At 37.3% G+C, this 72,089-nt stretch overlaps 1 protein-coding gene across 2 annotated transcripts; it reads right to left on the bottom strand.

The window, feature by feature from the left end:
- Positions 1 to 32,684: 32,684 nt before the first annotated feature.
- On the bottom strand, positions 32,685 to 52,666 carry LOC141686606 (uncharacterized). Of its 2 annotated transcripts, XM_074491635.1 has the most exons (15): positions 52,340 to 52,666; positions 51,333 to 51,735; positions 51,041 to 51,218; positions 50,815 to 50,954; positions 48,392 to 49,286; positions 48,037 to 48,137; positions 47,717 to 47,861; positions 47,570 to 47,638; positions 47,431 to 47,476; positions 39,559 to 40,034; positions 39,178 to 39,257; positions 37,384 to 37,519; positions 35,635 to 35,824; positions 33,384 to 33,466; positions 32,685 to 33,179 (listed from the first exon to the last, which is right to left on the bottom strand). In XM_074491635.1, the coding sequence occupies exons 1-15, from the start codon at positions 52,440 to 52,442 to the stop codon at positions 33,057 to 33,059; spliced, it is 3,168 nt and encodes a 1,055-aa protein (XP_074347736.1). In that variant the 5' UTR covers positions 52,443 to 52,666; the 3' UTR covers positions 32,685 to 33,056. The 2 variants fall into 2 exon arrangements, 1 of the variants encoding a protein (XP_074347736.1); XR_012560742.1 differs by lacking the exons at positions 32,685 to 33,179; positions 33,384 to 33,466; positions 35,635 to 35,824 and adding an exon at positions 38,734 to 38,854 and having other exon boundaries at positions 37,383 to 37,519.
- Between the last annotated feature and the right edge of the window lie 19,423 nt (positions 52,667 to 72,089).

The raw sequence follows: 72,089 nt of genomic DNA, 5'->3' as shown, positions 1-72,089 counted from the left end.
GATCTCTGAGCTAAACCATCATAACCTTACATGTTAAGCACACTAATAATATCATGTAGTGTAATCATCTTACGATAACATTCGTATATTACGTTCAAATATTCTTTAATAGAAATAAAATCCTCAAGGATATATTGGACACTATCTTTGTTGAATTCGTTATTCATACGGTATTAATATCCTTATTGGTAAAATAATACCTTCAACTAGTTGGGTAGTAACCTCAAATGTATATTAATAATTAGACATCATGGTTCTCACATGTGATGCCCCTTTATGGGCAATCTATAAAGAACTACGTGTAACAAAGCTCGTGTTGTCCAAATGAACATATGGTGTTGATAATACCGTCTTTATCCTAAATGCCCTGGAGACTCAGCTCCGATTTCTACATCCACATATTTTCCAAATCATATATGATTCCAATTGTTTCTTCACATCATTTTGATAATCTCCAATGGTTCTATTACTCATACTTTAATACCTCAATATACACTTATCTGAACCTACTCATTGGGGCTACATCCGATAGTCCAATGATGAACTCTATATGAGCTCTTACGCAATCTCGCATCTAGACAAAACTCCTAACTCTCTCGTCTCTGAGTACTATAAATTATTTCTCTGATACCATTTCTGTAATGCCCTCAAATCCAGGGTCAGGAATCTTGGTCATCACGTAATCCTTCAATCATGTGTAACATGTATTAACTCAATAATCCAATAACTCTATACCACAAACCCCCAATCTCACATGTACACACAAGTTATAGCCTTATAAACTATTTACACATTGTAATCTTCTATTATTACAACTCAAATGTACTTTACATGATCTTAAACAATTATTCGTAACCTCTGCATGAAGTTACAATAATTACTACTAACATCTTATGCCTATCTGAATACTCTAGTCCACTTGAGACAAGGCTGTAAGGGATTCTTCCTACGATTTCAGGTGACTAAGTCCCACGCCATCATACTGGTAATCTGTTGTGTTGTGACATTTAAAAAAAGCAAGAGTTACCAATAATGCTCAGCCCTAATAATCAACAGTATGAAAAAGACTGTTAAAGAAATTATATTAATCCATATAAGGATATATATTTATTCAAAGTAGTTTTCTTGGTGATACACACCTCTTTTCAAAACAATTCTTTGATTGACCTATTAGTCTGCACATACCTTAATGGTAAACCCAGCACCTAGGCTTGGGTTACGGTATTGCATCACAATTCTAATTTGGAAGAATAGGACATTCACCGGAGCCATCGCATACGATGATCAGTCGTAATACGGAAATATGTAACCTTTTCTACTAGTAGAAGGACGACAGCTTCGTATCCCAGTTATCACCCTGGCCACATTCGGGCTATGTGTCCCATTTCGGGTATGCACACACTTCACAAGTTCCTGAGTACACAGAGTACCTTCGCCTGCGGTACCTTTGGTAGTCTCCCTAGTACTCGTAGTACTAGAGTCTACCCCTCCTAGTCCTTTGAAGAATCCTATCATATCCCAAGAACTCAAATGACATCGAAGTTCCCTGAGCGTTTTGCTTGTTGATAGGCACAACTCATCTCATATGTATATATATGTACTTCTGAGAATTTTCGGAAGAAGTACTAAGATAATGTGAGTTGACCGTTGTCAACAGATAAATAAATGAGGGAGATTTTATTTTGACACTATAGTTAAAATATTTAAAATATATCGAGATAATATTTTTCGACGATCTGAACGTACTAGAATGTTTTTCCGATACTCAAAAAATATTTTGAAATAGGTTTTATGATTTTTATGTTACCCGCAAGGGTTGGCTCAGTTGGTTAAAGAGGGGATAACTATCCTCTTGGTCACAGGTTCCAATCCCACGGGAGGAGAATTTATGATTATGCCTCCTGAGTCAGAGCATGTCGCTTAAATACGGTTTACCTAGGTTCGCGTGATTTGTAGGCTACAGCGTGAGCCCGTGGGGTTTACCCAGTGCGCAACCTGAATGGTAGCGGCTACGGGTTCCTTACGAAAAAACTAATTTATGTTTAAGAAATTAAATTAATCTGTAATAATATTAAATAATTGATTTTAAAACAAAATAATCATCAGAAAATACTTCTCCTATTTAAATGAATATTTGAAATAATATTCATTGTTCGAATAATTAAATATAGTTGAGAGAATACGATCCTTGGAAATTGTTTCAAATAAATTTGAGGTATTTAATACTTCGCAAGAGGACATCGAGTCCCTTGGAATATTTACTTTAATAATAAAATAGATATGGACTTTATTCATCCCAAACATCTCTGGAATACTTCCGGTTTTTTAAATAAATTATATCGACCATTTCTCGGTCTAAAATATATATATCACGCTACTCGCTAGCGTTAATCTTCTTAAATAAAACACCTCCGGAATACTTCCGGTTTTTCATCAAATTATATTGACCGATCCTCGGTCTAAAATATACACCTCATATATACAAAGCTACTCTCTAGCGTTATCGATTGAAATCCGGTAATATTCATATATCAAAATCATTAAAATATCGTATGATATTATATATCAAATTCGTATAAAATTATAATACAACATCATGTGTATATCGAAATTATTTGAAAACAAACACAACACAACAGTTTTAAAAGGTAGGGTCTGAAAACTAGTCTGGAGTCCAAGATACGTTTTCAGAATTCCTCTCGTTCCGGGTTTTCTAATCAACAAATATCAAAATCCTAATCAGTGTTCCTAATCACATCACCGACTTATATTTCTAATAAGTACAATACTTTATAATTTTTAATATTCGACCGAATCGAAATAAGTATCAATCCTAGGTCGAAACAGACGGTCAAAGTGGCATTCTAGAGTTGACTTTACCGAATGTTACTATTACGTGACACGCACTCTAACATTTTTAATAAATTGAAAAATTAATATTTTAATACGAAACTACCTCGAGGAGCTTCTTAAGTGTTTTTAATATTTATAGTAAAATTTTCACTTTGAAATTATGAATTTAAATAGGTGGAAAATATTTTAAAATTTCAGTCAACTACGGAGTTTTACTATTCATACCGCTTTCACTAAAACGTTGATTTCTATCAAACCGTTAACTCAATTGACACACCATTTCTCTTGCACGATCTAAAAAAAATTTATAACAGATTACTTAAAATGGTTTTCTGGAAACAGGGGTGAAAATCCCGAAGCAGCAGTTTGATGGCAGTGGCTAGTTGCCGTTGTTTTTGGGGTTCTCTCCTTGTGCGACCTACACTCCAACATTTTTATAAAATTGAAAAATTAACATTTTTTGATCAAATTTTAAAGAAGGATTCCTCACTGTATAAGTAAGCTACAGACCAAGTTTCATGATTTTAAACAATGTTTAAGGGTCTCAATTATACCCTCAAAATCAGCATTAGATAGCAGTTTAGTTTTCTCCTAATCCGTAAATCCTCTCGGCACGATCTTTATATGGTTACAAACTAGAAAATAAGAACTTTAAATCCATTTCTAGTGGTGTGTAAAAATACTAAATTTACATTTTTTATTTATTGCTTAAAACAGTCCTGAATATAAGTGGACATTACGACGGCTATACGCGTAAAGATTCCCGATTTTAACTACGTTAATTTCATTGACAACAACTCAAACACCAACTCTTTCATGTTTCTTACAAGATAAGTCCCTAAACTATATAAAATCATCACCAACATCAATCCATAATAATAAACCACCCTAACCCAACTTTTAACAATCCAAACTCAATGAATTAACATGTACTTAAACATAACTCAAACTCAATCTTATAACTCAAGTAAATCAAGGGGTGGATGATATTTGTACCTTCTTTGAAGCTTGTTAATACTTAAAAATTCCTAAGATCCTTGATGAGGCATTGTTCTAGCTTTAGGAGCCTTAAACGATCATGAAAAATCAAGAAAACAAGTTAGTGATTTTTTGAGTTACTATTCACCCTCAACTTCAAACATTTTTCTAAAATTTAAAACTTCATGGATGGGCTTAAAATTTGTTACATGACTTACCCATGATATGAAGGAGGTGTAAAAAGTTGGTGATTTTTAAATGAGTAGAATGGGAGTTTTAAATTTTTCTTTCCTTCTTGTTCTTGAAAATCAACTTTGTGTTCTTGAAGAGAGAGAGAGAGTTGCTTGGATTGGCTTCCTTTGTAAGTATTGGGTGATATTTGTGATATGTATTGTGTACTATAAGGTGTGTTCAATAAGATGCTTCCAATTTAAGCCTAGATCTTAGCTTGCACACCACACTTGACTGGGCATTTTAATTATAAAACATGAATCCTTATTTTAAGTAATGTTGTCTTTCACTTAATTCTTAATTTAATTAGCTATCTTGGATAATTTATTGCTAATTAATTTGCATGGCTTTGGTTCATTTATTTATCTGCTTACGTATTCGCTTGGTTGCTTATTCGTTTTCGTGGTAAATCTTCGTAAGCGATTCGCGGTGTAAATCTTTTAATCATAATTATCATATTTTCTCATTTTTGAGCTTGGATTTTATTCGTAGGATTTTAAACACTTGGTCGTAGTGGAATTCTCATATTCCTTAATAGCTCATAAAATAAGGTCATCTTAAAATATTGGTTTTCCTCTAAAAACTAATGACTTTTACATACACGCATTTGCTACGTATAATCATAATATCAACTCGGAATCTTAAATTAAAAACTCTTATATGGTGTGGTCGCAAAATGTTTTATTAAACCGCAAGGTTACCATTCATAAAGGTCTTTACCGATGTCAAATATTCGGGCTTTTACATTAAGGGACTAACAAATCTTGGATTAAAGTACCCTAAAGCTATTGTGCTTGACATATTTAGCAATATAAATATAGATTACGCAGGTTGTAAGAAAGACAAGAGAAGCATCTCTGAAGCTTTCAACTTAGGTGACAGGAGAAGCATCAGGGGAAGTTGTCAACTTCATGGAAGAAATTTGATTTCTTGTTATGATGAGAAATAATTTCAAATCCAACAACTCTATGGAACACTTTATGACAAGGCACCTTGACACCGGGTATCATTTATTTCGAGAGCATGTCTTTTATTCAAAGAGTTACTTGCAGAAACACTTATTAAATCACTTGATAAAATTAATTTTCCAAGATAGGTTTGAAAATGTGGGATACCATTCATTGAATATTAGCTGAAAATCCCATATGTAAAGAATTCTTATTATAAGTTCACAAGTATTAAATCTTCAATATATAAAGGACTTGTGAATTTATCAGTAATCCAGTACCTCTTACTTAGTGCTACTATCTTGATTATCGTGATGACAATGTCAAATACATAAGTGGTGGTTAAATCTTATAGCATTAAGTTTGAATATTATTTTTGATTTATTTGAATTATGATTGTAAACAATTCATATCATATCGGTCTTATGATTTAAATTATATTAAAATAATATGCACCATAGTTATTTGTATCATTTACAAATAATTGTGACACTTTTAGTATTAGTGATATTTTTTAGAATTTTTATTCTGAGTAATCATTGATCATTTTTAAAATCACTAATATTAGAAGTTGAAGTATTTTCTAAGTTATGTGTATAAAACCTTCAATATTTTATATGTTTAGGAAATATTTTTAAATGTTTATTATCTGTAAATAATTGCCATGTGTATAAGTCATATGTTTTATTGGTAATTATTTAAGAATAATTATAAGTATTTAAGTATTAATATCCAATTCATAGATATTTAGTATTTATTTTTTATTTATTTTTAGAAGTTTGGATTATGGAAATTGAAGCAATTCAATGATTTTACTTGCTCCATAATTTAAACTAACTTGAAACAAATAAGCAGCATGATTAATCACAACTAAATCTGTTAAATACTTGATATCTAGGATATTGATTGTGACTAAATGTTATAGCTTAATTGTGAAACTTTGGTTTTAGTGAATTTAGCAATGTTTACATCTCAAGAATCCACTAAAATCAAAATCATGATTGTAACATGATTAGTTGTGTACTAATTCTTGACTTATATCAGTTAATGATATTTAGTTTAGAGTTTAGTTATGAACTAATTGTGAAGTATTAGTATTTGTGGCATTACTTGGAACTCTTCTAAGTAATCATTGTTTATCCTCAGTCACTTATACTAATATATAAAGTGTAAATTTTTTTTCTTAAGTGCAACTATGGTCAATGTGAATAATACTTTATTAAAAGTAACCATATGTTGTACAATTAGAATAATTTTTTACACTTATTTGCAAATTCCTGAATACTTTGATGTAGATGCAATAATCAATGGATCAAAGTATATGAAACTTAGAATGATTTTTTAAGATTGCAAACAAGACAATGTTGGTTAATGTTGCTTTATTTATCGAACCAATATTGTTTGAGATATTACAGTTGTTAGGAGTTAACAATTGTATAGTATATGAAATTGAATGCTAATATCTATCTGATCGGTAATTATTGTTTAATTCATTGATATCTTATTTTAATTTATTAAAATAAGGTGCAGCATAATTATTTGTATCTAAAGCACTTGACAAGTATTAGTCAATGATATATTAAAAATATTTTGTTGCAGATAATTGTGAGATTTTAAGTTCTAGTGAATTTATATATGTTGCTATATCTGAAAGATTCACTATAATTTAAAATCAGAAGCATATATCAATTAGTTATATTTGCCTCTATGTCTTCTATTCTTCATAGAACTCTTCTCCATGCATATCCCTTCTTGTTTTATTCTTGATCTTCATTCCCTTCAATCAGCCATCTTTCTTATCTGAAAGTCTTTTTAAGTCCTGATATTATCTTCTGATGAATATCTTCTGATATCTTAAGTTCTGATAACTTAAGTTCTAATATCTTAAGTTCTGGCTTAGTATAAGTACTGATTTCCACTTAAGTCCTGATTTGTCCTGTTAGTCAAGATCTGAAAAATAAACACAAATCATTATTAGACATGACATCACAAATATATCTAACAATCTCCCCCAACTTGTAAATTAGCATAATATACAAGTTCAATAGATATTTGATGATGTCAAAAACATTAAGTACAAATGCATATGAGAATTTGACTAGATAACTACAACTCACAGTCCTTGTAGCTTTTACCATCCTTAAAGTCTGATATCAGCTTTAGCCTGTATGTCCTTCAAAATTTAACAGTTGTAGTCCTCGGCCTGGCTTCAGTTATTGATCTCTTGAATGTCAGGAGTTATTCTGAGATAGTTCTTCAGAAGAGTTCTCTCAGCATATTCAAGTTCATTTATCATCCTCCTTTTAGCATCTTTAAGTTCAGTTGTATCTTCTTCTTTCTGAAAGATAGCAACCCTGAGATCATTAATCTTTGCTTTCCTTATCTCCTGATCCAGTCTGATCAGATAAGCTTTGTCAAACTCCAGATTAAATTCAACACCCTTAATACCCAGAAAAGTAGTGATCTTGGCGGTATTGGGCTTCATCTCAACTAAATCACCATTGTGAGCTCTGTACTTTGGATAGTATGGTCTGACAGACTTTACAGAGTAAAGTTTTTTCTTCCTCTGAATATCAGATATTAAGTATCTGGCAGCACCATCTGTTGACCTGTTCTTCACTTGAAGTAGAAATAAAACATGTTGCGGTTCTTCATAATACTTCAACCGAATTGCATCCTTTCTTATCTGGAATACTCTCCCATCTGTCATAAAATAAAGCATTATGTATTCTTTCAGCCTGGAGTTGTAGACCATCTGTACAGACTCTAATTGATTTAGTCTTTCTAGAGTTGTCCCTACTCCTGGTTCAGTAAGAGATGTAGGACCTGAGGTAGAGTTGTTTATTCTTTTCTCATCAGGATTACCCAGTCCTTTTCTACATCTAGCTTCCTTCCCTTGGATCAATCTACCCTGAAAAACATTTGTTGAAGTCTTCATAAGTTGAGCAGATTGTTGAGCTTTAGTAAACCCATGTAGTAGAACTGTTGAAGGTTTAACATGAGCAATGTCAGAGGTTTCCTTTTCTTCTGATGTCAAGACAACTTGAGCTCTGTTAGAGGTTGCTTGAATATTCTTTTTATCCTTCAAAATCAGAGTTGTATCTTCATCAGCATTTACTTCCAGATCCATGGTTGGCATATATATCTTTACAGGTTCATCAACTTTTGCCTTACCCTTGAATTTAGGATCAACTTCCACCTGTGATTTGGACTTGGCCTTAGATGCCTCAGTATATGCCCTTAGGCTTAGGTGGTTTCTTTGCTGTGACTTGAGTTTTAGACTTTGACTTAGATTTATCATTTCCAGCTTTTAGTCTAATCTCTTCTTCCTTCAGACTTTCAATATCCATGCCTGGATTGTCCTTTAGGAACAGCCTTTTAGAGATCTCTTCATCAAGTTTCAGAGTTTGTTCATCAGAACTTATCCTTTTAGCATCAGAACTTATTCTTTGACTTATAGTTTTGGTTTCCTTTGATTAAGAACCCCTGCCTTGACTTAGACCTCTACTCCTTTCAGAGTTTCCCTAGTCTTCATTATCATCATCCTTACCCTTCAGTGGTTGATCATTTGTGCATTTGGACTTAATTACTTTCTCCCCCTTTTTGGCATCATCTGGTAGAAGCAGGGAGACAAGTAATTCCACAAAGTTTTGGATTTCATTGAGTTGGTTTTGTTGAGCAGCTTGATTCTTTAAAATATCAGATAGTTGAGCTTGCTGCTTTTCTTGAGTCTTTTCTATATACTCAATGCGGTCAAAGGCTGGCTTAAAAAACCTTTTCTTGTCCAATGTGACATTCATGGTTTGCTTAGTCACTGTATCTTGAATTTTATCCACATTGGCTTAAGTTATTGAGTGTTGACCTTGAAGGTTCCTGGTACTCAATACAGTAACTATGAGTTGTGTTTTGAAGTCATCATTCAACAGCATTTCATCAGCTTTAGCCAGGTGCTCAGTAAGAACATCTGCAGTAGGAACAAAATCAACTTTGTTCCACTCCTTGATCCATTCTCTTCCTCTGTTAGTTTCACTCCAAGGAACTGGTGCATCCTTTCTCACAAACTTCTTAATCAAATCAGCTTTACAAACTGTTTGTGGAGGTGCATGTCCAGAAGGACCAGCTACATCAGCATTTATATTTGTAGCAGCTTCACCGGTATTTTCTTCAACAGAACTTGCAGAATCTTCAGTATCAGCATCTTGTGATAGAATGATTGTATGTGAAGAAATAGAAGATTCATCTTCATGGACATCAGCATCTATCAATGGAGTGGTTGGTGGAGTGTGCTGAGAAAAATGTGAAGTAGATGGAGCTTCCAGATACAAGAACAAAGGCACATCCAAGTTGTTGATATCAATTTCAGCACTTGTGCCTGGGTTGTTAGCATGTACTAGAGAGTTTATTGGAGACACATGAGGTGTAGGCATTGGAGTAGTCTTTGGCTCTTGGATTGGAGATTTGTGAGCTTCATGAAGTTCTGGCTCAGCACTTGGAAGAGATTCAACTATAGTAGGTTCTTGTGGGATCAGAGATTCCTGACCCCCTTCCACAGCTGCTGCTTCCATTCCTGCTTCAGAGGTTGATTCTTCTACACCCCTCCTTGCTCTTTTCTTTTTAAGTCTCTTAGTTGGTGGAGATACTCTGGGAGCTTGATCATCAGAGTTTAGCTTTCTAAGCCTTTTTAAGGGCCTAGATCTCCCAGTTTCTTTAGCTTTTTAAGAAGAGACCTTCTAAGCTACTTTAGCAACAGGTTCTGATGGTTGAACCTGTACCTCATCATCAGACTCATCTCTTAAAATCATATTCCTTCTTTTCTGTTGTGCCTGAGGTACTGTCTTAGTCTGTTAGATATATTTGATAATGTCATGGCTAATGTGATTTATGTTTAGTTTTCAGATCTTACTTAAACAGGATAAATCAGTACTTACTGGAAGTCTGGACTTAAGAATATCAGTACTTATATTATCAGGAGATAATTATCAGAAGATGGATATCAGAACTTAAGTACTGAAGGACGTTCAGATAAGGAAGGCAGCTGGTTAAAGGAAAGAAGATCGAGACAAACATAAGAAGAGATATGCATGAAGAAGGAATTCTATGAAGAATAGAATACTTGGAAGAAAAGATATCTGATTGATATATTTTAGGAAGCAGAATTATATTCCATATCAATTAGCGATTATCTTGTAACTGTGTAGTATATAAACAAAGACATAGGGTTTACACTATAAGTGTTATCACAATCGAGAAGATTATTTATTGTAACCCTAGCAGCTCTGGTGATATTTGTTCATCACTGAGAGAGAACAGTTCCATACTGTAATAGAGTTTATTATTTCAATAAAGTTTGTTTTCTGTTACTTGAGTTATTAAAGTTCGATTTGATTGTACTATACACTGTATTCACCCCCTCTACAGTGTGTGTGTGACCTAAAAAGTGGTATCAGAGCCTATCTGTTAACGCACAAACAGTTTAAGATCCAAACACAATCATGTCTGAAACAGTAACTCCAACTAAGCCCACCAAAACTGAAGAACCTCCAAAGACACAAACTCACAGCCGATATGAGACTATCAGAGTTCCCATATTGAGACCATCTGAATATGCCATATGGAAGGTGAGGATGACCATGTTTCTGGAAGCTACAGATCCAGAATATCTTGATAGAATCAAGGAAGGGCCTCACAAACCAACCAAGCTCGATGTTGCAGTTGCAGGTGAAGCAGCAAAGACTGTACCAAAGGAGAAAAGTGATTACACTGCTGAAGATATCGCATCAATTGCTAAGGATGCTAAGGTACGACACTTACTGCATAGTGCCATTGATAATGTAATGTCAAACAGGGTAATAAACTGCAAGACTGCAAAGGAGATATGGGATGCCCTGGAAACAAGATGTCAGGACACTGATACGATTAAGAAGAACAGGAAGACAATACTCACTCAAGAGTATGAACACTTTGACTCAAAGGCTAATGAGTCATTGACTGATTTATATGATAGATTTGTCAAACTCTTGAATGATTTGTCACTGGTTAATAAGGAGTATGATCTTGAAGATTCAAACCTTAAATTCCTGTTAGCTCTTCATGAATGCTAGGATTTGAAGGCAACAATAGTAAGAGACAACTATAATCTTGATGAAACAACTCTTGATGAAATTTATGGAATGCTCAAGACTCATGAACTAGAGATGGAACAAAGAAGCAAGAGGAAAGGAGGAAATTCAAGGACAGTTGCTCTTAATGCTGAAAAAGAATCCCCCAAAGCAGCTACCTCAAGGAAAGACAAGGGTAAAGCTCTTTTCACAAAGTCTGATACTGAGTCATCAAGTTCTGAAAGTGATGATGACTCGGAATCTGAAAGCTTGCCTGAGACAGATGCTGATGAAGAGATGATGAAACTGTGTGCTCTTATGGTGAAAGGAATCACAAAGATTGCATACAGGAAGTTCAGAAAGGGAAAGAAGTTTTCCAGGAAAGGCGCAAGTTCTGATAAGAAGAATTTCAGAAAATCTGAGGAAAGAGGAGGAAAGTCTGACAGAGGAGATTATACAAATGTTAAATGCTACAACTGTGGTGAGAACGGCCACATATCTCCTGATTGCAAGAAAGTGAAGAGTGACAAAGGCAAGGCTCTGGTCACAAAGAAGAAAAGCTGGACAGACACCTCAGATTCTGAAAGTGAGAAGAATTATGCCTTGATGGCAAATGCTGATAAGGCAAGTGCTGAAAGCAGTTCTGAAGCTGCTGAATCAAAGGTACCTCAAACTACTTATGCTTTTCATACTGATGATATTAATGAGTTGAGAAAATATCTTAAAACCATGTTTATTAGTTATAGAGATCAAACTTTAACATGTGAAAGATTAACTTCTGAAAACCTGGCTTTTAAGAAAAGAAATGATTTCTTAGAAAAGGAGTTAGTTGTGTTCCATCAAACTCAGAAAGATAGAGATGATGCTTTTTATGTTAGGGATGAAGTGCTAAAAATGAATGAATCTCTAAAAACTGAGTTAGAAAAGGAAAAAGAGATTATCAGGACTTGGACTAACTCTGGCAGAACAACTCAGAATTTGTTAAGTAGTGAAAACCTAATCCCTCTTTCCAGTTTCAACTACTTAGCAAATTCTGAGTTGTTCTGCCAGAGTTAGTCCAAGTCCTGATAATCTCTCTTTCCTTTTCTAACTCAGTTTTTAGAGATTGATTCAATTTTAGCACTTCATCTCTAACATAAAAAGCATCATCTTTATTTTTCTGAGTTTGATGGAACATAACTAACTCCTTTTCTAAATAGTCATTCCTTTTCTTAAAAGCCAGATTTTCAGAAGTTAACCTATCACATGTTAAAGTCTGATCTCTATAGCTAATGAATATGGTTTTAAGCTAAGATCTCAACTCAGTAATATCATCAGTATGAAATGCATAAGTTGATTGAGGTACCTTTAACTCAGCAGCTTCAGAACTGCTATCAGCATTTGCCATCAAGGCATAGTTCACCTCATCTTCAGAATCTGAAGTGTTTGTCCAGCTTTTCTTCTTTATGACAAGTGCCTTGCCTTTGTCACCTTTTCCTTTATTGCAATCAGGAGATATGTGGCCTTTCTCATCACAATTATAGCATTTAACATTTGAGTAATCTCCTCTGTCAGACTTTCCTTCTTTGCCTTCATATTTTCTGAAACTCTTCTTATCAAAACTTCCACTTTTCCTGGAAACCTTCTTTCCCTTTTTGAATTTCCTGTAGGCTATCTTTGTGATACCCTTATCATAAGAGCACACAATTTCATCATCTCTTCATCAGCATCCATCTCAGATAGACTTTCAGTTTCTGAATCCTCGTCATTATCAGAACTTGATGAATCTGAATCAGACTTTGTGATGAGAGCCTTTCCTTTGCCTTTCTTTGAGGCAGCCATTTTGGGGGATTCCTCCTCAGCCTTAAGAGCAACTGTTGATGACTTTCTCCCATGCCTCTTGCTTCTTTGATCCATATTAATTTCATGAGTTTTGAGCATACCATAAATTTCATCAAGAGTAGTTTCATCAAGAGCATAGTTGTCTCTTATAGTAGTAGACTTCAAATCCCAACTTTCAGGAAGAGCTAAAAGGAATTTTAGATTTGAATCTTCAAGATCATATTCCTTGTCCACCAGTGACAGATCATTCAAGAGTTTGACAAACCTGTCATATAAGTCAGTTAATGACTCATCAGCTTTTGAGTCAAAGTGCTCATACTCTTGAGTGAGTATAGTCCTCTTGTTCTTCTTAATTGCATCAGTTCCCTGGAATCTTGTCTCCAAGGCATCCCATATCTCCTTTTCAGTCTTGTAGTTAATTACCCTGTTTGACAAGACATTATCAATGGCACTATGCAGCAAATGCCTTAACTTTGCATCCTTGGCAATAGATGAGATATCTTCAGTTGTATACTCACTTTTCTTCTTTGGTATAGTCTTTGCTGGCTGATCTGCAACTACAACAGAGAGCTTGGTTGGCTTATGTGGTCCTTCATTAATTCTGTCAAGGTATTCTGGATCTGTAGCTTCCAGAAACATAGCCATCCTTACTTTTCATATGGGATACTCAGAAGGTCTCAGCATGGGAACCCTAATAGTCTCATATTGACTGTGGATTTGAGTCTTTGGAGTTTTTTCAGTTTTGGTGGGCTTGGTTGGAGTTTGTTCTTCTTCAGACATGATTGTTTTGGATCTTTACTGTATATGTGTTAACAGATTTGCTCTGATACCACTTGTTAGGTCACACACACTATAGAAGGGGGTTGAATACAGTGTATAATACAATCAAATCGAATTAAGAACACAAGTATGTAACAAAAATAATCTTATTAAGAAAACAGTATTACAATGGAACCGTTCTCTCTCAGTGATGAACAAATATCACGAGAGCTGCTAGGGTTACAATGAATAATATTCTCGATAATGATAACACTTCTAGTGTAAACCCTATGATGTGTTTATATACCACACGTTACAAGATAATCTCTAATTGATATCGAATATAATTATGTATCCTAACATATATCAATTAGTTATCTTTTCCTCCAAGTCTTCTATTCTTCATAGAATTCTTCTCCATGCATATCCCTTCTTGTTTAAGTCTTGATCTTCTTTCCCTTCAATCAGCTGCCTTTCTTATCTGAAAGTCTTCTTAAGTCCTGATATTATTTTCTGAGGAATATCTTCTGATATCTTAATTCTGATAACTTAAGTTCTGATATCTTAAGTTCTGACTTCAGTATAAGTACTGATTTCCAGTTAAGTCCTGATTTGTCCTGTTAGTCAAGATCTGAAAACTAAACACAAATCATTATTAGACATGACATCACAAATATATCTAACATTTTTCATATTAAAAGACATGATTATTTATCTCTTTATGCATAAAAACAGACTCGTGCACTCGAACAGTTTTAAGAGAACAATCAAACTTCTTTCTAAAGTGATGATTACTTATTTATGAAAATCTTTGTGAAATCACTATTGTACATCATTTTTCTCAAAAGATTAAATGCATAATTTTCATTCATTATAGATCTTAAATGCATTTTATCTCTACATTGTCATATGTTCTGTGATGCAAGTTCAGCCTCCAATGGCCTTCTTTTATTTGATAGTCATGAGGTTGAAAACCTACAATTTCTATCCCATACTTTAAAGACAAACACAGAATCAGAACCAACAAACACTCTCTTACCACTAAAATGAAGTATGAATGAGCGTGAGGGAGAAAATGCCTTAGTGCACCACATAAAGAAGGTTCTGAAGTCACCCCAGCAGCTCTGTCTCCTATAAAGTTGAGTAGTATCAAACTGAGATAACTGCTAGTCCCCATACATCTTCTCAATAAGATGTAATGGCTGAAAAGGCACAAAAATAGTTACTAGATTCATCCTCTCAACAGGGTGCGACTATAGAATTCGTCTGTCGTCTAGGGTATCAGATGTAGTGACACCACCTCAAATACAAATAATTCTTGATGCACAAGGTGAAGTTACACACACAAAGGAAGAGTTGACGAATACAAGAGTTTCGACCATTTTAAGGTTAGATTCGATTGTTCAAGGTTTTTTAATGGACCAATTGCATTTACAGGTGTTCGGAGAGGATATTGATCCAATAGCCATATATCAGTGGTCAATGTCTACCTCCCCATGCTTAAATTCCCTGGATGCATCTGCGGATAGTGGTCTGACATAGGCGCAGATCGACAACTTGTTAACAATGATTCAAATTTACTTGATGAGTCACAAGGAAAGGAAACTTTGATCTTTATGCTAAATTTTTTGGATCATTGTTTACCTTCCTAGAGTTCAAATCTGGAACCCTAAAAAAGAAACTAGCAAGTTGTAGATTACGACTCAAATCCATCTGACGAGTCTAATCAGGATGGGGATTTGCGAACTCCCATTGCACCACATGTGACCTCCTTAAGGATGGCTAAGGTGATTTTCCTTGCAGGTACAGCTGGATTCTGGAGCTATGAGAGGAATGATACACTTGTGAGAATGAGTGTAAACATGAGTGGAGCGAAGAGTGAAACACTTGTGAGTTACACAAAATAGAACCACACACTCACAGTTAGGAAGAAAGAGAAACACCATATCTCGTTCCCTATCCCTAAACATGGTTAATAATGTTCAATCTTTCGAAAAATGATTCCTAGGGATCCAACTTGATACATCGGGAACTAACATTGTTCGTCTCGAATATGTTTATGATTGGAACCTAACTCTTAGGGACCTAACGTTTACAATCGAATAGTTGGGGCCTAACAAATGTGATCTAACAGTTGAGAGGTACAAGGATGTTGGGAACGTTGGTTAACGGGGTGATCAACGGTGAAGCCATTGTTGTAGTATATAAAAGGACATGGTTGATTAGACTATGACTTTGTAGCGCCCCGAAACCCGGGGTCAGGAGTCTCGGAAGCCACGCCATCTAAACTCACACAACTCGCACTATAATATATAAATACTCACACTTCACGACCCCACTCACACACACTTATAGGTTATTGTCTTGGAAACGAACCATCATAACTAGAGTAATTTTATTACAACCAAAATATCATTAGTCTTACCGGGGAGTGACCTTTAGGTAAGGTTAGTCCGCCGGCCAAATATACGTTTCTTGTTTCTTACCTTACATAAATCATACTTATAAATAAGCCGAACTATAAACAACTGAAAACTAATCCAGCTTATTCTGACTACCTGTGGTACGACACCAAACAATCTACGAAACAGCTGGCCATTTCCTACCCGTTTCCTGGTTGTGGTTCTCATGGTAGGCATCTTGATTCACTGTTGTGTTGTGCCAATTTAAGAAAACAAGTGTGAGCTATAATGCCCAGCATAATAATATACAGTATGGAAATGACTGTATGATAACATCATATATGATATTTATGCTTTATTCGAAAATTGTTTTCCTTGGTGATACACACCTTTTTATGAAAACAATTCATTAAGGGGGTTTTAATAACCTGCGAATACCTTAATAGTAATCCCAACACCTAGGCTTGGGTTACGGTATTGCATCTCAATTCCAATTGGAAGAATTTGGACATTCACTGGAGCCACCGCATACGATGATCAGTCGTACTACGGAAATAGTAACATTTTCTACTAGTAGAAGGACGAAACCGTCATCTCTCGGGTATCACCCTTGCTGCATATGGGCTATGTGTCCTCATTTCGGGTATACACACACTTCGCAGGTCCATAGGTACATATTGTGCCATGTCCTACGGTACCAGTAGCCTATCCAATACAAGAAGTACTTGGATTATACAACTCCCTTGTCCTTTAGGAAATCCTATCATGTCTCGAGAACTCGAACCACATCGAAGTTCCTCCAAGCGTTTTGCTTGTTGATAGGCATAGTTTTACTATATATATATATGTATATATATACTTCCGAAAGTTTCAGAGGAAGTACTAAGGATGTGAGTTGACCGTTGTCAATAGATAATCAATAAGGGGAAAAGTTTCTCCTTGAAACTATATTCAAAATATTAATAAGTCGGGATAATATTCACCGACGATCTGAAATTATTCGAATAATACTCCTAAATCAGAAAGTATGTTTTATATCAGGATCTATGATTTTTAAATCAATAATAAACCCTTTAATAAATAATAATTAATTAAATAATAGTCTATAAATAATTAAATGATAATTGATATAAATCATACCTCGAATGAGTTTACTCTCTAAAAGATTTATTTAAAATAATATTCCTCAACTAGTTTGTGTCTACATAATTAATAATCTATAACGATTAATCGGGTTTGAAGTAAATAAATGTTGGAGTATACTACTCCCATAATAAAGGAATACGTATATAATATTTATTATCCGAACAATAAAATATAGTTAAGGGAATATGATCGTTGGAAAATCGTTTTAATAAAAGTTCGAGGTGTTTTAATGTTTCGTAAATGGACGATGAGTCCCTTTAAAACGTACTACTATGGACTTATACCCGTCCTATAATATCTCCGGAATGATTCCCGAATTTTATTTTAAATCCCGACCGATTCTCGGTAGGGGTGAGCGCGGTGCGGGCGGTGCGGTTTTTTCCTCAAACCGCAAACAAAACCGCACATGCGGTTTGATCAAATTTTCAAACCGCAACTGCACCGCGTACCCTCAAAAACCGCATAAACCACACCAGAAAAATGCGGTGCGGTGTGGTGCGGTTCACTGCGGTTTATACATTACAAGTTCGAAAATTTTAAATAAATACAAAACTTAAATTAATTAAATTTCCGAATAATATAACAAAGTCTCCAATATTCTTCAATAATACCAATTAGAAATTCCACACTGTAAAGTTTAACGTAGAAGCTTGGCTCGGCAATTAAATAAGTTCACTATTAAATAGGTGGCTTTCTACCATGTGTCTCATTATTTTTGAAAAAACACAAATAGGATGATCGCCACGCAACAGTTTGTCTTGCAGAAACAAGATGATCACTAAGCAAGCACTCATAGTATGTTAAATGAAATCAAACTTAATAAATGGAATCATGAAATATAAGAATTATTTCAGAAATTTAAAACCACAACCCGCACCGCACCACGCGGTTTATTAAAAATTCAAACCGCAACCGCACCACGAAAATTAAAAACCGCATTTTGCGGTGCGGATTATTGCGGTGCGGACGGTTTTTGCGGTTTGTGCGGTTTTTTGCTCACCCCTAATTCTCGGTCTTATATAATACGTCATGCTTAAAGCGAAATAAATATTTCACGATATATACTTATCGTACAACATCGTTACATTATGCGAAAATTCAACAACTACGTATTATGGCAAACATGGTATTTAAGCGATGATAGTAAAACAATCCTTTCACAACACAACAGTAAAAATGGAGTTGGGTTTGTAAACTTTCCTGGGTATCTCGAGGTGGAGGATGCTCTAGGTTCCGCTCGGAAATCTATAACCATAAACACATTTCATTTTGTTAGGTTCCGTTCTAATTTACGGAAACTCGCACTCATGCGCTACTTATTATGCCCCTCTCAACTCATACTACCCTTAACATTCCTTTAGTTCATATTCACGTTATGGTCACTTCAGTTTCCTAAGTATCTTGGGTTCATTCTCATTATCGTCGTCGGCTCCGCTTAAGGATTCTTACGGTTTCTACCCGCGCAGTCTCGGCTCCGACATTTTTATAAAATTGAGAAATCATTATTTTTACTAGAAATTTTATAACAGTTAGGAAACTCAATATGTTACTCTCTGTAAATATTTCATGATTTATGAACACTTTTAAGACTATCTTTTATATTTTCAAAGTTCGTAATTCGTAACAGTTTTTGTCGCGTAAATCACTTTTACTAAAACGACCATAACTTTTGATCCGTAAATCGGAATCAAGCGATTCAAGCGCCTAAATGATCCTTATAACATTTTCTATCGTAAAAAATGTTATTTTTCAAGAATCTACAGTTTACAACTTTGGGACTTTCTGCAGAAACTCAAAGTTACGATTTGTTTGTTTTAACGAAGTTACGTTTACGATCGGGGTTTCGTTTACGCCCTAACTAGCAACACAACCACCAACAATCATCATATCATCATCAACACGCAAACTCCTCTCAAGAACATCATGTTCTTGAGGCAACAACAGCCAACTTTAATCTACTTAACTTAAACATCAAGATTTCATCAATACTACTTAGTAAGCTAGGTTTACTACCACATACTAAATGGATCTTAAAAGTGAACCTTAAATAAAGTTGGGCCAAATATTTTTACCTTTCTTGAAAACTTGAGATGTGTTCTTGAGGATGGTGGAGGCTTGGAAGTGCTTGGTATGATTTTTAGAACCTAAAACCACCATTGAAATCAAGAAACCAAAGAGAGGTTACTATTCACACTAGTCACTAGTGAGTTTCTTGAATTTATTCCACCCATCAAACCTTGATAAAAAGAGATGAAAGAATTTTCTTACCTTAGTTTAGTTGCTAGGAGGCTTGGGAATTAATTGGGTGATTTTACAAGAGCTTGAACTTGGAATTTGGAATTTGAATTCCTTATTTTCTTTAATAGGGCTGAATGGAAGCTTGGGAATGGGGGGTATTTATACTACTTGGTTGCTTCTCTCGGATGCTTTGGATAGGTTGCTTCTTGGAAGGTGACTTGATATCTTGTAACTTGATTTTATTCTTCCTAGTATAGCATTCTAGGTTTATTCTTTGTTGGCAAATCCATGGACATATCTTTGTAGCTTGCTAGCTTACAAGCTAACTACACGGTTAGCTTCCTTAGCACACTATTTGCTAGCTAGCTTGGTCATCCTATGGTTAGCTCACTATTTGATGAAGTAACCATGGTTACTTCCTTACCATGGTTTAGTTAGTGTGTTACGTTTATTTAATCGTTTACGCGTTCGCTCGGTTACTTAAACGTTCTCCGTAATACTTACTCGTAATTTGTTCGCGATGTAATTCCTTTCGTATTTATTCCTTATATTTTTATTTATCCTACTTGAATATAAATCCGTAGGATTTTAATCTCGTAATTATATTGTGATTCCCGTAATCTTCGATAAGTCGTAAATACAGTCGTTTTTCAAAGTTCGTTTTCTTCGAAAACTAATAGCGTTTACATACACTCATTTAGTACGTATAATCGTAATATCAATTCTGAAACTCATTTTCTCATGCACTACATAGTGTGGGATCAAAAGTTTTTCCCGTCTATCAGGGTTACTATTCATTAAACGTTTTACAAAGTCTCAAAAAATTGAGTTATTACAGTCTTCCCCTCTAACAAAGATTCCGTCCCGGAATCAATTAGAAAATAAGTGGGGATATCTATTCCTCATTGCTTCTTCAAGTTCCCAAGTGATTCCTCAACATTTTGATTTCTCCATAAGATCCTAACTAGCTTCACCGTTTTGTTCCTCAGCACTTGTTCTTTCTGGTCCATTATCCTTACTGGCTGCTCGATGTAGGTCAGGTCTGGTTGTAAGTCTACCTGCTCGTACTCTATTATATGTTGTGCATCGGTATGGTACTTTCTCAACATGGACACGTGGAACACGTTGTGTACTTTTTGCAAATTAGGAGGCAAGGCGAGCTCGTAAGCTAGAGGTCCTATTCTCCTCAAAATTTCAAAGGGTCCTATGAACTTGGGACTCAGCTTCCCTTTCTTTCCAAATCTCATCACTCCTTTCCACGGGGATACCTTTAATAGCACAGAATCTCCTACTTCATATTCCCTATCCTTCCTGGTCTGGTCGGCGTACTTCTTTTATCTTTCCTGGGCTGCTACCAGTCTTTTCCTGATGAGTCCTACCATTTCTCTGGTCTGCTGGACTAACTCTGGTCCTAATATCTTGTGTTCTCCGACTTCGTCCCAACACAGGGGAGAGTAACATCTTCTCCCGTAGAGGGCTTCATACGGGGGCATTCCTATGCTAGCATGATAGCTATTGTTGTAAGCAAATTCGATCAGGGGTAAGTGGTCATCCTAATTTCCTTTGAAATCAATGGCACACACTCGTAGCATATCTTTTAGGGTCTAAATAGTCCTTTCGCTTTGTCCATCAGTCTGGGGGTGGTAAGCGGTACTCATGTTTAGTCTGGTGCCTACACATTCCTGGAAGCTTCTCCAAAATCGGGAATTAAACCTCGGGTCTCTATTTGACACTATGGCTACAGGAACGCTGTGTCTCACTATAATTTCCTTCAAGTAAATATCTACCAACTTGTCTACGGTGTATCTTTCGTTGATTGGTAGGAAGTGTGCGGACTTGGTCAGTCTATCAATGATAACCCATATGGCATCGTGATTAGTCTTTGTTCTTGGTAAGCCTGTCACAAAATCCATGGCTATATGCTCCCATTTCCATTCCGGAATCTCTAGGGGTCGTAATAGTCCACTAGGTCGCTGATGTTCCGCCTTCACTCTCTTGCATGTTAAGCACTTGCTGACACACTCTGTTACTTCTCTCTTCATGTTAGGCCACCAATAATATTCCTTAAGGTCACGGTATATTTTCGTACTTCCTGGGTGGATTGAATACCTAGAGTTGTGCCCTTCGTGCAGTAGCTCATCATTTAATTCTTGCACATTCGGAATCCAAATCTGGGACGCATACCTCATGATCCCTTTCTCATCCTTCTCACATCTCACTTCTTCACCGGTCAATGTCCTTTTTTTCTCACTCATCTTCTTTTCCTGACATACTCGTATCTTTTCAGTCAGTTCTGGTACTAGCTTAATCTCAAATAATCCTTCCGTTCCCTTACCGGTCACTCTCACGTCAATTTCCATCTTCTCAAATTCCTTAATCAACTCCACCGATGTCATTATCATCTTGAGTCTTTCCTTCCTACTAAAGGCGTCAGCCACCACATTGGCTTTACCCGGGTGATACAAAATTGCACAGTCGTAGTCTTTTATCAACTCTTACCATCTCCTCTGTCTCATGTTCAGTTCCTTTCAAGTAAAAATATATTTGAGGCTTTTATGGTCAGTGTAGATCTCGCATTTCTCACCATATAGGTAGTGTCTCCAAATTTTTAGGGCAAACACTATGGCTACTAATTCTAGATCATGCGTAGGGTATCAGCTCTCATATTCCTTCAATTATCGAGAGGCATACGCTATAACTTTGCCGTGCTGCATTAGTACACATCCTAATCCTTTAAGCGATGCGTCGCTGTATATCACAAACTCTCCCTTTCCATCGGGAAGAGCGAGCACTTGTGCTGACACCATTCTCCTTTTTAGTTTTTAAAAACTTTCCTCACATTTCTCTGTTTATACAAACTTTTCTGTCTTCCGGGTAAGTCTAGTCAGTGGACTGGCTATCTTAGCAAAGTCTTGCACGAATCTTCGGTAATATCCTGCTAAACCCACAAAACTCCTAACCTCTGTAGGGGTAGTTGGTCTTTCCCAATTGGATACCGCCTTTATCTTGGCAGGGTCAACTAAAACTCCTTTGCTACTCACCACATGTCCTAAAAACTGAACTTCTCTCAACCAAAATTTGCACTTCGAGAACTTGGCATACAATTTCTCATTCCTCAAGATTTCTAAGACTATCCTCAAATGTTCTGCGTGTTCTTGCTCTGTCTTTGAGTAGATTAGAATATCATCTATAAAAACTATCACACATATATCCAGGTACTTTTTGAATACTCTTTTCATCAAATCCATAAAGGCTGCGGGTGCATTGGTTAGTCCAAATGACATAACTAAGAACTCATAGTGTCCATACCTAGTGTGAAAAGCAGTCTTCGATATATCTTCCGGTTTGATTTTCAACTGGTGATATCCTGTTCTTAAATCTATTTTGGAAAAATGTACAGCTCCTTTGAGTTGGTCGAATAGGTCATCAATTCTGGGAAGAGGGTACCTATTCTTAATAGTCAGCTTATTCAGCTCTCGATAGTCTATGCATAATCTCATGTTGTCGTCCTTTTTCTTTACGAACAGTACTGGCGCTCCCTATGGCGACACACTGGGCCTTATCATTCCATTATCTAATAATTCTTGCAGTTGAGAAACTAGTTCTTTCATCTCAACAGGGGCTAGCCTATATGGAGCCTTGGATACTGGTGTCGTTCCTGGTGCTAACTCTATAGCGAACTCTATTTCTCGGTCAGGTGGTAATCCTGGTAAGTTTTTTGGAAATATATCCTCGAATTCGTTTACTATGGGTATGTCATGTATATTGGGGACTTCCTTCTTGGTATCTATCACATAAGCCAAATAGGCCTCGCTACATTTCCTTAAAAATCTTTTTGCCTGAAGCATGGTCAGAAATTTCTGGTTCTGTCGTTGACCTTTAAACACTACTTCTTTTTCATTCTGCACTCTTATCTTTACTTTCTTCCGTTCACAATCTATTTGCGCTCCGTTACTGGATAACCAATCCATTCCTAAGATTACATCAAATTCTCCTAACGCGAATGGGATTAGATCGACCTCGAAGATCTTCCCTTCTAATTTCAACTTGCACTTAGGGTGTACTTGATTTATAGGGATTATTTCTCTGTTTTCTATTCCACTCGTAATACCTCACGTAAGGGTAGAGCATTAAGTTTTAACTTTTTAGCAAAATCTTGAGATATAAAAGACTTATTTGCTCCAGAATCAAATAGGACATTTGCATGTTCGAAATTTAACAAAAGGGTATCTGCCATCACGTCAGTGTTTCAGACAGCATCCTGAACAGTCATGTTGAAGGTCCTAGCAGCTGGGGGTCGGTTGGATGTAGCTTTGCTCATCCCTGAGGCTGGGGGTTTTAACGTTGGGCAATCCTTCTTCATGTGTCCTACCTTTCCATATTGGAAACACATTACGATAAACCGGGTGCAGCTGTTGGCAAGGTGTCCGATTTGGTCACACTGGTAACATCTCAGAGGGGCTCTTGTCTGGGTACACACTCCAAGGTGTCTCTTCTTACAAGTTTGACACTCTAGGATTGGGGCACGTGGTTGGCTACGAAATGTTGCCCAAGATTGTCTGCCGCCTTGGCCAACACTCTAACTCGGGGCCTTTCTGAATCTGAGGCCTCGTGCAGGGTGGGACACCGCTCTCCTGATGAACCTGCTTGGAAGGCTCCTATTCCCGGTTCCTATCCCTTGACTTCCTATCTTCCTCTTCCTATTTTCCTTTTCTTTCACAATCTGCTTACTACCAGCTCCAACAATCGAGGCTTTCTATACTAAGGTGGCATAGTCTGTTAGATCTAACACTGCTACTCGGTTCTGTATCCACTGTTTCAGACCAAGCTGAAACCTTCGTGCTTTCTTTTCTTCGGTATTCACAAATTCAGGCACAAATCTCGATAACTCAGTGAATTTGGCCTCATATTCTACCACAGTCATCTTATCATGTTTTAACTCCAGAAACCTAATCTCCATCTGGGTTTCCATAAACCTAGGGAAGTACTTGTCTAAGAACAGTCGGGTAAATCTATCCCATGAAATCACATCATCAGTTTCTAGGTTTCGTTTGGACTCCCACCAGTAGTTAGCTTCTCCTTTCAGCATGTAAGAAGCGAAAATGGTCTTATGTCGTTCCTCAACACCTAGTATCTCGAAGGATTTTTCTATTTCTTTGAGCCAGGCCCGTGCTTCAACGGGGTCGGCAGATCCTAGAAACTCTGGGGGTTTGAGAGATTTGAAGGCTCTAAAGGCAGTAGCTACAGTCTGTTGGGCAGCATGGGGCAGTGGTGGAATAGGCTGTTGGTTCAGATTTGCTCTTAGCAGTTCCATAAATTCATTCATGGGGTTCCCTCCTTGATGGGTATCCTCAGCGTCTTCTTCTACATATTCTTCCTCTTCATATTCATTATAGTCTAGGTCTTCTTCACTTTCCTCATTTACTACTGGGTCACCCCATTGTTGGTTAACAGATTCTGCGGGTTGTGCCCTGGTTCCTCTTCTACGGGGTGGCATTGTTCTGATAATGAAAAAAATGGTCAACATAATTGTAATTATAACAGTTGGGTTATTTTATTCACATGTACGCATGTCATTTATTATCTAACAGGTTTTATAAAGTGCAATAATATAGACATCATTTCTTAATAACTTCTTAGATTAATAAGATCTCCCATTTATATCTTGGGGATGAAATAACTAGCCGAGTTCATACATGCCTGATTACAATCTATCACTACTAGTTCTGAATACTGAAATGAAAATACATAAGTCGTGTACCCTGAAGGGCTAGGAACGCTATCTACTACTAGCTATCCTATCAAAATTGGTGACAAGTCACCCAGCCTCCTTCAAGGTCTACATCTAGTCACTAGTCTATTAGTCACTATCACTGTGAGTGAGGTCACGCACCCTCCTCATCGCTCCTGCAATCATCAGCTCTGCATTAACTACCGAGATGTATCCTTCCACTGATGTCATCCTCATCTGAACTCTGGTACGGAGCTCGATCCCATTGATCTCCCTGCGGGCTATGGCTGGGGAAGCAGCTCTGCTCTCTCAGCTGTCAGTGTTTGGCGTAACTCCGCAATGCGAGCAGATACCGCAGTGATCTCAGCGTTAAGCTGACCCACTATCCAGTCGAGTACGGCTACATGCATGGTCTCCGGTGGTGGTAGAGGTGAATCTGGGTCACCAGAGGATATGTTATGGACCTCATGGAACTGTGCGTGTATCGCCTCCTCATCATCGTCATCAGTATAGGACATAGGGCTCTGGATCCCTGGGGGTGGTGTAAGAGAGCGAATAGCCTGGTGAGTGTACATCTCTCCATACTACGCCATTAGCTACGGGGACAGGAAGCTCGGTCTCCTCCTCTAGGACATCCTTAGTAGAGTCATAATCTGAATCATCAATGGGTGGGCTCTCTGGCTCGGGAATAGGGTCACGCTCAGGAATCATGACATCATCAACAGGATCAACCTCCCTCCTAGGCTCCACTGGTACCTGACACAATAGGCAAGGTGTTACTAACTTAGAGTTGGAATTCCCTTGAGGGTAAAACAGTCAAGACTACCCGTGTAGCCCGACGATGAACTCGACTTGAGCTCTAATTGATTATTTTATTATTCTTATGTCTACGTATTTTATATCCTATCGTTTCCAAGATTTGATAACCTAAGGCTCTGATACCATTTCTGTGGCGCCCCAAAACCCGGGGTCAGGAGTCTCGGAAGCCACGCCATCTAAACTCACACAACTCGCACTACAATATATAAATACTCACACTTCACGACCCCACACTTATCACACACACTTACAGGTTATTGTCTTGGAAACGAACCATCATAACTAGAGTAATTTTATTACAACCCAAATATCATTAGTCTTACCGAGGAGTGACTTTAGGTAAGGTTAGTCCGCCGACCAAATATACGTTTCTTGTTTCTTACCTTACATAAATCATACTTATAAATTATCCGAACTATAAACAACTGAAAAATAATCCAGCTTATTCTGACTACTTGTGGTACGGCACCAAACAATCTACGGAACAGCTGGCCATTTCCTACTCGTTTCCTGGTTGTGGTTCTCATGGCAGGCATCTTGATTCACTGTTGTGTTGTGTCAATTTAAGAAAACAAGTGTGAGCTATAATGCCCAGCATAATAATATACAGTATGGAAATGACTGTATGATAACATCAAATATGATATTTATGCTTTATTCGAAAATAGTTTTCCTTGGTGATACACACCTTTTTATGAAAACAATTCATTAAGGGGGTTTTAATAACCTGCAAATACCTTAATAGTAATCCCAGCACCTAGGCTTGGGTTACGGTATTGCATTTCAATTCCAATTGGATGAATTAGGACATTCACTGGAGCCACTGCATACGATGATCAGTCGTACTACGGAAATAGTAACCTTTTCTACTAGTAGAAGGACGAAACCGTCATCTCTCGGGTATCACCCTTGCCGCATACGGGCTATGTGTCCTCATTTTGGGTATACACACACTTCGCAGGTCTATAGGTACATATTGTACCGTCTCCTACGGTACCAGTAGCATATCCAATACATGAAGTACTTGGATTCTACCCCTCCCTTGTCCTTTAGGAAATCCTATCATGTCTCGAGAACTCGAACCACATCGAAGTTCCTCCAAGCGTTTTGCTTGTTGATAGGCATAGCTTTACTGTATATATATGTATATATGTACTTCCGAAAGTTTCGGAGGAAGTACTAAGGATGTGAGTTGACCGTTGTTCACAGATAATCAATAAGGGGGGAAAGTTTCTCCTTGAAACTATATTCAAAATATTAATAAGTCGGGATAATATTCACCGACGATCTGAAATTATTCGAATGATACTCCTAAATCAGAAAGTATGTTTTATATCAGGATCTATGATTTTTAAATCAATAATAAACCCTTTAATAAATAATAATTAATTAAATAATAGTCTATAAATAATTAAATGATAATTGATATTAATCATACCTCGAATGAGTTTACTCTCTAAAAGATTTATTTAAAATAATATTCCTCAACTAGTTTGTGTCTACATAATTAATAATCTATAACGATTAATCGGGTTTGAAGTAAATAAATGTTGGAGTATACTACTCCCATAATAAAGGAATACGTATATAATATTTATTCTCCGAACTATAAAATATAGTTAAGGGAATATGATCGTTGGAAAATCGTTTTAATAAAAGTTCGATGTGTTTTAATGTTTCGTAAATGGACGATGAGTCCCTTTAAAATGTACTACTATGAACTTATACCCGTCCTATAATATCTCCGGAATGATTCCCGGGTTTTATCTTAAATCCCGACCGATTCTCGGTCTTATATAATACGTCATGCTTAAAGCGAAATAAACATTTCACGATATATACTTATCGTACATCGCTACATTATGCGAAAATTCAATAACTACGTATCATGGCAAACATAGTATTTAACCGATGATAGTAAAACAATCCTTTCAGAACACAACAGTAAAAATGGAGTTGGGTTTGTAAACTTGCCTGGGTATCTCGAGCTGGAGGATGCTCTAGGTTCCGCTCGGAAATCTATAACCATAAACACATTTCATTTTGTTAGGTTCCGTTCTAATTTACGGCAACTCGCACTCATGCGCTACTTATTATGCACCCTCTCAACTCATACTATCCTTAACATTCCTTTAGTTCATATTCACGTTATGGTCACTTCATTTTCCTAAGTATCTTGGGTTCATTCTCATTATCATCATCAGCTCCGCTTAAAATTCTTACGGTTTCTACTCGCGCGGTCTCGGCTCTGACATTTTTATAAAATTGAGAAATCATTATTTTTACTTGAAATTTTTATGACAGTTAGGAAACTCAATATGTTATTCTCTGTAAAAATTGCATGATTTATGAACACTTTTAAGTCTATCTTTTATATTTTCAAAGTTCGTAATTCGTAGCAGTTTTTATCGCGTAAATCACTTTTACTAAAACGACCATAACTTTTGATCCGTAAATCGGAATCAAGCGATTCAAGAGCCTAAATGATCCTTATAACATTTTCTATCCTAAAAAAGGTTATTTTTCAAGAATCTACGGTTTACAACTTCGGGATTTTCTGCAGAAACTTAAAATTACGATTTGTTGGTTTTAACGAAGTTACGTTTACGATCGGAGTTTCGTTTACGCCCTAACTATCAACACAACCACCAACAATCATCATATCATCATCAACACACAAACTCCTCTCAAGAACATCATGTTCTTGAGGCAACAACAACCAACTTTAATCTACTTAACTTAAACACCAAGATTTCATCAATACTACTTAGTAAGCTAGGTTTACTACTACATACTAAATGGATCTTAAAAGTGAACCTTAAATAATGTTGGGCCAAAGATTTTTACCTTTCTTGAAAGCTTGAGATGTGTTCTTGAGGATGGTGGAGGCTCGGAAGTGCTTGGTATGATTTTTAGAACCTAAACCACCATTGAAATCAAGAAACGAAAGAGAGGTTACTATTCACTAGTGAGTTTCTTAAATTTATTCCATCCATCAAACCTTGATAAAAAGAGATGAAAGAATTTTCTTACCTTATTTTAGTTTCTAGGAGGCTTGGGAATTAATTGGGTGATTTTACAAGAGCTTGAACTTGGAGTTTGGAATTTGAATTCCTCATTTTCTTTAATAAGGCCGAATGGAAGCTTGGGAATGGGGGGGGGGGGGTATTTATACTACTTGGTTGCTTCTCTTGGATGCTTTGGATAGGTTGCTTCTTGGAAGGTGACTTGATATCTTGCAACTTGATTTTATTCTTCCTAGTATAGCATTCAAGGTTTATTCTTTGTTGCCAAATCCATGGACATATCTTTGTAGCTTGTAAGGTTAGCTTCCTTAGCACACTATTTGCTAGCTAGCTTGGTCATCCTATGGTTAGCTCACTATTTGATGAAGTAACCATGGTTACTTCCTTACCATGGTTTAGTTAGTGCGTTACGTTTATTTAATCATTTACGCGTTCGCTCGGTTACTTAAACGTTCTCTGTAATACTTACTCGTAATTTGTTCGCGATGTAATTCCTTTCGTATTTATTCCTTATATTTTTATTTATCCTACTTGAATATAAATCCGTAGGATTTTAATCTCGTAATTATATTGTGATTCCCGTAATCTTCGATAAGTCGAAAATACGGTCGTTTTTCAAAGTTCGTTTTCTTCAAAAACTAATAGTGTTTACATACACTCATTTGGTACGTATAATCGTAATATCAATTCTGAAACTCATTTTCTCATGCACTACATAGTGTGGGCTCAAAAGTTTTTCCCGTCTGTCAGGGTTACTATTCATTAAACGTTTTACAAGGTCTCAAAAATTCGAGTTATTACAGACTTGGTATTTCTTTTCTAATCAAGTGAAATATGAGAACTCCTTCAGACAACAGCCTACATTCCTTCTCTTATTTCAAGGGGAAAAAGTGTTACATAAAAGTATGGATAACAGTTTGGAGGATTTCTCAACTAAGGGGGAGAAATGGCAAGTAGGCAGAAAAAAGGTAAAGCATATGTACACCAAACAACACCATTGTTGTTTGAAACTACTGATCCTATTGTACGGGAGAGGTGGTAAACATGAAGGTGATTTTCTATGAATCGAAGAAGTGGATTGGTTCATCACTCTTCTTCGTAAGGGGAGAAGTTATTTTCCTATAGGGGAATGCCATTGATTTTTATCTGTGGATCCTATTATACAGGAGATGTGGTAAACGAAGGTGATCTCCTTTAAGAAGTTGACTCTCATAGTGGGAGAAGTAAGAGAGATATGTGCTTCTCAACAGGAAATGTGCTTGTACAAAAGAAGCTGATGATGATTACTTCAAGACTGAGAAGTGTTATCTAGAAGGGATATGAAGAACCAGTGAAATGAAGATGATACTACTTGAAGATCCGTTCATTGCTAGAGGAACAAGCATCTTTCATTTTAGTTACTCAAGAAATCTAGAAATGCAAAATTTGGTTCAGCAACCAGTAGCATTATTTACAAGTCCTGGTACTTTACTTTTTCTAGGTGTTAGTTGAGTTATCCTCTCTATTAATTAGTTTGTTAGGTTTAACAATCAAATATGAGGAGATTGTTGGTGAGACTGCGTAGCTGTACGAACAGTATACGTGATAACTCAACAGTAGATCAATACTAGAACACGATAGGTGAATAATACTATGTCTACACAAGAAATCAGGAAGAAATGAAGACAAGGAAAATACAAATAATCAAAAGATTATAAGAAGGCTTGAAGTTTGTTTACAGATCACTGAAAGAAGTTCATTAGTGTGTTCATGCCTCAGTGAAGAATAAAGGTTAAAGACTTTCAAGGTTTCGGAAGTGTTGAAGATTCAGTGTAAAAGTGTCAATCAGAAGATTTCAGTGTATTGGTATTGATTAAGATAGACAATGTTCGAAGCATAGGAATCTGAAAAATTGAAGACAGGGTATAGACGGGTTAAAAAAGACAACTGCAGTCTTGAAATTATACTCATTGAAAGGGGTTCATTTATATGTTCAATCATCAATAAAAAACAATGAATGAAGTATTCAAGATTGTGGTAACAATGAAGATGTTGTCTAAGGTACCAGAAAAGATTCCAGTGAAAGTACACTTGCTTATTGACAGTCAATGTTTGAAATGATGAAGTTATTGCAAGCTTAACAATGATTTGAGAAGATTATAGTACGAAGGCCTGAGAGCGGAATTAGTCACCTATGAACCAGACCATTGCACTAGGTGTCAGTGATTTGTGAAAGGAAACTAAGTACTATCATTATGAAGATTGTTAAGTAAGGATTTGTATCTGAATATTAAGGTTATTTTGTTTATACGAAGACTCAGAGAGAAGACTTGAAGACGGGGCAGTTTAAGGGTTACATGGTTCTACAAAAACTAAGTCAAAGTAATCACTACCTTGTAGTAGGAGTCACCATGGCCATTCTATTGCTTAGAAGGAGCAAGAACCTTGAAGTACAACTCAAAATCTAAGTACCAGAGTTGGTCTTGACCTAGTAGGAGCAACAGAGAAGAAATGAGAGCAGAAACTAACTCGAAATTTCACTTGTACCACTCTAGTCGCCAGTTAGATTACAAGGGATTGTATAAGTCGCAACTAAGCATTTTTTCTAAGTAAAAAGTGACTTTTGGTCGCCATTTATCCTAGAGTGGAGGGGTCGTAACTTAGCAGAATTAGCTCAAAAACCAAGGCAAAACCTTCTCCTAGCTACTAGTAGTCGCCACTTAGACTGCAAGGGATGTAAAGGTCACAATTAAGCATTTTTTTTCTAAGGAAAAAGTACCTTGCGGTCCCCACCTAGCCTATCCTAGAGTGGAGGGGTCGCAATTCACATGTTACTTGAAGAAACTAAGTGTTGGAACCTCTTCATGTATGCGCAAGTAAAAGAAAATGAGTCCCGGGAAGCAAGTAACTCTCAGCCACTACTTTATTTAATATATCAATTGATTTATGTGGTAAATAATTGACCACATATCCAATTAATATATAAATACTACACTTGAAGCAGAATAGAAATCAATTGTTATGTTCATCTTCTCTCCCACGAGAGCTGGTGAAAAATAGAAGAAAAGAAATATAAAGAAGCTCAGCACATTGAATATCCATTTAACTTCTCACTAGAGAAACGTTATAATGCCCGATTTAATTCTTGTATATTTATAAGGGCATTATAATCATTATCCGGTAATTAGATCATTGGACAAACAAAAAGGTAGATCATCGTATATGATTTAATTTGTATATCTTTTTAGAAGCAAGAACATTGTTATTCTTAAATTATAATCAGTTAATTTATTTGTCAAAGTGTTGCAACACCCTCGAGGATTTATGTATGAATATATACTTCTTCGAATATCTAGTATTCTTTACTTTATTATCTTAAACACTATTCACATCAGGAACACAAAACCACTAACCAAACACTAAATTATATATCCGCAAAAATTTCGAAATAATTTTTAAATTTAGTGAGTATCGTATTCAACGTCCCTTATACGATACTTTGGGACCTAACAACAAAACGGCCCACTTTTAACATATAAGACAGGCTTAATATTAACCTGTCCAAAACGCCAGAAATTGCAACAGTTGTAACGTTGAGTTAATTGGACTCCCATCTATTGGAAAACATTAAACGGTGAACACAAGGACGCTTTGAATACATAATTTCCACCATTGATTAATATATTCAAAAATTATAACCATAGCGAGAAATGCCAACTCAAAAAGACTAAAGTTCCTTCTGTACAGTTTCCACTTACAAACTCTGTACAGTTGAAACTGGGGAGAGCAATAAACTACCTCCATATATGTAAACAATATCATATTTCCATCTTTACTACCTGTTGGTTTACAAAACATAACATTACCGGACAAGCCTTTTAATTCTAATGCCTAGAAGCCAAATTCGTGACTTGCCGGTCTTGGACAAAGACTATGTATGACGTTGCAGGGATCTAGAACACAGCCTGTATACCAAGGATGATGATGATAACTATGATGGTAAGTGCAAAAACAATCAAGCAGCCGTCTCACACAGGTTGCGCTCGCATCTTTTCATGCATATCCAAAACAACTTCACGCATCTCGGGGAAGATAGATACAAGAACAAGTTCAAGTATTTCGTATGTTACTTGCTTCAAACAGACGGCAGACTGCATATGCATGACCAGTGCATAATATTATTAGTGACAAAGTAACTGATGCCAACTCACACCAAGTTACATACACAGCCTAGCCATATCAACCTCATCCTCATTACGGCAGGTTAAGGGCTCAAATCATGTCAAAAGAAATGTAAGTGGCGGGACTTACAAACTATGAACAAATAATAAACATGACTTGCGGGGTTATATTACCTGGATGAAATAATATATGTCTCTAGCACAGCGCTTGTACTGCTTGTGTCCAATTAAGCTGACTAGCGCAGTAGGAGCTCCACCTTTATGAATAAAAAAAGACATTGATGAACTCTGTTTGTCATCAAATTACAATGCCTAATCAAGCATAATATTACATGTACACACCGCCAAGAATAGGTAGGTTTACTCCCTAATCCATCATTTTCAAAAGTAGACTTTCACATAAAAGTTTTTTTAAAGAAAATGTTAAACTAGTATTTGAAATTCCAACCTACAAAAAAAATAGATAATGCTTCACCTGCATCTAGAAGACTCCGTCCAAGAAAAATAAGTGTTTCAGGAAAAAATTAACCATAAACTTGTAGCAATTAGAAGTGCTTAGGGTATGAGGTAAACTTGTACATTCATAGAATAGTAAAATTTTAGTCCACCCCACTTGCAAATAGCTTAAATTTTTATTTTGTCCAAATGCGCTTTTTAGCCAATATCTCTTGGACTTAGTAGGCAAGATGTGTACCGCAGTTACAAAATGCGTAGGTTAATGCTTCTACAAATTATATACTGAAAAAAGAAAGTTTCAAATTCTCGATTACAGTACTCGAGCACAACTCGTCAGTATTAAGGGTCTTCTGATACCATTATAAAGTAGAACTTCTATTCCTAATGAGATTCTAGTTTATGTTTATATCGAGGAATATTGACCAATGTGTGAGACCTGTAATTAGGCAGACATCAACACACCTGACTGATTCTGTAAAATTCCTAAGAAAGACTGCAAGCAAAGGAAGACATAAATTGTTTAAAACCTAAACCAAATGTGCAAGGACAGAAAGGGCCTGTGTGATAAGTAATAAGTGCCGAATAGGCTATGCATGGCTTGATCTATGACCACTTGTAGAGGAATGTTATTTGATTACCCATATATAATTATATATAATATAACCTATGGTGCTCCAACCAAATGGGTTTTTAGAAAAGACTTTGGATGGCATTTAAAGCTCAATCGAAATATAATCCTTTTACTCTCTTCTTCAACTTCAGTTTTATTTATTTCTTTTGTGTTCTGTTTTAAAGTCGGCCAACCTGATTGTAGATCAAAATATTCATCGAAAGTAAATTTAAATTTAGATAATACAATACTAAACATGCAGAAAAATATATGGATGCGTATATTAATTTATGGAAGAGGAAGTAGAAGTCAGTAGAATTATAATTATCTAGGCGATTATAGATTTAGAATCTCTAACTTTTACATTATCCCTCTATTACTTGGCTTGCAATTTCAAATTTTAAAAATCAACTGGATACCACCAAGACAAGACTGGTGTGGTTTTTCATATCTGTGTGTCATTTAATAATATTTATTACAATTATATTAAATTTCCATAGCCACTGGATTTTAAGACATCAGTATTTGGAAATAAAATTAATGAAGTATCATAACAATTACGCATGAGATAAACTGATACCTTTAATTAGTGGGAACTAAAAACTCTAAATGTTCCGGGATTAAATCTTTGCAACAAAGGCTCATCTCTACCCACCAACCCAAGTCATGGTTAGAATCCTCGCACTATCTCCAATTGCTATCCAAAGCCACTATGTGGAATTTCTTAACAACTCAAAAATGCTAATAAGTGATGCATGCCTAGAAGTAAGAATACAAGTATATTTAAATGACCAACTCCTTTATAATCTTAAGGTATTGAAGAAAGCAATTTCATTTATCTTATATCTTTAAGGCTCCCCTCACTTAAAAGCCCATTTCTGGGATAGAAAAGTTATTACTAGCGGCCCTTCACTGGGGTAAATTTTAGAATTTTTTAATTGGGGTGAGGGGAGTGTGCCACCAGACCTCTCGGTAATCAGTATTACATGAGCCTTTGATGCCATGTTAGAAGAGTAACTCTTCCGAAACCAAAACTTGTTTGGAGAAACCACTAAGTAGATCTTGTATATTTAATGATTACTATTACTTGAAAAACACATGCGTGGATGCCAAAAATGACGATAAGAACTAAGAAGAAAAAAAAGTAAAATTAAAAACAATACAAACTCTTCCATTTGAGATGACCAAATCTTCCAAACCATAAGTTGTTTGGAGAAACCACTAAAAGGATCGTGTATATTTAATAATTACGATTACTTGAAAAACACATGGATGCCAACAAATGATGGTATGGACTAAGAAGAAAAAAGATGCCAAATTAGATGCAATAAAAACACATAGAAGGGAAAAATAACTTACTCAAGATCATTTTCTTCACATTACTCGCTCGCCGAGCAGCCTCAAGCTGCAGCTCAAAAGACCCTGGTTTAGAGGCATTGCTGCTGGCTGAAACGCTTGTACTTTGCAAAGATATGTCATTATTTTCATTGTCATCCATTTTGCTTCTAATGTTGAGTTTTAAAAAGAATTTACCACCAGGCCAAAGAACCTGGGATAAAATCTATTGTAAGTAAAAATGACACCTCTGAGAAAACGTAGGGAATTATGCATGGACTATATTTCAGAAACTACACAAAAACGCAAAACATGAAGCCGCTATAGATGATTCTTAATTGGATCAGCTCACTGTTGTCAAAAGAGCCCCTAGGCAGGTGCAACGCACACAAACCCGCACCTTAAGCGCCTTGAAATAGGTGAGGCAGCATTATTGTGCCTTTGGTCTTGGAGAGCAAGGCACACAAATGCGCTAGTTGAAGCCCAGAAAATACTAGTTAAAGTTGCTGGTTTTGGATCCATTTCAAGGCATAACAAACAACTAAAACCAAAATAATGCACACCAATTTCTACCTTATCTGACAAGCCCATCTTATTCAGGACACGCACACGTAGCAGACACACACCTATTACTAGCACACACATATATTTACATTATTACCCCATATAATTCTTAACCCTTCTTCCCTTTAAAGCCCAAACACAATGATACTCATCATTCTAGCCACGCCAAAAGGCAAAAAAAGAATCCCTAATTGAAGATCTTCACCATTTCGATAGTGTCTTCACTTTGTGTATAATATATATACATGTACATATATACTCATATATATAACTTATATATGTAAAAATATATTTTTTTATCTCACTGTCTCCAGCATACATGTTCAAACTAAGCCACTAAACAAAGAAGAAGAAGAAGCCCAAACTGACTTACTCGTGGCAACCTTCCGGCCGCCCCCTGAGTGGACGAGAAAGAAAAGAAAGTGTGCGCCTCACGCCTAGGCTACAGGAGGTTTGGTGCTTCGGTGCGCCTAACGCCTTCAACAAAACTAGATCAGCTCTTTTTAAACTGGTAGCGGGGGGCCATGTGAAGCCACATAAATATACCCTTGGGTGTACTTTATGCTCTTACTATACATTGGCAGTTGTAGGTCTACTGCCAAGTAGAAATTAACTAAAAAATATTGATTTCCATTTGAAGCAACGACATTGACCTAAACTATTAGAGGCTACTCTGAAAGTACAGTACTGGACTTCCACAATTTGGCAATTTAGCTAACTCTATAGTGTGCGTTACTTGCATGCTGAACCATTACTGCTACAACTGCAACTACCGCAACACCAGTCTCCCTAAAAAGTAAAGCATGCGAGACAGGCATCAATATGCAAGGTCCCAATGCTAATACAAACAATACCCTCAGATTATAACATTCTTGTCAGTCTGGAGGCTAAAGTTGACTCAAGTAGTTGCATCTGGGCTAGCCGATTGAGCTTTTTATACTTGAAATAGGAATTTGACTTGGAATTATACAAGTTTGCACTTTAGCTGACTCATGATGTGCACTAATTGCATGGTGAAGCATATTATTGCAACAACTGTACTTTCTCCTACCCTAATATATTTTGGGGTCTTTAAATTGAGAACCAGAGATCTCAGAAGATGATTTTAATAGGTTTTCAACAGTAATATTTTGGTAAACATCTATTGTTGTAGTTTTTTTAATCAGGGCCATGTATAAGAGTTACTCAACAAAATAACTAAAAGCTTACATCCTGGATCCAGTGTATTCCTTGAGCAATTGTGTCCTCTCTACGTAGCCAATGTATTTGCATCAAGAGCCAGTCATCAATAGCATCTTCCATCATTAACTGTAGTATTTGCTTTGATATCCAAAACACCTGCCGTCTGCAACAACAAAAACAGGGAACAAATTCCAGACAAACTAGATCGATTAATCCAAAATGACAGATGGTTTGGTAAAATTTGCATGAGGAAAAATTCCCATGCATCAGTGTGGTTCTTCCAATACAGTTTGGTACTTCTTCCAATACTTAAAAGGATACAAATTGACGATGATGTAAAGATCGAACAAGAAGATGTTGATTATATGACATCCTAAAAAGCAGGGACACTTGGGTCGCAAGCCGAGTCCTCGTGTCGGATACTCGGACACAAGTATCCCCATATCGGACACGCGGATTCTTCTACAATAGTGACATGAAATTTTATCCTCAGAAACTATAGTCAAAATCTATTTTAGCAAAATACATTCACAAAATTAGGTATCCATGTCTATTAGTTACTTGTTTACTACAAAAGTATTGATTATCGTATTCATATTTGCATAAACTAAAAGATTTTACTTGTACTTTTGTGTTTTAGATTAATAAATGATGCATTTGATTCATTTTTCATGCAATTTTTGGTTTTGTTAGAAGGTTTTATTATGTTTAACATGGAACATATATAATTTTTTTTTAATTGTTCCCGTGTCCCCCCGCACCCGTATCCCCGCATTATCATATTTTTCGAATTCCCATATCCCCGCATTCTCGCACTTCCGCACCCGTGTCCTTGCTTCCTAGATGACATCTCTCCTTAAAGATGCCGAAAGGAATTTCCCAATACCCCGCACTGATTTTGTTATTACATAATGTTCAAATAGTCAAATATATGATTAATATCAAACATTGCTTTCTGTGTATTCTAACTATCAACTAATCAATCATGTTGGTTTTTCATCTAGGGTCCTGACTAGGGTCCTTTTCGAGGTTCTCGATTATTCTTCACTTCAAAATTGTAAGTCATAATGTTTTTTGAAGGGGGAGGATGAAGAACTACAAAAAATTAAATTAATTGTAAATTGTTACTATACTATTTAGACAAAAGCTTAGCTGAAAATGAAACTTTTAAATCAACTACTTAGCAATATCCTGAAATTTTGATATATGACGATGGTTACTAGTTGGAGTTTCTGGAATCTGCATAATTATTACTATAATTAATTTTTTGTTGTTGTCCAAGATAAAGACCTACTCCTATATAAAGAAAATTAATCCCCGAGTGGATATTATGAATTTATCACACTATTTAATAGTTCTGAGGAATTGTGATTCTACCGATTCTCTGTGCATATCCATTGTTTCAACTCTTTCTTGTCCCCGTCCTATACCAATAAACTTTGTGCCATACTAGAGTTATTCTGTTGACTTCGTCTCTCCCTAATGCACAGAGCTCCACCTAGTTAGATATGACCGAAATCCTTTTAGAAAAGTTGATGGCCCTGACACAAGGATGTCTCTTTACATAATATATAAATAGTTTACTCAAGGATGCTTATATCAGATTCATAATCAATCTTTGGCTACAAATAGGTAGAAAAAAGTGAAAAACTTGTAGTACACCTACCTAAATGGATTTCTTATAATACAAATTTTAAACTAGAAAGTATGCCATAAAATGTTCATATAATCATAATAACATGTTTGCTATGTTGAAAGATCTGAAATATCAACATAAAGGTATACAGCCACACTAATGTTAATTTAAAGAAACAGCCTCACCTTAGCCAGCCTCTTCTCTTCAATTGGAAGACATTATCGACCAAATTCAACAGGGGTACACTAAGATTTGGCGGTGACCACTGCAAAGAAAAAATCATTATAAAAATAATTAATATAACAATTGAGTTTTAAACAACATTTGTATTTAGCAAGGGAGCTGCTATCTATTCAAATTTAATAGGCTTATCTACGGAACAAATTTTGCAGACAGCAATGTACTACATTTATGAGCTATTGTCCAAAATCGTAGTCCATTGTCAAAACATAAGAAACCATTTTGGACTAGAACAAAATTCAAAGCATGAAATGATAGTCGACTAAATGAGGTTCTAAATCCAAGAAACTGTGTATCCGACAAAAAATAGTTTGCATGCACAATACCTCTGGTGGTACTCCAACTGGATCATCCAATTGTTCGGAGGTTAACGAAAATTTCACCCCGCGAGAAGCACGGGGACTAAACGATTCAGACTGCACAGTAGGAATATCTTTTTTATCAGAACCAACGCTTCTGAACTCGTCACTACGTTTAACAACCCTTGGTGGAAATTCCTTTGAGTTGAGTTCATTATCTGAATGCCACCCACTAGTTTGTCCACTAGATCCTGTCTCCTCACCATAAGGGTTGATACTTTTATCACCCTCCTCGTTATCAGAAAAACTATTAACTAAATTTGCAGTATGCTTCCTTATATTTCGCTTATTTATCTCATCTTCTTTCAAAGATAAGTTCCTTCCATAAACCGAAGTAGCTGGTTCAGACACTGAAGAAGATGGACTGACAACTTTCCGCATCAAGCCATCCGAAACCCCTTTGAATTGACGCACAATGTCATCCATGGCATCATCCACATTTACTGATTGATAAAACAAAACACACATAAGTAAAATGTATTTCAATTGGCCATAATTCATGTTAATCAGCCAAGTATATCACATGAACAGACAGCATTTCATCATCATAAGATTTCAAGAGCCAAACATATTGGTTGACTTGTCAGAGACACCCTGAAATAATCAAACCAGATCCCTATGCAGTAAACAAGACATCAGTTGTAAATTTGTAATATATAGACATCATTTTTTTGTTACAAAACTATATACACACAAAACTCTTAATCCATTATGTCTTGCTGACACTTCAGGACTCCAAAGCAATTTTAGGCACTACAGGTGCAGGCATGCAGCAAAGAACCAGCCCAAAGCCTAACAAATACTTTAGCCAAAAATACTACGACATTGAGTACACCCTCTATATATGGAAGGGTATGACACACACCCTCCAGTAATTTATGATACTTAACATAGACTATTACATTAGGGACCAATACACATTAATAAATCAAGTCCAACTCTTGGGGGCAGCCAGGAAGAGGCATGATTAAATATATTATGTGCATTTCTTCAGTATATAATAAACACCAACTCATGAATTTCAAAATTTAAGATCTGTGCTCAGTTAATGCACTTATATACACATTGAAGTCTTATAAGCCACCCGAGCCATCTGCCACAAGTTACGATGGAATCTAATTTCAGTCCAGTTTGTACTCTATAGGTGTAAACTTGCAGGCATGGCCATACAGGTTTGCACCCTTCTTAACATTCCGTGTATGCTTGATTGTCTTAGGAGGATAATGGTTTGCTACGACCCCACTAAATGAGGCAAAGTTGATAACTTCTGCCAGGAGAGGAACAAAAGGGCAAAAGGGTCTTAACAAATGAAAAGAAAGGAATGGTAATTTACAAGGAGGGAAGATAATTAAAGGGCATTTGGTAAGCTAGGGTTATGTTATCTGATTTTCGTAATAGAGTTTGGGTCGTGTAGGAGAGCAGCCACCTCTCGAAAGTGGTGAATTCATCTGTAATCGGAGTTCTATTGAGTTGTAACTGAGAATCATTTGTGATTTATTAATTAAGAGACTTGCTGTTATTCACTAGTAATTATTACAAATATTCAGTCTCTAGCAAAGTGGTATCAGAGCAATTTCATCGATCCATGGCGCCGCCCATTACAGAAAACGACCGATTGAAAAAGCTAGAAGAGCAGCTAGAGACGACCCACCGTTCGATGAAAGAAACCATTACTGTCGAAGTAACTGCAGCAGTAAAAGGAGCGGTGGCGGATATGAAACAAACCCTAATCAATAGATTCGTTACCTTGTTTGATGAAATAGCCAAGCAACAAGATGATAAGCTAACGGCAGCCATTACTCGTTTGGAAGGGAGAATTAATCGGGCGAGAGATACACAGGAGTCCTTACTCAACCATGAGAGATAATCAGCTCAAGTTCCAGGAGGAAATCCGATCTACTTTTACGACCATTCAATCGGGTTAAACCAAAGTCCAGGGAACATGTCACCGTCTAGATGATGGAGGATTGGGGTTTGGAGAAGGAAGTAGCAACGGTGTGGGGAAGAAAGGAAGGTACGTGGAAATCTTGTCGGGTTCTGGGGGCGGACCCGGGATTGGTGGATATGGGTTGGGTTCCGGGTTCGGAGCGGGTACTGGAGGAAATACGGGTTATCAAAGCAGATCTTCATGGAGACACAAAAAACTGGATATGCCGTTATTCGATGGCTCAAACTCGGACGGCTGGATACTATGAGCAGAGAGGTTCTTCAATTTTTATGGGTTAACAGAGGAAGAGAAGGTGGAGGCCATAATGGTGGCTCTCGAAGGGCAGGCCTTGATTTGGTTTCAATTGGAACACATGAGGCGACCTATTGAAAATTGGGAGCAAGTGAAAGTGTTACTGTGGAGCCAGTTCTGCTCTCAATCCAAGGGAACTCTACAGGAGCAATGGCTGGCTCATCGTCAAGGAGGTAATGTCTCAGAATACCGTCTCAAATTCATAGAATTGTTGGCTCCCTTAGATAATGAGTCTGAAGAATTGTCTCTTGGACAATTTCTTAATGGGTCGTGGGAGGATATTAGGGCGGAAGTCAGGTTACTCATGCCTTTAACAGTGGACCATGCCATGGAATTGGCTCATATGGTCGAAGATAAATTGACAGTGTCCAAGTCTAAGGGGGATTTTAAGTTAACACTAAGCCCACTTCCCAGGTCTTCATTGTTTACAGCCCCTACATCTTTCACCTCACCGGTCTTCCATGAGCAGTTATGTGTGAAGCCCAAAAGCAAACAGCCCCACAGCTTATTCAAGTTATTCTACATCTGGAGTATCAACGGCTAGCAGTCCTTTATCCCCTGGGAGAAGTACGAAGGTTGAATGAAAAGGAGCTACAAGAGACATGTGCCAAGAGGTGCTTTCGTTGTGACGGGAAATGGAGCATGGGGCATAAGTGTCAAAGAAAGGAACTTAGTGTTTTGTTAGACAGCTCTGTGGAGGATTATAACGTAACTGGGGAGACGAGAACTGAGGGTGATTCTGTGCAGGAAGACGAGTTACACCCTGAAATTTCACTCAATTCGGTGGTTGGCATCACGAGCCCCAAAACCCTTAAGTTACGAGGGGAAATAAACGGAAGTGGGGTGGTGGTTATGATAGATCCGGGGGCAACGCATAATTTTATTGCATTGGGGATAGAGTGCTTGCAATTGAAGGCGTTCAGGGTGTCACTAGGCACGGGAGAAATAGTGCACAGCCAAGGTGAATGTAAGTCGGTAGTCCTGCAATTACAAGGGCGGACTATAATTGAAAATTTCTTGCCAATTGCTTTAGGCAACTCAGATCTTATTTTGGGTCTTCAATGGCTGAAAAACTTGGGACAATGACAGCGAATTGGAAATCCCAAAGAATTTCGTTCAAGCTGGGCTGTGAAACAGTGGTGCTAAAGGGGGATACTTCATTGGGACAATCTGGCATAACTCTTAAGGCAATGATGAAGACCTTGAGGAAAGCTGGTCAGGGAATTCCTAGTGGAATTCAACTACATGGGAGCGAGTTTAAAGGATGAAGGAGCATCACCCGAAAAGGAGGAAGTACTAGAGTTTTTGGCACCATTAATTCAGAGTTATCAAGGCGTTTTTCATCTTCCCAAGGGGTTGCCACCTCCCAGGCATCAAGACCACAACATCGTTTTGAAAGAAGGCACCGACCCAATTAATGTGAGGCCATATCGGTATCCTCAGGCCCAAAAGAATGAAATAGAGACGCTGATCCATGACATGCTCACTGCGGGAATTATACAGCTCTCGGACAGCCCTTTTTCCAACCCTGTGCTATTGGTTAAAAAAAAGAATGGCTCGTGGCGTTTTTGTGTTGATTATCGAGCTCTAAAGCAAGCCACGGTACCTAAAAAATTCCTGATCCCAGTTATTGATTAATTGTTGGATGAGCTTCACATGGTAACAATTTTCACCAAGTTAGATCTTAAATCAGGCTATCAAGTTCGAGTACGCAAGGAGGATATCCCTAAAACTGCCTTCCGCACACATGAGGGCCATTACGAATTCCTAGTCATGTCGTTCGGTCTCACGAATGCCCCGACAACTTTTCAAAGCATCATGAATGAGGTATTTCGATCCTAACTTAGAAAATTTGTCCTCGTCTTCTTCGATGATATTCTTGTGTATAGCTCATCTATTGAAGGACACTTATGCCACGTGGACATAATTTTGGGCATTCTGGAAAAGCAGCAGCTTTATGCTAACTTCAAAAATTGTGAATTTGGGAAAGAAGAGGTGGCGTATCTAGGCCATTTAATTTCAAACAAAGGGGTGGCAGTGGACCCAACGAAAATTCAATCTAAGATTGACTGGCCTGTGCCAAACAATTTGAAAAGTCTCCGTGGATTCCTCGGATTATCAGGTACTATCGCAAGTTTATCATAAATTATGCACACATTGCGGGGTCCCTCACGGACCAGTTGAAAAAGGATTGTTTCGGGTGGACTAATGAGGCGAGTAAGGCCTTTGAGGCATTGAAACGAGCTCTTATCTCAGCCCCTGTTCTGGGCCTGCCAAATTTTAACCTACCTTTCGCCTTGGAAACAGATGCATCAGGCTACGGGTTGGGTGCGGTGTTGTTACAAAATGAACACCCAATCGCTTATTTTAGCAAGGTGTTGGGGCAGCGGGCACGACTGAAGTCTATATACGGAAAGGAACTAATGGCGATTGTCCTCGCGGTCCAGAAATGAAGACATTATCTTGTGGGTCATCCTTTTGTGATTCGAACCGACCAACAATGTCTAAAGTTCTTAGTGGAACAACGAGAAGTGGGATCTGAATATCAAAAATGGGTGAGTAAGCTGCTGGGGTATCAATTCACTATCATGTACAAGCCGGGACACTCTAATAATGCTACTAATGCACTCTCGCGAGTTGTTTGGGAACCAAAGGAGTTGTGCAGTATGGTGTCAATGGGAGGCACGGGAAATTGTTCAAGAAGCTATTACGCAAGATGAATTCTTACAGCAGCTAAAATTAGACTTGGGGAGTAATCGTCCTCAACCTAACCTAAGGGGTATGAACTGGTGCAGGGGATAATAAGATATAAAGGAAGAGTGGTCATCTCCCCAAAATCAGAACTAAAAATAAAGCTGCTCAAGGAATACCATGATTCACCCACAGGGGGGCATTCTGGTGAGTTAAAAACGTACAAGCGGATTGCATTGGAGTGGTTTTGGCCGGGTATACGTAGAGACATTGCTCGATACATCCGAGAGTGCCACACTTGTCAACAGCAAAAGCATTCCACCTTAATGTCGGCCGGGTTTTTACAACCATCACCGGTGCCATCTCGGATATGGGAAGACGTCTCCCTCGACTTCGTGGAGGGCCTATCTAAGTCTCAAGGAGTGGTCACTATCTTAGTTAGGGCTGAGCAAAAAAACGAATTGAAACCGAAATCGAACTGAAACCGAGAAAAACCGGAGAAAACCCATCTGAATAAAACCGATCTGAAACCAAAACCGAAACCAAAAAATAAAAAACCGATCTAATTTGATTGGTTGGGTTCCGTTTATAGCTCTTAACCGAACCGATAAAAACCGAACCGGTTATAATTAAAAAATAAATATAATAAATATAATCTATATAATTTTTTAAAAATAATAAATACAATCAAATATTTGAAGAATGAGTAAACTGTAATTTCAATATATGTAAATACAATTTGCTCTTGTAATTCGTATACAATGAGCCCAACATATTTCAAAGTCCAGAAACTCAAGACAGATTGTAGATTACGTATTAGCCTATTAGGATTAGTTTATAGAATAACAACAGAAAGACCTAGTCAGAAGGCAACAGAGCACAAAACACACCATAACATTATTATTACCATTCATATTAGGCATTGTTGGTTCCTTTTTGTATTAAATTATATACTCTTGCAATTGACTGTTCATGGAATTGTTCTTCGGGAATGACTTTTAAGTTCAGCAACTTACAAGTGAATTATTTTGAATTAATTATTATTATTTATGGCTTGACAAAAAAATTATTAATGGAGCTAGCGCATTAATTTCTCCCATTTGTATATTATTTTTCTTTTTTTATATTTGTCGGTTTTGTAACCGAAACTGAGCCGATTATAACCGAACCGGGATTTCTTAAACCGAAACCGAATCCGAATCCGAACCGGCGGTTGCAGTTTTCGATTTTAAAAATCGAAGATGTATGGTTGCGATTCCGGATCATGCCGAAACCGAGCCGAACCAGCCCATGCTCTCCCCTAATCTTGGTAATGGTGGATAGATTGTCAAAGTATGCCTATTTTATTGGGCTAGCCCGTCCTTTCTCAGCCCCCAGTGTGGCAGCATACTTTATTAAGGATACTTTATTAAGGATATTGTGCGTCTTCACGGGTCCCATCAACCATTGTTTCCGACAGAGACCGAATCTTCATGAGTTTATTTTGGCAGGAATTATTCCGTGTGCAAGCTACGACTCTTCTGCGCGGCACCGCGTACCACCCGCAAACGGATGGTCAAACAGAAGTTGTATACAAAACCTTGGAAAGTTACTTGAGGTGCTTCATTCAAGGTAAACCAAGGAGTTGGGCCAAATGGTTGCCATGGGCCGAGTTTTGGTACAACACTAGCTCACACTCCTCTACTAAATACTCTCCTTTCGAGATAGTCTATGGGCGACCACCCCCCACACTGGTACGTTTTACAGAAAAAGAAACGGCAGTGGCCGCTTTAGAGGAGCAATTGATAGAAAGCGACGTGATCTTGGATGAACTGAAGGCGAATCTTATACGCAAGCAACAAAGAATGCGTTCTTATGCAGATAGACATCGTCGAGAGCTGGAGTTTAAATCAGGGGATCATGTTTATCTGAAGTTGCAACCCTATAAACAGCAATCTTTGGCTCGCCAACCCAATGAGAAACTGTCACCCCGTTTTTACGGGCCTTACCCTGTGCTGGAGCGTGTAGGCTTGGTAGCCTACCGTTTATTATTGCCACCAACATCAAAAATTCACAACATTTTTCATGTGTCCCAGTTGAGGAAGGCTGAAGGAACAACTGCAAATATACATCCCATTCCCTCTCAAATTTCTGCTATATGATCATGGAAGCAAGTCCAGAATGGTTGCTTGAAGTACGTGACAAGATGAACTCAGGAGTTGCTTCAAAGGAGGTGTTGATTAAATGGCAGGAGTTACCAATATGGGAGGCTACTTGGGAGGACTACAGTGACTTCAACCTGCGTTTTCCTAGTTTTCACCTTGAGGACAAGGTGGCAGTTTGGGCCTCGGGTACTGCTACGACCCCATTAAATGAGGCAAAGTTGATAACTTATGCCAGGAGAGGAACAGAAGGGCAAAAGGGTCTTAAAAAATGAAAAGAAAGGACAGAAGGGTAATTTACAAGGAGGGAAGATAATTAAAGGGCATTTGGGAAGCTAGGGTTATGTTATCTGATTATTGTAATAGAGTTTGGGTCGGGTAGGAGAGCAGCCACCTCTCGAAAGTGGTGAATTCATCTGTAATCGGAGTTCTATTGAGTTGTAACTGAGAATCATTTGTGATTTATTAATTAAGAGACTTGTTGTTATTCACTAGTAATTACTACAAATATTCAGTCAGTAGCATGGTTTCATACCGAATTTTACTTTCGCCAATATCTGATACAGAAGCTCTGACATCTTCAACTTCAGAAAATTCTTAAAGGTGAAGCTTAATGGAATTTTGTTTTACTTTAGTGATCTATAGCTGTAGCTAGAAAAATTGTTTTTTCAAGTACAAGAGAATTAAAGTGACTGGAAAAGTTTTAAGTATTAGTCACGCATATTTAAAAAACTCAGTCAGTAAAAGCACAAGCAGAAAGGTTAGTACCTGCCAAGGATTTCATCACGGAGGGTGATTTTCCGAAAGAATAATTCTTACAAAATTAAAAATAAAAGGTGTTAGTTTTACTTATAAGTTCCTTCAATGTCTGTGATGAAGAACATGAAAGAAGAAAAAGAAATATCACCTTTGAGGAATCACTCAAAAAATCCCACACTTCATGTTGCTCGGCAACGTTAGCAATTGACAAGAGATCCTAGTAGATATAAAATATTCAGAAGAAATTATAATGCATTATATTAAATCTGTAACATGAATAGGGAGATTATCATACTTGCAAATACTTGTCAAGTTGAATGCACCGCTGATGAACAAAAGCATCCTCGGTGCTGGAAGAGAATATTCTTTTGGGAGGCAAATGTAATGTATAGTTGGGAATATCCTTAAGCTGACGATGCAATCTCTCAAAATTCCTGTATCTGCTCAAACAATCTAACAAACATTTATAAAATATCTATAATACTGGCTTGAACAATCCAGCCCCGGTTTCAGTAACTTTTGCAACGAGATAATGATCAAAACAATATTAACTTACAACTTTTAAAGTATGTAAAATAGATAAAATATACCCACTGGAGGAAACGAGTGCTGTACCTTCTTTTAACAAACCAGGTAATTCCATCAATGTCTGTCACCGCAATCGAATAGACTGCAAAAGATTTTGAACCAAGTTTTTCAAAATAGGCTCCCACGACCTGCCAAAGGCCGGAAAAACCATCACAAGCTGCCCATTACATATGGCATGAACTATAGACATGAAGAAACAGTGATATATACATTTACATATGTTCAGTAACATATATATCTTGAGTAATATTAATACTTGGTTGGAAGAAGCAGATGCGACTAGATTTCTGCATAATACGACAGGTGCCTCACGGCTCACACAGTTTATAAGGATTACAAATCATGTGCATATTTAAGAATCAAGGGAGAAATGGCCAAATACCCGACACCTTAGCTTCACTACGTGTTGTCCCTCACTCGACGAAACCATATTTGAAGCACTTTTGGCATTAAGTACCGGACTCTTTCTGCTAAAATCTTTATTGTAGAACTCAGATATAATTGGTCCACCACTGTTGCTAGTGGAATCAGTTCCCAATTCTGGTCCAATATTCAAATCAGGTGTGCTATTCGATCTTGTCAGCCTCTTTTTATTTCCACTAGCAACAAGAGAAGTGGAATTCTCATTTTCATCAGCAATGCAGTTTCCCTTAAAAGACCCTACTTTGTTCAGATTTGGTGTATAATGAGTTGTACTGCTGATTTGATTATTTGGTTGCGAATCTAGTGGAGGCCTTGGGGCTGTTGGGGTTAAAGCTTGATCTTCCATTCTTGCTAATGCTTCAGCCTTGTTAGCTAATATTTCCTTATCCGAATTGGTAAGCAATGCACTGCTTGAATCTGACCCCTTTGTTTGAGGAGTCTGACCTCCTGCAGCAAGTTTCTGAACCTTCTTTTTGTAATTTCTTCCTATGGCCCACATATTCTCCAGATTTTCAGGCATAAGGACTTCTGTTCTTCTCTGGGTTGCTGCCTCAAGGACTCTAGCCCATTCAGCAGATCGTGGATGCATGGCCTCATCATGACTTGTATTAGTAACGGAATTTCCTGAAACATCCAATGAACTATCTTTTGCAGTTTCAACTTTGGACAATGTCAAGTCAATCCCTTTATTCTGAGATGTAGTTATATTTGTGGCAGCCTCAACATGATGTTGATCTGCAGGACCATGATGACCTTTATGATCCTCTACATTAAGCGATTGACCAGTACCTATCTGTTTAATGCCCACATCTTTAAGAGCGATCAAAATATGCTCGATCAACTCATTTATGTACCTGTAAGGTGTGCACACAAGTAGAATTAACACATAAATCTTATCATCTTGCAAACAGAAGAGACATGCACCACATGTAAATTTAAATAAAATTGAGTCCTTGCATGTGGTCATTCACAATGATCAAAATGAAATTACATGTAAAGGGATGAAAAGCTTTTTCCAGATCTTATAATTAGGATTTATTCATGGGTCAGGTTCCACATAGAACCACTTAAAATTAGAACCCTTAGAACTAAAAAACATTGTTTTACAAAACATGAAACCTTTTTTACAAAATAAATTAAAGTAAATTTTCCTTGCATAATTTTTTTAATGTATTATAAGAGTTAAAAATAATTTATATATGTATGTATGCATGTATGTCCGTATGTATGTATATATGATATATATATATAGGGAATTGTTAAATAAGCTCCAAATATTATTATTTAACCTCCAATTTGATTTGTAAATTACATAATTATCCATGATAGGATGGAGTTTGAATAGTAAAATTAAAGGTATACAAGTAATATACATATGAGAATGGAGCTTAAATAGTAACACTTGAGCTTATTTAACAATTCCCTATATATATATATATAGTCAAACTGGACAGTATCCTAGATACGGGTTAGTTAATTTAATAATGCATATAATGATTAAAGGAATGTATGAAATAGAATCTTGCTCATAACACAGCACAAAATAAAAGTCAATTTAATATTCTATGACCAAAATTTTAAAAAATACATCGAAATCTAGGCAAACATAAGTATTTATGTTTTTGGGATATGTTTATTCTTTCTGCACGCATAAATAGATGACTTATAGATCGGGCCTGTTTGTGTGCAACTTATCAGCTTATGACTTATAAAGCCCATAACAGCTTATCGATGATTGTTTGTCGACCCAACTTATAAGTCGAATTTACAACTTAGAAGATGATAAGTTGAATGTTTGCAACGACGTACTTTTTCTCAACTTATTATGATTTTTTTTCGTTTTTTTATTTATTTTAGTTTTAAAATATATATTTTTAAATGTTAATCTAATATTAAATTCACGAAGTAAAATAATTATATTTAAAAATTATTTATTTTAGTTCATTTAAGTAAAAAAATATCTGACTTATTAATAAAATTATCCAAACACTTATGTAACTTATAAGTATTTATCTACTTATCACTTATAAATTACTTGTTCATTTTAAGTCATAAGTTACTTATTTTAAGATTTCCCAAACAGACACTTGTTGTTAGGACTTATGCCCATTCCTGAACATTCCAAGTGAAAACCTATACTTTAGAGATATACAAAACCATCATGCAGGATAAATAAAAGATTAATATAAACATGATCCTGGTCCAACTTTTGGCAAAACACAACAAAACCCCGATACTAGTTACAAATCCAAGGCCATGAACACAGCCTGTAAGTTTGGGTTTGGTTTTTCGAGACTGCCATGAACCACGTAGATAAAGAAACAAACATAAAGAAGAAGACACAGAATATGAAAAAAAATACAGATATTTTCATTAACTCACGCAGGGCTGGCCAAATTTATAAGAGGTTGCATCACCAAACAAGTTAATAACTCCCTGGCAATGCATCGGATGAGTGGACATTGGGCTTCCCGTGGTCTAAGTGCTACTGCTAAGAGCCCGCCCGTAAGCCGTTGAAGAACCTACAGAGACTACAAGAGTCAGATAATATGGTACACATAGAACTCTTTAATAAAATTAATTATGCATAGATACACTCAACTCACACCTTGTACTCACACTCTGAAGATATCAATGCCGGGTGAAGATCCTTAGAAGTGAAGAGATGATGCTTCAACCTTTCATCCCTTTCTTCAGAAGACAGTGTCCCCATAACTTCCATACCAATAGCAGCTTGGTTTCTTCTAAATAGATCTAGATTTTTGCCTATGAGATCTACAATATCCCTGAAAATAATAACCAAATATTTAGTATAATCACTCTAAACTTGCATATGCAAACCATGATAAGGTTCCAAAAAGACTCTTAAGCAAATGGAGAGGAATACTCATGTAAACAACCTTGTCAACAATTCAACCAAGTTTATCTCTTTTACTCTACCACTCACTTCTCCAAGTACATCCATGACTACAGCATGTATAAGCTCAGGGGCCTCATTATCCGGAGTTATATCTGAATACCACAAATCTACAACAAAATCTTGCAAAAGTTTGTTAACAAACTCGTCCATCGCAGCCTCTACTACTGGAGAGTCAATTTTTCTCTTCCACTTGGAAGGTGGAGGGTTAGTCGAAAGGCGAGAATCATTAACAGATAATTGCTTCTTCTCTAAGTGGGAAAGGTAGGTCTGCTGACGGATATTACGGACCTTCCAGCGGAACTCTACCTCATTACACAATATTCGTAATCCACAAACTATGAGAACAGAAATGGGAACATTCATCCACATTGATTTACTTGTATCTGCATGAAAATAATTGAATTACAACAACATAAAATCATTACATATTCTACAAACATACAGGGCGAGCAAGAAGCTAAGACACAAACCCCGTAAATTCTTCATCCAACCACAAAAAGTATACCCAGAATTCTGTAAATCGTACTTAAATTTTTGTAACTGATCATACCAAAAACAACAAATCCAACCCATTAATGACAATTTGTGGACTATAATCTACACCAAGTACCGAAGAAGGGTCGACAAAACTTTTAACTTACAATTTCCATTACAGAAGGATAAGAGAACACAAACAGAGCTATGTGTTTGCTAAAATTTATTAATCTTACGATAAATAAAAAACCTGAGAGGATAATGCTAGAACTGATCATCAGGTATTTATAAAACTAAAAACACCCTTGTACTTGGGATCATTTAAGCTTCAAGTAGCACTAAAAAGCAACCAACTTTAGTTGGTTTAATCCAAAATGATTAAGTTTTGTACAAGTACATCATAAGTGATCATTTAAAAAAGAAAATCACAAACACACAGAGAGAAATGGAGAGGGAGAGATGGAGGGAGGGAGAGAGAGAGAGAGAGAGAGAGAGAGAGAGATTTGAGCATACGTGTTAGGAAGTAAGAGACGGAGAATATACAAAGGGCCCACCAAACAGTTCGAATCTTTGCTTCTTCGATCAGATCTTGAACAGACTCCATGGCCTTGTTCATGTTTTAATTTCAACAATCCCCTATATGAATTGTTGCCCCCACAATCAAGCTCTTGATTTGTTTGTATGCATACACAATTCATTTATATATGCAACTTTGTCATCAGTTGGTGTAGAATTGAAAATTGTAAGATTAATTTTGTACAAATTCTGGGGTTATTTTTATTTTGTTGCTAAAGAGGGAGAGAGATAATATAACGTGGGAAAGAAAGATGGACAAGTTGTGCAAAAATTGGTTAGCTTTCTCTCTTAATCAAAATAAAAACAAACAAATTAGTATTTTATTATTTTCACTTTTGTTATTATTTATTTATTTATTTTTAACACATTTTTGTTTATAAAGATTACTCTAATTATACGCAAGATAATTTTTTTACTTATTTCTTATTTAATAAATCTATTCATCTTAGTATTTATAAATGATGGATGCTTTATAATTATGGTTATAAATGATTTGTAACATTCATGAATAATTTGGAGTTCGTCTAAAAAATAGGTGGATTATCAGATTTTTAAATGAATCGAACATAAATTTGAATTTAAGGCTAAGTTTCTTTTCGGTATTACTTATTGTTCGTGACAAGTTCGATAATAATGTTTATGTATAAATTTGTTAGTATAATTCATTTATTAATATAATTCGTAAACATATTTATTAATATAGTTAGTAAACAAGTAGTTAGTAAACAAGTGTTTACGCAGATTCACCAGTTATATATACTTATAAATATGTAGTTCCCGAGGACTAAGAATAGATGAAAGATAAAGAATTGAAGATTAAATCGCAACTTATGAAATGTAAATCCAACAACTAAACAAGGATCCGAAGAGGCAACAAATAAGAAAATAAACCCGACATTTGACTTGGTCTATACGAAATTAAGGAACAAAAATATGTCTCCAAGTAATTGATTTAGATTATCCCCCGCCCCCGTCCCTAAGAAGAACTATAGTCTCAAAAACTGACCAATTAATTTAAAACCTCTCGGAGACCCCGATGATGCCACACTTCCTTTCACGAGATCAAGGGGCTAGTATATCAAGGAAGTTTAAGATGCCAGTTATCAAAATTTATGTTGGAACGGGTGATCCCACCAATCATGTGACAACCTTCTCCGGTGCACCGTTGTTACAAACAATGAAAGACACCATCAAGTGTATAGTTTTTCTCCAAATACTTAGGGTCATGGCGCAGCGATGGTATAAATAAATCCTGATATTACATTAATTATATAAGATTGGGTTGTGAAGCCCAATAAGAAGATGTATGATATTCAGACCAGAAAGGTTAACATGTTGATCAGGCCTGATGGACCAGATCAGGCCTAATGGAACAAAGAAGACCCAAAAACTCTGATTATCTATTAATTTCGTAATTAATTAATAAGGGAGAAAAACAGCTATTAAGATAAGTCCTAGTGGGGATATAAATCTTTGTAGATTGACCTCCAAGGAACCTCATGGGATAAGAAATCAGCTTTCTATTCCCTAGGACTCATAAGTCTATCCTAATTCAGAGACTTGACCACCAAGTCTCTTATACCAAGTCCAATTCAAGGACTCCCACATTTATATAAGGGGCATCACCCCACAAATCAGAACTACATTTTAGACATAGTCCTCGGAGGACATTAAAGTCACTACGTCCTTGGTGAGCCATCGCCGCCATAGCCCCGAGGGCAAGTATCACCAAGAACTACGTTTTTTGACTTGATCCTTGACAATCAGCAAGGTACGTAGGCATCTTGTTAAGGCAGATTGAGTCACGAAACACAAGAGCAGTCAAATCGAGCCTTGAAGCTCACGTTCCTTAGTACTAAATACAGCAATTATATATATTAGTTTTTAATCCATAACATTTGGCGCCGTCTGTGGGAAAGCACAACAACAACCATGGCGAGAACATGGAGAACAATTAGAGCTCTGGAGGAAGGAACACCATCGGGGACAACCCAGATGATTTCGTCAACCGTGGAGATACCCCCTCACTCAACTTATGCATCTACTCAAGGGGAAGCCCAGATAGGGGCAACTCAACCTCAGCCACAAGGGACGACTCCCCCGACTATTCAAGGTACGAATCCTCAAGTTCAACAAGTACATGTACCTGTGAATTCTCGACCCGTCGGGTATGAATATTCAACTGTTGTTACTACTAACCCCCCTTATGGGATGCCCCTTTACCCCGAGGTTGGAGGAAGCGGACATGCTGGGCGAAGTGAAGCACGAGGGCAATCGCCCCCCTACATACGAGGTTTGGCTCCTATCCCCGAGGATCGGGAATTTTCTGGTCCTTACACTGAGAGAGACTCCGAATCTTCGGATGATGAAGTAGCCCCAAGAAGGACCAAGAAGGAGGCGTGCTGGCAAAGAGCCGATGGCTGATGGAAGCCAACGCCCTCAAAGCACCCAAGGGGTGAATCCCCAAGAAGTGCAGGAAAGGATCAGGGCTCATGAGGCTGAGATTCAAAGGCTGAGGTGTGACTTGGAGGCGCACCAGACCACCAGACCCCAAGTACCTCCTAGAGAGAGAAATCCTCATCCCGTCATAGACCTGGACGGTCCGGTGCAGAGAAGAGTTGTTGTCCCAAGGGCTGATCCGAGCAATCTTCTTCCCCTTGGAGATCCTGATGATCCTACTCCACCCTTCACTGAAGGAATAATGAATACCCATATCTCAAGGAAGTTCAAGATGCCAACTATCAAAGCTTATGATGGCACGGGAGACCCCGCTAATCATGTTAGAACATTCTCAATACACTGCTGTTACAACCCGTGAATGATGTTATAAAGTGTCGGGCCTTCCTTCAAACCCTGTCAGGTATGGCTCAAAGGTGGTACAGTCGCTTGCCCCCAAACTCTATTGGGTCGTTCAGAGAATTAAGCCAGGCTTTTATTAAGCAATTCATCAGTGGGAGATTTATGAGAAAAGTTCTGCATCTCTTATGAGTATTATACATGGGGCAAATGAATCCTTGAGAGATTACCTGAATCGTTTCACAAAGGAGGTTTTAAAAGTCCCAGACCTTGATGATAAGGTAGCCATGATAGCGCTGCAACAAGGAACTAGGGATGAGTTTTTTAAGATGTCCTTGGCCAAACGCCCCCCTGAAAGCATGTTGCAGCTCCAGGAGAGGGCAGGGAAGTATATCAAAGTCGAAGAAAGCATGAGGAAGACCGTAGTGAGTAATGAGCCCGCTGTAGGCAAGAAGTGAAAGACTGATCTGGAGTATATCGCTAAGGACAAGTATCCTAGAACCGAGTAAAACCCTGATTCAACCCCCAAGAAGGGAGGACCTAGGCAAAAGTTCACCGAATACGCTAAGCCGAATGCTCCTAGAAGCCAGATCTTGATGGAAATCGAGAAAGATTGAGATATTCGTTGGCCTAAGCTCCTGAAGGCTGATCCTGCTAAGCTTGACAAAAGCAAGTATTGCAGATTTCACAAAGATGTTGGTCATGACACCGATGAGTGTAGGCAGCTGAAAGATGAAATTGAGTTTCTCATTCGAAAAGGAAGATTGAACAAATACACTGGAGAAGGAGGGGACAGGAATAATAATGGAAGGAAGAACTTTGAAGATCGTAGGAGGGACCAAGACGATCAGGGGCGAAACCCCCAGCCTAGAGGACTAGTTATAAACACAATTTATGGAGGACCGCGACCTCGAGGGCCTGTGATAAACACGATCTTTGGAGATCCAACTGCTGCTGGATTGTCCAAAAATTCCAGAAAGGCATATACTAGAGAGGTTATGCATATTGTTGGAGAAGCCCCGAAGAGGGCCAGGACAGAAGTAACATTGGCTTTTGATGATTCTGACCTAGAGGGTGTGAAGTTTCCTCATGACGACCCGCTGGTCATAACACCGGTAATAGGAAATAGCCCGGTCAAGAGGGTCCTTGTGGATAACGGTGCTTCAGTGGATATCTTGCTCCATGATGCCTTTCTAAGGATGGGGTATAACGACTCCCAGTTAACACCAACAGATATGCCGATATATGGATTTGCAGGAGTGTAATGTCCTGTGGAAGGGATAATCAAGTTGCCAACCACCATAGGTCAGGAACCGAGGCAAGCAACGCAGATGTTGGACTTTGTGGTGGTAAAGGCTAGTTCAACTTATAATGCTATCTTAGGGAGAACAGGGATACATGCCTTCAAAGCAGTCCCTTCTTCCTACCATTCAGTCATGAAGTTTCCCACCCGGAACGGGATTGGAGAAGAGAGAGGAGATCAAAAAATGGCTAGAAGCTGTTATGTGGCCTCTTTGAGGGTAGATGGAGTCGGGGGGCAGGTTCTTCCTATTGAAGATATGGATGTCCGAGAAAATGATAAGAAGAGAGGAAAACCAGCAGAAGACTTGGTTTCGATTCCTTTAGACCCCGAGAATCCTGAGAGGATGACTTTCATTGGAGCCACATTAGAGGAGCCCCTTAGAGGAAAGTTGGTGAACTTTTTGCAAGAAAATAGTGATGTATTTGCATGGTCAGCAGCTGATATGCCAGGCATAGACCCGGAGCTGATTACTCACAAGTTAAACGTGGATCCGAGCCGGAAGACAGTGAAACAAAAGAAAAGAAACTTTGCCCCGGAAAGACAAGAGGCTATAAAATAGGAAGTAGAAAAGCTCTTAGAGGCTGGTTTCATTGAGGAGATTCAATTTCCGGAATGGTTAGCAAACCCTGTAATGGTGAAGAAGGCTAATGGAAAGTGGAGGATGTGTATAGACTTCACTGACCTGAATGATGCATGCCCTAAAGACTGTTTTCCGTTGCCAAAGATTGATATTCTGATTGATTCCACTGCTGGGCATGAGATGTTGAGCTTCATGGATGGATTTAGCGGATACAATCAGATTAAGATGCATAAGGATGACATTCCAAAGGTATCATTCATCACTGACTTTGGTGTTTATTGTTATCTTGTTATGGCATTTGGTCTTAAGAATGCAGGAGCCACCTATCAAAGGTTGGTAAATAAAATTTTTAAGGATCTTATTGGTAAGACTATAGAAGTCTATGTTGATGACATGTTAGTCAAGAGTCTAGTAAAGACTGAGGGTAGCTTTTGAGGTCCTTAGGTACCACAAGATGATGTTAAATCCTACAAAATGTGCTTTCGGAGTAGGATCTGGAAAATTTTTGGGATTGATGGTCTCCAAGAGAGGGATGGAGGCTAACCCCGATAAAATAAAGGCGATCCTGGACATGGAACCATCAAAAACCGTCAAGGATGTTCAGAAGCTCACAGGAAGAGTTGCTGCGCTGGGACGATTCATCTCCAAATCAGGAGACAAGTGTTTATCATTCTTCAAGTCACTAAAGAATGTTAAGGACTTTGTATGGAATGATAAAAACCATAAGGCATTCGAAGAGTTAAAGAAGTATATGGCCCAGGCCCCGTTGTTGGCCAAGCCAGCTTTGAATGAAGTTTTATTCTTGTACTTAGCCGTTTCAGAAAGTTCTTTGAGCGCTGTGTTGATTAAGGAGGAATTTAAAATCCAGAAACCTGTATACCATGTCAGCAAAATTCTGCATGGTGCCGAGTTGAATTATTCAACTATTGAGAAATTTGCTCTAGCCTTGGTAATGGCTTCAAGAAAGTTACGTCCCTACTTTCAGGCTCATCAAATTGAAGTGCTAATGAACCAGCCCCTGAGAAATATCATTCATAGTCCCATGGCTAGTGGGAGGTTGATCAAGTGGGCAGGGAGAATTCAACATTAAGTACAAGCCACGGACGGCAATAAAAGCCCAGGCATTAGCTGACTTCGTGGTGGAATGTACTATAGCTAACCAAGAAGTCGGGGGGCAGGAAGATACTATACCTCAAGACAAGGAAGTCGATAATGGGGACAAAGAGAAAGATGATAAGGAGAAAGAATATTGGGTTCTCTATTTTGATGGAGCATCAAAAACAAACTCCAGTGGAACAGGATTGGTTTTACAAAGCCCTGATGGGTACTTGATTGAGTATGCCATGAAATTAGACTTCCCAACCACAAACAACGAAGCAGAGTATGAAGCCCTGATAGCTGGCCTTGGCCTAGCTGGGACACTTAGAGTCAAAAACTTAAAGGTCCGTGGAGACTCGAAACTGATTATATCCCAAATAAAGGGAGAATTTGAGGCAAGGGATGATACGATGGCTAAGTATGTCCGCCTAGTAAGGGCTGTGATGACCCAGTTCAATGAATGCCATGTTGAGCACATTCCGAGGGAGGAAAATGCTAAGGTAGATGCATTATCAAAATTTGCTTCATTAGAGATAGAAGAAAGTTCAGGAAGTGTGTACTTCCGTGTTTTGAAGACACGAAGCATAGATGTTAAGCTTGTGGATCCTATAGGCCTGGGGATGTCATGGATTGATCCCATTAAGGCCCACATTCAAACCGGTTGGTTGCCAAGTGATGCAACTGAAGCACAAAAGTTAACTGTTCGGGCACTAAGGTACCCTTTGATAGATGGGATTCTGTACAAAAGATCTTTCGTGGTTCCTTACTTAAGGTGTCTCAGGCCCGATGAGGCACGCTTGGCTCTTGAAGAAGTGCATGAAGGTATTTGTGGGCAACACTTGGGGGGCAGGGCCTTGGCTCATAAGATACCCCGTTTAGGCTTTTATTGGCCAGAAATGATGGCTGATGCCAAAGAATATGTGAAGAAGTGTGATCGCTATCAGAAGCATGCACCAGTTGTTAGATAACCCCCCGAGATGCTGACCTCTATCAACTCGCCCATTCCCTTTGCTATGTGGGGGATGGATATTCTGGGACCTTTCCCCATGGCCACGGCGCAAAGGAAGTTTCTGATTGTAGCCATTGATTATTTCATCAAGTGGATTGAAGCCAAACCCTTGGCCAAGTTCACAACTAAGCAGGTTGCACAATTCCTGTGGGAAAATATTATGTGCCGGTATGGAATTCCCCGTATCCTAGTCACCGACAATGGAACACAATTCAACAACAAGGAATTCAAGAAGTACTGTGAAGAAAATGAGATTGAGTTACGGTTCACCTCTGTGGCCCACCCACAAGCCAATGGGCAAGCAGAGGTAGCAAATCGAATAATCCTGGATGGACTAAAGAAGAGGATCGAGAAGTCCAGAAATAATTGGGTGGATGAGATACTTCCAATATTATGGGCCTATAGGACTACCTGTAGAGTCACGACTGGAGCAACTCCCTTCATGTTGGCATATGGGGCAGAAGCAGTAGTTCCCGTGGAGATATCATATTCCTCTCCAAGGATTCAGGCTTTCAATGCTGAGGAAAATGAGGAAGGACAAAGGTTGGCTCTGGACTTAATCGATGAAGTGCGAGATGGGGCACATGCAAAGATAGTAGAGTATCAGAAGAAGGGTTTATTCTACTACAACCTAAGGGTTAAAGAAAGGTTCTTTAAACAAGGTGACCTAGTCTTAAGGAAGATAGAAGCTTCTGGGGTAGGACAGAAAGGAAAGCTTGCCCTGAATTGGGAAAGGCCGTACAAAGTCAAGAGCATTCAAGGTAGAGGAACCTACAAGCTGGAGACGATGGATGGTTTTGAAGTCCCGAGAACTTGGCATGCATAAAACCTGAAGGTTTACTATGTGTAGGGCAACTGAATATGATTCTCACTTGTCAAGATGACGAGTAGGTTGAAAAGCACCTTGAAACTTTGCTTGCTTATGATCTATTTATTCTAGTCTTATTTTGATGTTTATTAAAACTTGTGTAAGGGACGAATCCCAGATAATTTATGGAAATTCATGAGGTTTTCGAAGTATGTTTAAATGTCTATGGCCTGACAAGTAAAACCAAATGCATGGAATGCAAGCATAAGATGTGATAAATAAAATAGATTGGATAAATATTACAAGAGTTCGATAAATAAAGTCTCGAAAATAAGATAAAGAAAACAAGCCACGTAGGGCTGAAAAAGCTCTAAGGAGCTGAGGTACCCTCGGCATCCATATCATCATCCCCTCCGCTCTCGCTAGATGTCTCTGTTGTCTCGGAGGAGGAGGAAGAACTATCGTCATCAGCAGGCCTGGAAGAAGACTCGGGAGGAGGAAGGAGCGGATCCTGAGGAACATGATCCGAGATAACTACTCGGGTACGAAACCTCTGTAGCAAAGCCTCATCATCAGGGCAGACATAATCCGCTGGGTTAATATCAGGACAAGCCTCGTTCACGGTCTTAAGGGCCGTGTCCTAACCAGTCCTAAAAAACCCGGGAAAGACTGAGTCATCCCTAATCCTCATGGACTGGGCAAACTCCTCCGAGTCCAGGTAGTTATCTATAGCTTTGTCCTTCTCCGCCCGAAGTACCACCAGCTCGGCGTTAGACTCCCCGAGTTCTTCCTCCTTGCGTTTGAACTTCTTCTCCAGAGTAGCATACTTCTTCTTTTGCCGCCTAAGGGCATTGTCAGCCTTATCGGAAGCCCGCTTCCATGACTCGGCTTGCCTCACAACGCCTTGAAAGTAGGCGTTAGACTGAAATAAAGCAATTAACAAAATATAAGGCAAGAGAATGCTGCAAGTAAGAAAGATAAAAAAAGGGGGAGGAGGCATACCGAAGCCAGAGACTGAGCTCCCATGAGCTTTATCCTCTCAAGGTCAGGGGTGGCCACCACGTCAGTAAAATCCTTGGGAGTCACGCCATGGTAAGACCAATCCCAAGCATGTTTCGTGGATCCAACCACGGTATCCCCTCGGCGGAATCCCCAGAGAGGCTGGAAGGCGCCTGTAGCAGCAGCAGGGGTAGCAGCAGTGATAGGAGCACTATGGCCCTCAGCTCCTTCAGTTGAAGCCTCCCCCATAGGCTCCTTGTGTTTTCTCAAGAAGCTAGGCTCTGTGGCCTTCCCGCGGGTGTCCAGGCCTGCAAGGCGGGCTTTTTTCATCCTAGCAGTCTCTTCAACGGGAGGTACATTGTCCTCGTTGATCTCCTTAGCGGCTGCAAAACAAGGCAAAAAACAAAATAAGTGGTGTTAATAATGCATGAAATGAAATAAAGTCAAGAAGGGAAGAAAAATACCCTGTTGAGAAACAGAGGATAGTCCCACGTGAATGAGGGAGAACTCCTCCAAAAGAGTCCAGCTGGTAGTAGTACCGTCGTCCTGGGTAAGCCCATTATAAATAACAGTTTCCTCGGGAGTTAAGTGAATGGATTTGAGGCTACCATCACTAACCTTCCCAAAGGAAGATCGGAAGAGTGTGCCCCAGTCGCCATTCTCCCAACGTAACCCAACGAAACTATTCCTCCAATTTTGGTTGTTATCGGGAATGGTGGCGCTGTTAAAGATATGTTTACTTTTGGGCCTTTGCTTAACATAGACCCAACCACAAATACTGGAAGAGCTATTATAGCACTGAAAGACCTTCCTAAAAACAGCTACAGAAAGGGAAAAACCCTCCCTAAGGCAGCAGACCATAAAACATAAAATGTTCCTCCAAGCGTTTGGAGGAAGTTGACATGGGTTGATTTGTAAATCAGCTAAAAGATGAGGAATGAAAGGATGGAAAGGAAACCTAAGCCCAGCATTAAGGGCATCTGTATAAATAAAGAGAGTGTCGGGTTTCCAGTGGCAAGTACGGTCACCACCAGAAACTGGAACTAATCTAAGAGGAGGAAGGACATTATAACGTGCATTTAGTTTATCGAAATCAATGTTGTGCCAAGTGTTACAATGATTAAAAGAATCGAGATGTGTAGTAGAGGGATATTCATCCCCCCTAGTGTTAATCATATCGATTAAAGACATGTACGAAGAACGGATCTCGATATCCTTTAAAATGAATTAAATGCACACAGCTCAATAATTAATTATAAAAGTAATCTTCGCATCTAACCAATCAAACACAATTCACAATATAGCCACACATCGCTAACATAACCATTAAATATTTTATTTATTTAACATTTCAATAATTACATTTACATATCGGATCCGAGAATAGGTTACTTAGCCACTAAGTAACTAAAAAGACGATACAATTTTAATAGCAGAACTGGATAATTATCAAAACAGATCTTCTTATAAAATACTTTGTACGAAAATGAAGTAATAATGTCTCGTCTTTTAAGAATATGGATTTTTATCGATATATAAAATGATTTGCGTATCGAAAATTTCACGCCGGGACTCGCATAGGTCAAACCATATCCCGGATCGAAAAAGTCAAAACACGAAAAGTGTTCAGAATTATCAGATTAGGTTAAGTAGGAGTTTTCGGAAGAGTTTCGGGTTGTAAAAACGCAAAAACGGTTGAGGTGGAACGATTTCTGATTCTAAAAAGCAATTTTACAATTACGTAAAAATAATCATTAACAATTCTATAAATTCTTATAAAATCATATAATAATCCAAAAATTACCAGAAAAATACCAAAATTATCTATATTTAATTTTGGATAATTAAAAATTAAAATATCTTATATTTATCAGAAATAAACATCCAAATATTAATATCAATTATCAAATAATTCACCAAAATCCACATAAAAATCACATAATAATTATTTATTGATAAAAATAATTACATAATATTTCCCAGACGTTACACTTTACACTAGAAGGAATTAAAGTAACTTTCTTCAAAGGAGATTTTATTTGATAATAATCATAGTACAAACTATGATATTCCTTACAAGTATAAATGGAATGCCATAAACTACCACAATGAAAACAAGGATTTTGTGGCTTAAACCTAACAGACTGACTCTTAACTCCTGACTTAAGAGGTAAAGAGTTTATATTCTTATTCTTCCTGCAAAAAGAAGCAAGATGGTTAGAGTTTCCACAGTTATAACATTTCTTTTTAGGAGCATTGGGAACAGGCATATAATTATTGAGTTTATTCACACCTTCCTTTTCATTCCTATTTTTCCTAGCTGCCTTTACCTTGTTGACATTCCTTATTTCTTTCAGCTTATGCTTAAGCTGCTTCTTGGTCATTAAGCCTATGTTAACTTCAACTGGTTTATCTTGTTCTAATTTGTCAGAAGTTGACTTTTCCTTAACTTCTGTTACAGACTCTTTCATTTTTTCAAAATCAGACTTTACAGTTTTAGCTACAAACTTAACAGGATTCACCTTTGGCTTAGCAGTCTGTTTAACAACACTTGGCTCAATTTGTTCAGTTCCTTTTTCACTTTTATCATCTCCATTACCTAAGCCCTCTTTCCAGTTTCCACTACTTGATAAATTCTGAGTTGTTCTATCAGAGTTAGTCCAAGTCCTGATAATCTCTCTTTCCTTTTCTAACTCAGTTTTTATAGATTGGTTCAATTTTAGCACTTCATCTCTAACATAAAAAGCATCATCTCATTCTTTCTGAGTTTGATGGAACATAACTAACTCCTTTTCTAAATAGTCATTCATTTTCTTATAAGCAAGATTTTCAGAAGTTAATCTTTCACATGTTAAAGTTTGATCTCTGTAGCTAATAAACATGGTTTTAAGATATAATCTCAACTCAGTAATATCATCAGTATGAAAAGCATAAGTTGTTTGAGGTACCTTCAATTCAGCAGTTTCAGGGCTGCCATCAGCATTTGCCATTAAAGCATAATTCACCTCATCTTAAGAATCTGAAGAGTCTGTCCAGCTTTTCTTCTTTGTGACAAGTGCCTTGCCTTTGTCACTCTTTTCTTTCTTGCAGTCAGGAGATATATGGCCTCTTTCACCACAATTGTAGCATTTGACATTTGAGTTGTCTCCTCTATCAGACTTTGCACTTTTGCCTTCATACTTTCTGAACCCTTTCTTATCAGAACTTCCACCTTTCTTGAAAAACTTCTTTCCCCTTCTAAATTTCCTGTAGGCTATCTTTGTGATACCCTTCACCATAAGAGCACACAATTTCATCATCTCTTCATCAGCATCTATTTCAGGTAAAATTTCAGTTTCTGAATCATCATCATCAGAACTTGATGATTCTGAATCAGACTTTATGATGAGTGCCTTTCCTTTGCCTTTCTTTGAGACAACCACTTTGGGGGATTCCTCCTCAGCTTTAAGAGCAACTGTCCTTGACTTTCTCCCATGCCTCTTGCTCCTTTGATCCATCTCAAATTCATAAGTCTTGAGCATACCATAAATTTCATCAAGAGTAGTTTCATCAAGAGCATAGTTGTCTCTTATAGTAGTAGACTTCAAATCCCAACTTTCAGGAAGAGCTAAAAGGAATTTTAGATTTGAATCTTCAAGATCATATTCCTTGTCCACCAGTGACAGATCATTCAAGAGTTTGACAAACCTGTCATATAAGTCAGTTAATGACTCGTCAGCTTTTGAGTCAAAGTGCTCATACTCTTGAGTGAGTATAGTCCTCCTGTTCTTCTTGATTGCATCAGTTCACTGGCATCTTGTCTCCAAAGCATCCCATATCTCCTTTGCAGTCTTGCAATGAATTACCCTATTTGACATGACATTATCAATGGCACTATGCAGCAAATGCCTTACCTTTGCATCCTTGGAAATAGATGAGATATCTTCAGCTGTATACTCACTTTTCTCCTTTGGTATGGTCTTTGCTGGCTGATCTGCAACTACAACAGAGAGCTTGGTTGGCTTATGTGGTCCTTCATTAATTCTGTTAAGGTATTCTAGATCTATAGCTTCCAGAAACATAGCCATCTTCACTTTCCATATGGGATACTCAGAAGGTCTCAGTATGGGAACCCTAATAGTCTCATATCGACTGTGGATTTGAGTGTTTTTAGTGTCTTCAGTTTTGGTGGGCTTGGTTGGAGTTTCTGCTTCTTCAGACATGATTGTTTGGATATTTACTGTATGTGTGTTAACAGATAAGCTCTGATACCATTTGATAGGTCACACAACACTGTAGAAGGGGGTTGAATACAGTGTTTATTACAATCAAATCGATTTCGAACACAAGTAATAGTAAACAGATATATTTAATATAATAAACTCTATTACAATGAAACTGTTCTCTCTCAGTGATGAACAAATATCACTAAGAGCTGCTAGGTTACAATGTATGATCTTCTCGATAATGATAACACATATAGTGTAAACCTATGTCTGTGTTTATATAGTACACAGTTACAAGATAACTTCTAATTGATATGGAATATAATTCTGTCTCCTAAAATATATCAATCAGATGTCCTATACAAGTCTTCTTATCTTCTAACTCTTTCCATGCATATCTTCTTTTATTTTAGTCTCGATCTTCAATCCTGTAAATTAGCTTCCTTCCTTAACTGTAAGTCCTCCCTCACTTAAGTTCTGATATGACCTTAAGTTCTGATATCTATCTTCTGACTTCCAGTAAATACCGATTCCAGTAAATCCTGATATTTCCTATTTGTTAAGATCTGAAAACTAAACATGAAACATTTTAGACATGACATCTCAAATATATCTAACACTAAGTTACAGCTCGATAGCCGTTGGTGGAGTAACTTATCTGTGATAAGAATGTGTGGCATTTTTTATGTAGATCTCGGATAATAACCATTGTTGTAATTGTTAATTCCATAGTCATCTTTAACACAATGGATAAATAGAATAGGGTGGACAATTGTAAATACTCAATGCCCATGTAATTCTGTTTTAAATGAAGTGAGACAATCAATGTCTAAGGAAGAACACTTTCAACGGCTGCAAAAATAGTTCATCTGCGTCTAGGGAATTAGTTCATCTACGGCTAAAGAATGTACACTATCAATGGCTAATGTAGCATATAGAAGTTGACAAATGGAAGCCAAGACAAAAGGAGCATGTGATCTTGGATAGTGAAGAAGAAGAAACATTCCATTGCCATACATGACAAATTAGAGGGGCATTCGAAGCAACACATCAAGATAAAATCCAACCCAATATGTCATGGCTCACAGGATAGAGAATGAAGTAGCAATCTTGCTTGTTGTACCTCGAAGACTATGATATGTGACTTGGTAATATATAAACCAAGTAGAACTTCCAATCATCCGGTTATTTCCACAAAAGTGACAATCTTTTCTTTAGCAACACCACTATTAGGCTTCAAAAGACCTTTGGTATTGGACTTTGGTTTGGCACAGAATAAGATCAAATCTTCACCTTGCATGTCCACTTTTCTTTTCCATTTATATTTCATGTGTACACCATCAATATGGATGTAGTTCATGCCTTTACTATATTATTTTGAGCAGTTATAAACATGCGTAACAACTCAGTAGGTGTTTTGTCTATCTCATTCATTTTGTTCATAACAAACTAAGAATATAATTTGTTCAAAGATTTTTTGATCAAATCAGGCTGAGTCTCTAGACCAATCCTGAAATCCAAAATATCAAGGTACATATACCTATCATCGTTAGAACATTTGGTCCAACCAGATCTCATTCTTCCATTTATGCAAATTTATAGTGCCTTATTATTGTCAAATTTTTCTTGATGAGCCTATACTTCAAAGATCCTTTGAAGATGCTCAATCACATCATAAGCATTAATATGCTCTTGTTGCTTATAAAGCTCGGCACTAATGGCAAGCATGCGACATGAAACATCAGTTGTGTCATAAATTTTCTTCTGATAAGCATTTTGTTTAGCACGTGTTTCATTCTTAGCTAGAAGAAAAAAAGGGAGAAGTTTGAGTGACATCCTTGAACCCAAGGATGATCGTTAAGTTCATATGTCACTTGAGGAAAATTATTTCATGCCAGCTTGTCCTTCTCAAGAACTATTACATAGAGAACTTATTTATGTTATTTGTCATTTGATATCTATAATATTAAAATGCATAAAATAAAGTAGTCTACTTATGATCATTAAATTATGTTCAAGTAATTATTCATATATATTCTCAATATATCTCTCTTTCACTATTTTATCAAACTAATAGCCTTAACTATTAATTCAGAAAGAATATCTTCTATATCCTTTGTAATAAGCTAAGATCCATATTTTATCAGGCCTTAGGTCAGCTTTGGCGTTTCTATTAAAATATGATTATTTAGGTAGATAACATTTGTCAATTATATCAACTATATAACTCTTGGATATCTTGGTAGAACAACATTTATTTATATTTATCTAATAAATCTCGTCAAACTTTATGCCTCTAAGTTCACAATCCTATTGTGGTAACTTAGTTAAGTCAAACCCAATAGTAAAAAATTATCTCTATACTTCAACACATCTACCACGATAGATGGGAGTATTTTGCTTTAGAGAACTCACTCCTTATCGATCTAGGGGTTAACACATTAGACTCATTGGAAGGCATCCGATCAACTTAATATTAACTATAGGGTTTTATTTATTTTTAAAATGATCATGATCCCATCATAAAGAGATTCCCAATTTTTTCTTGAATAAAATATTTCAAATCAATATTCGTCAATGGTTTGATTTCTAGGTAGTGAGGGATTCACAACGGTCTCTCTTAAAATCCACAACCTTACAAGTTCAATGAACTCGCTTTTGATAAAATCGCTCCATGTCAGAAATAAAGAAAATTCGTATTTTATTCTGTGTTTCATAAACACAAGAATCACATAATCATTTGTTCATTTTAAATCTTGAGTCATTACAGATTTTATATTGTTTAGAAAGCATGGAATGGGTGTCGTATCTAATACATATATCCTTAATTTAACTAAGCATGCATCATTAAACTACTCTACACATACGTTCATCACATGAGGATATATATGTAAAGTGCAATATAATAAATGTGGTTGGTTAAGGCTTCATCTTCTGTGATCTTCATCAAGCTAATGACGAAGATCTAGGTCAATCTAAGGTGATAAATAAATACGAGCTAACTTTTACGTCTTCTTTATTGACTTGTCTCCTCCTTGTATCCCTTCATTGGATGGCCTCCATCGGACTGCCCTTATTGGATTTTTAAGTTTTCATGTCTTCATGTACATTACAATATTTAAATATAAGAACTAATCTAATGAACTTACAAGAAGAACTCGAGTTACATTCGAGATTTAATAATTACAAGATCGAAACGACATGCAAGCCGTATTTAAAAAACCAAAACAATTAACTAAAGGTCATAAGCCATAACCATCCACCATGCTTAATTAATACTTAAGAACATGGTAAACACATAATCTGATCTTAACATATCATAAAAACAAAACATGACAAAAATCAGAAAATTCAAAATTAAATCAGATCACATTAAATGGCAGAGTACATGGCCTAAACGACGTTAAATGCCTTACAAACGAGTCGATGATGGCTTTAGCCATCTGTTTTGTTCAGACACATGTTTTCCTTTTCGAAAAGATACTCCTTCGCGAAAATCGGACACCAGACCCAGATTTCAGCAAATCTGTTGTATCCGATTCAGAATCGTATCAAATACGATTCTTATATAAGAACAAACACAAATCATGTATATATCAGTATATATATATAGATTATATAATCATCATATGATTATACATCTCTGATGAATATCATATATTCAAAACATATAAATACATGCATATATATATAACAGCATGCAAAACATACAAAATCACACACTTAATAGTCATACAGATTGTATACATGCTATTAAAGAATATAAGTAACAGAAAACAAAATTTATTAAACTCTGTTACAATATGGAACTGTCCTCTCTCAGTGATGAACAAATTATCATGAGAGCTGCTAGGGTTATAATGAATATTATTCTCGATAATGATAACACTTGTAGTGTAAACCCTATGTCTGTGTTTATATACTACACAGTTACAAGATAATCGCTAATTGATATGGAATATAATTCTGCTTCCTAAAATATATCAATCAGATATCTTTTCTTCCAAGTTTTCTATTCTTCATAGAATTCCTTCTTCATGCATATCTCTTCTTGCGTTTGTCTTGATCTTCTTTCCTTTCAATCAGCCGCCTTCCTTATCTGAAAGTCTCCTTAAGCCCTAATATTATCTCCTGATAAATATCTCCTGATAACTTAAGTTCTGACCACTTAAGTTCTGATATCTTAAGTATTGACTTCAGTATAAGTGCTGATTTCCAGTTAAGTACTGATTTGTCCTGTTTAAGTAAGATCTGAAAACTAAACACAAATCATATTAGACATGACATTATCAAATATATCTAACAATCTCATCCATAACAGATATTTGATGATGTCAAAAACATTAAGTATAAATGCATGATAATTTGACTAGATAACTACAACTTACAGTCCTTAAAGCTTTACCAACTTTAACTTCTGATAACAGCTTCAGTCTGTATACACATCAGAATTTGAGCAGTTGTAGATCTTGACTTGGCTTTAATTACTGATCTCTTTGATATCAGGAGTTGTTCCGAGATAGTTCTTTAACAAACATCTCTCAGCATATTTAAGTTCATCAATCATCCTCCTTTTAGCATTCTTCAATTCAACTGTATCTTCACCAATTTGAAAGATAGCAACCCTGAGATCATTTATTCTGGCTTTCCTTATGTCCTAATCCAGTCTGATCAAATATGCCTTGTCAGACTCAAGATTGAATTCTACAGCCTTATAACCCAAAAAGGTAGTTATATTCTTAGCAGAGTTAGGCTTCATCTCAACAATATCACCCTTGTGATCTCTGTACTTGGGACCGTATGTGCTGTCAGACTTTATAGAATAAAGCTTCTTCTGTCTCTGAATTTGAGTCTTCAAATAATTTGCAGCACTTTCTGTTAATCTGTTCTTCACTTGAAGTAAGAATAGAACATGTTCTAGTTCCTCAAAATACTTCAGTGGTATAGCATTCTCCCTTATGTGGTAAACCCTTCCATCTGTCATGAAATATAAAAGATGTGTTCTTTCAAGAAGGTATGGTAAACCATATGTAAGGATTCAAGCTGATTCAATCTTTCAGGAGTTGCTCCAACACCTGGTTCACTTAAGGAAGTTGGATCATTGGTTGTGTTCTGCACTCTTCTTTCATCAGCACTACCCAATCGAGATTTATCTCTTGCTTCCTTTCCTGTAACCACTCTTGCTTCAAAACCACCTGTTGCAGTCTTCAAAGGTTGAGTCTGTTAAGCTTTAGTGAATCCTGGTAGGAGCAACCTTGAGGATTTAACATAAGCAATGTCAGAGGTTTCCTTTAACTTATCTTCTAATATCAAGCCAGCTTGAGCTATGTCAGAGGTTTCTTGCTTCATTGTCATATCAGAACTTACTATATCTTGATTCTGAACAACTTGAGCCATGTTAGAGGTTGTTTTAGAAATCTTCTTTGAAATCAGAGTAAGATTAGCATCTTTAACAGATATTTCTTCATCCATAGGAGGCACATAAACCTTTACAGGTTCACCAACTCTCTCTTTACCCTTGGACCTTGGATCTATCTCCATTTGTGATTTGGCCTTGCCTCAGGATTTTTCCTTTCTTTTATCACAATGCCTTTAGCCTTAGGAAGTTTCTTTTCAAAAACAGAAGCTTCAGATTTGGATTTAACTTTTTTTAACTTAAGTCTAGCTTCTTCTTCCTTTAGACTCTCAAAGTCCATTCCTGGATTTTCTTTCAGAAATAACTGTCTTGAAATCTCCTCATCAAGTTCCAGATGTTCATCTGAACTTATCATTTTACCAGTATCAGAAGTTATTCTTTTCCCAGTATCAGAACTTGTTCTTTGACTTGTAGTTCCAGTTCTACTTGATGAAAGACCTTTACCTTGACCATGACCTCCACCCATTCCAGAGTTTCCCGGATCATCTTTTCCATCATCCTTTCCCTTCAGTGTCTTAATAGGTTTGCATTTGGACTTAATTACTTTCTCCCCCTTTTTGGCATCAGCAGGTAAAAGAAGAGAGACAAGCAATTCCACTGAGGATTGGATCTCATTGAGTTGATTTTGATGAGAAGCTTGATTCTTCAAAATTTCATCAATCTGAGACTGTTGCTTCTCTTGGGTTTTCTCAATGTAGGCAATTCTGGATTGAAATCAGCATCAAGAAGTGGTGTTGCTGGTAGAGTGATTGGAGCTGGTGGAGCTTCTAAGTACAGAACCTCAGGCACAATCAAGTTGTGAATATCAATCTCAGCACTTGTACCTGGGTCTTCAGTATGTACTGGATGAATTACAGGAGACACAGGAGGTGTAGATACTCTGTCATGAGCAGTTTCCTGAATTGGTGACAATGGAGGTGTAGATGCAGTAGCTTCAGCAAATGGCTCCTTTGAGATCAGAGATTCCTGATCTCCTTCCTTAGCTGTTGCTTCCTCATCCTCTGAAACTGACTTAGCCCTGTCCCTGTGAGCTCTTTGTTTCTTGTATCTCTTTGAAGGTGGAGAGACTTTGGGAGTTTTATCAGAATACATCCTTCTAAGCCTTTTGAGAAGCTTAGAACTCCCAATTCCAGTATCCTTCTGAGAAGAGACCTTCTCAGCTTCTTCAACAACAGGTTCTGACACGAGAACCTGTTCCTCACTGTCTGACTCATCTCTCAGAACAATCCTCCTTCTCTTTTGTTGTGTCTGAGGTACAGTCTTTGTCCTCTTAGGTTTGGAAGATGAAGGCCTCACGGGATGTGCTGATGGTGAAGGTTGAGATATTTGTGATGATTTGAAATATATTCTAATGGAGGGTTGAGTAGGTTGAGGTTGAGAAGTTTGAGGTGTTTGTGTAGATGTGGTATGTTCTGATGTTTGTTGTGGTGGTTGGGATGTGCTGGTGGGGTGGGATGAACATCAGGATAAACA

The sequence above is a fragment of the Apium graveolens genome, chromosome 9, assembly GCF_009905375.1.
Source record: "Apium graveolens cultivar Ventura chromosome 9, ASM990537v1, whole genome shotgun sequence".
NCBI classification, from domain to species: domain Eukaryota; kingdom Viridiplantae; phylum Streptophyta; class Magnoliopsida; order Apiales; family Apiaceae; genus Apium; species Apium graveolens.
Note: the sequence above shows the minus strand (reverse complement) of the source record. Positions and strands in the feature narration are given on the sequence as shown.

Coding starts and splice junctions, on each gene's coding strand:
- LOC141686606 (XM_074491635.1), bottom strand. CDS start 52,442: ATGAACAAGGCCATGGAGTCTGTTCAAGATCTGATCGAAGAAGCAAAG. Junction 50,955..51,040: donor CTTCAGAGTGTGAGTACAAG/GTGTGAGTTGAG, acceptor TAGTCTCTGTAG/GTTCTTCAACGGCTTACGGG. Junction 47,477..47,569: donor TTTTGAGTGATTCCTCAAAG/GTGATATTTCTT, acceptor TAATTTTGTAAG/AATTATTCTTTCGGAAAATC.